The sequence below is a fragment of the Rosa chinensis genome, chromosome 7 (genome assembly GCF_002994745.2).
Source record: "Rosa chinensis cultivar Old Blush chromosome 7, RchiOBHm-V2, whole genome shotgun sequence".
In the NCBI taxonomy this organism is placed as follows: domain Eukaryota; kingdom Viridiplantae; phylum Streptophyta; class Magnoliopsida; order Rosales; family Rosaceae; genus Rosa; species Rosa chinensis.
The window spans coordinates 20,260,307-20,332,395 of record NC_037094.1 but is presented as its reverse complement, the minus strand read 5'-3'; the positions used below and the strand labels follow the sequence as shown (position 1 = coordinate 20,332,395).

General features: G+C 37.9%; 3 protein-coding genes across 7 annotated transcripts in view; 1 reads left to right on the top strand and 2 right to left on the bottom strand.

Moving 5' to 3' along the window:
* LOC112180604 (probable lipid phosphate phosphatase beta) overlaps positions 1 to 3,452 on the bottom strand; it is a 3,515-nt gene extending 63 nt beyond the window's left edge. Inside the window, exons 1-2 of one of the 5 annotated variants that reach the window (XM_024319159.2) lie at positions 2,674 to 3,452; positions 1 to 540 (exon numbers count right to left, since the gene is read on the bottom strand). The exon at positions 1 to 540 is cut by the window's left edge and continues 63 nt beyond it. In XM_024319159.2, coding sequence (XP_024174927.1) covers positions 2,675 to 3,391 — 717 coding nt within the window. In that variant the 5' untranslated portion in view covers positions 3,392 to 3,452 and the 3' untranslated portion in view covers positions 1 to 540; position 2,674. Of the gene's footprint in view, positions 541 to 961; positions 978 to 1,781; positions 1,798 to 2,291; positions 2,503 to 2,673 lie in introns of those variants that run through there. The other 4 variants (XM_024319160.2, XM_024319162.2, XM_040512158.1 and 1 more) reach the window with 4 other exon arrangements.
* Positions 3,453 to 24,605: 21,153 nt separating this feature from the next.
* Positions 24,606 to 25,861, top strand: LOC112178602. The gene has a single exon (XM_024316762.2). It carries the CDS (start codon positions 24,772 to 24,774, stop codon positions 25,684 to 25,686), a length of 915 nt encoding a protein of 304 aa, XP_024172530.1. The 5' UTR covers positions 24,606 to 24,771; the 3' UTR covers positions 25,687 to 25,861.
* A 3,484-nt stretch (positions 25,862 to 29,345) lies between these two features.
* Positions 29,346 to 33,958, bottom strand: LOC112175853 (adenine phosphoribosyltransferase 3). The gene is made up of 6 exons (XM_024313598.2): positions 33,737 to 33,958; positions 33,369 to 33,479; positions 31,082 to 31,174; positions 30,245 to 30,394; positions 29,787 to 29,845; positions 29,346 to 29,671 (listed from the first exon to the last, which is right to left on the bottom strand). Exons 1-6 carry the CDS (start codon positions 33,816 to 33,818, stop codon positions 29,618 to 29,620), a joined length of 549 nt encoding a protein of 182 aa, XP_024169366.1. The 5' UTR covers positions 33,819 to 33,958; the 3' UTR covers positions 29,346 to 29,617.
* Positions 33,959 to 72,089: the final 38,131 nt, after the last annotated feature.

Here is a 72,089-nt window from a genome sequence, read left to right as displayed (position 1 = left end):
AGACAGCTTATCCAATGTAGTTGCATGATAAATACCGAGCTTAATACATTTGGAGAAACACAGCACTTACAAATCCAGTGAAAGAATGGCGGAAGCCGTTGAAGCATGGAAGTTCCACTCAAGAATGATGGAATTTTCCAGCATCTTTGGTATCCGCATACTTGCATTGAACTGCCCCCGTATATATAATCGTGGAGGAAACATCCTTCTCTATAGTCTATACTGCCCGAGTTTATCTTTACTCCCCAAAATCTAGAAGTATCTGGAATAGCAATCCAACCATGCTATAAATTTATAAAATCATGGTTGACGGCCAAATCAACTCCATATCCAAGGGTTCCGTCATCAAAGGAAAAGGAGCATCTCAGACCTTGAAAAAGTTATCACACCAGACCTACTGTTGAAGAAAACAGAATTTCCAACAGCAGCAGATTTGCACATGGGATAGACGAAATCCAGTTTGCTTTAGTCCGGAACAATCCTAAAGTTTATGGTCAGAAACCATCATCCAGTCAGATGTCACCTCCATCAGACAATGAGCTGTGTAAAAATACTTTTTAGTACAGAACGTAAAGTCATAAACAACATGGGAGCAAAATACTATGATTCAGGGGAAAGAACTAATTAACACCGGTTACCGGTCTACAGGGTAAGGAAAAACATGCTGCACTGCCACAGAAATTGGCAAGACTGGTAGAGTTCAGAAATAGAATTGTTCAGAGTTCATTTCATTTATCCAAGTATCAATTTCTTAGCATCATGAAAGGAGAGATGAGCTTCTTTCATGTATCAACTATTTCAGAAAGATCACTTGACCAAACCTGTAGTCTGTAGAAGTAACATATCAGAAACAATACATTCTGCAATTCCTTCTGCAAGTTTTGACCAAATATTTTCATCCTTAATCATGAGTTCTCAAGCCCATCATGGATTACATTCATCTTTTTTAAGTTCTAAACTTCAATTTAATGTTTCCCCTACATCAAAAGCATGACATCACAAAAGGCATATGCAAACAATAGATATATCTGCAATTAAATAAAACAAACTTTAAGACCGGATCTTCTTTTTTTCTAGGTTCAGGGGGTGAGAAGGAAGACGTGGTGATTGTCAGTAAAACCGAATGCATATACTAAATTACATTTCAATTGTGTATTTGTAGCACTTTTACCACGTTAGATATTTCTATTTATAAGAACAATAACTAATATTAGCCTTCATGTAAAAGACTACTTTATACCACCTCAGGTACCTACCTAACTATTTGCTGGAGCTTCCCAACTCCTAAAGATTGAAGAGTTTGCTAGAAGCTCAGTATCAAGCCTGGGTCAGTGAAGAGGGTTTTGGGGGATTTCCGGTATCAGTAAAACATATCATGCTCTATAATTGGTAGCCAAAAGACATATTTACACCAAAATTGTAATACTGGTATCATAATCATGTTGTACATTTTCCATCATGTACATCATTAGGGCTTGAACATTTGGGGAAGGGGAGAGGCAGCCCATATTCCAATTTATACAACTGTTCCGTTTCTTGATTTGACAGTAAGGATTCTCATCTTCTGTTCATCTTTCTAAGCACATCACGAAGTATTCCAGATTGCTTGACAGAATGTCCAACAGTTTTAGTATGATCCTATATCATTGCTGCCTCATAGGATACAGAGCGAGGATGGTATGTCTTGTGTAAAGTAAATAGATTGAACTTGAACCTCCTAAAGTCGTTTCTTCATCATTTGATATAATCTTCTATTATTGTACAAAACTACAACCATCCATAGCACGCGTGGTCCAACTAATGGTAGGAAAATATAAGGTCAAATAAGTGAGGGACCGAGTAAAAACTCTTTCTTAAAACCAAAATCCAATGATCATATTAGTTCCAAATATTTATCATCAATCTCAAGCGGGCCAATCTCATTCGAACACTTGATTAGAAAAACAAGCTAACTTGATACAGCTGTGCAATGTAAATAAGAGAGGTCAAAACTAAACTAGAGAAACGACTTTGCCTGTTCATCCTGATTGCACCTCAGCCTTGTTCTATCTCAGCAGAACCCAGTTTGCTGGGTCGCAAAGATTTATGAATCTATCCCAATATTTTTCTTTTCTTTCTTTCTTTTCTTATTCTTTTGTAATGAAAGCTAAGGACGTATTTCATAACCCAATTCAGCGATAAAATTAAAAAGTTTTTGACGACATGATAAATTTAGTATTGAAATTTCCACACATTAATAATGCAAGAAGTATGTAAGTTCTGTAAAAATGAGCAGAGATGCGGCCAGAAGATAAATGCAAACCCATTAACTATGATTCGTTGGATGAATTACAGCTACCATTATCTTCATATTAGTAGACATGAATGTTTCCTATGCCACTGGTTCTACTATTATTGTTGTGGTTAGTATGTCATCCCACTGCAATTAGAGTCGGGGACTAAGCCATTACCACCGAGAATTTGGAAATTGAACTTCACCACTACTCCTCAATACCACAATAACTGCCACAAATTTCTTCTGGTTTATAAGTCTTGTAGCTCTAAAATTAATGTCCAAACTATATAATTTGCTTCGTATTAAAGACGACTAATTCTTAACAGCATTTGGCATACATTTCACCAATTTCAATTCGCAAATCAAACACAAACTTGTATCAAATTCCACGGCCGTACCTTAAAATCTGAGGAAATGAAAAGCTACTGCACCCTCAACCACGCCCAAACAAGCTCCGGCGACGACGTCGGAGACGAAGTGGCGGCCGAGCAAGATCCTAGAGATGGAAGTGGCCGCTGCCCAGGCCCAAACGACCGACACCAGAACACTAACGGCCTTGTCTTGATCGGCACCGATCCAGCGCTCGACGGCCGGCGGCGACGACGACCTCAGGTGGAGTAGAGCATCGGCGAGGGCGGCGGCGGAGAGGTAGAAGAGAGCGGCGACGAAGCAAACCCTAGAGGCGTGGCCGCTCGGGAAGGAGAAGTGGTCGACCGAAACGGCGACGTTCATGTTCTTGTTGTAGACGGGGCGGGCGCGGCGGACGGTGAATTTGATGAGGCCGATTAGGGCGAGGTCGAGGAGGAGGCCGAGGAGGAGAGGGGAGAGGAAGGGGCGGAGGAGTTGGATTGGGCTGGAGTTCGGGTTCGGGTTTGGGCCTGGGCCTGGGCCGGGGCTGAGGAGCGGGGCGAGGAGGAGGGAGAGGGCGACGGGGAAGAATAATCGGAAGTCGGCCGAGAGTTCGAGGAGGAGGAGGACGAAGTGAGGGAGGAAGGGTTTGGCGAGAATGTGGATGTGTTGAGAGAGCTTGGTGTCTATTGCGACTAATCGCCGGAGGAGTGACGGCGGCGGCGGCGGCGGATGTGTGGTGGATTTGGCGGGTGGTGTTGGCTCCATGGTTGAGTGTCTGTCTGGGATTGTAGGAAAAGAGATTAGGCCGTTATGGTTTGAAAAGTTTGAGAACTGAGTTAGTTAAGTGACACGGGGTTTGGGCCTTGGGTGATAAAGATTGAAGCCCAAATAAAATTTATACCATTGGGCCAAATTGAAATGAGAGATGCTCTGTGAGTTCAATCTTTTTCTTTCTTTTTTTCTTGTTACCGATATAGAGCTACATGAAATCGCCTGCTGGTGTAATCGGCTCCGAAGTGACGTACGCCTCGGAGTCCGATACCGAAGAGGAGGTGGTTTGGTAGGATTTGAAGCCAATTGCGGATCGTAGAACTAACAGTCGAATTCGCCAAGAACAAATGTTTAGATTTTGTTGCATATTTGCATCCCAAGTAAGTGGCAAGCCCAAGCCCACTGTACATTCTTGTTAAAAAGCAGATAGGCTTTATGGAGAATGAATCCACGATGACACGACTCAAATTCAACATAAAGTTTACGTTTAATTTATACATGAGAAATATGTTCAATTAGTAATGGTGAAACTTGTTGTTTCTTCTTATTTTTTTGGTAAGTATTGCGTGAATCATTGTATAACTTATTTTAGATGAAAATTATAAAGTGAATCTTAACATGATACAATTTCGAATAGCTATTGCCACCCTACAAATTTTTTCTTTTTTGTTCACCCTTCAAATAAGTCAATTTATTTAACAAGTTAGGCTAATTGATTAACAATTACTTAAATATGTAGATGCATAACATCGTAACCTCGAGGAAAATAAATACATAAATGGACAAAATTCCATACTATCACAATGTAGGAAAACGTCAAGTGTACTTCTGTTACCATCAAGAATCGAAATTTAGCTCAAAGCGTCCAACGAGAAGAAGCCAGTTTGAACAATCGTGTTGATTGTGATAGACAAAGACAGCAAGATCAATAATAGTAGGGCTATAGGTTGAAGAGCTGTAGTGTTGCATATGCAAAATCAAATTGGACCAATGAAGAATCAAATACCTTCAAATATGGAGAGAATGCGGCACATGGAATTTCTAAACACATTAATTATTGACCTTAAACCATGTGCGGGCCTCACTTAATTCTTAATTAAATTCCATGCATTGCCAAATGGCAAAGAATTAATAAAACCCATTCTATATATTATGGACTCGAAACATGAATCCTATTATCCTATCCTATGCAATTAGAGCAACTCCAACAGCTTCCCTATAATTTTTGTATTATAGGGTAGCAAAAGTCAAAGTTTTAGCTAGTTTTTCTTCTCCAACTCCAACAGATTCCCTATTTTGCAGCAATCTCTAAAATCTCCATAATTCTTCCTTAAATTTTAGAGATTGCTGTAAATTTAGGGAATTTGGTTTTCTCTCTCTTCATTATCTCTAAAATAGGGATGATTATAGGGAATCTGTTGGAGTAAAAGAGACTCATTCTTCCCTAAAATAGAGTAAAATCAAAATATAGGGAAGCTGTTGGAGTTGCTCTTAGAGTATTAGAATAATTTCCACTGAAACAATACATGTTGTAGCTGTATTTGTTTTTATGTATATCTTTTATTGGTATATAAACTATAACAGTATAACAAAACACCAGAACCTAGCTAAAATCTCTTTTACAACCGAAATCAAACTATCAAAATTAAAAGTCATACCATTACCAAAAAAAATATAAAAATAAAAGTCATAGGGTAGCTGTATGGCAAAAGTCATAGTGTCACATTGGGGTGGTAGTTAAATTAAAGATGTTGGATGCAAAGTTCTGCATGCAATGAGAATTCTTCATGTTCTCTGGTAATGGCCAATTTGAGGGCCAATGGTTAATGTCAAGGGATTCTGACTCTTGCCACTTGCGAACATTTCATTTCCTTCTGAAATAATTGACGGATTAGTGGGTGCTAATGGTCTCACTCTCCAAGTTAAGTAATCATAGGATGACTATCCTTCTCGAGTGTGTGTACAAGCAAGATATGTAAAAATGTCCTGAAAGAAAACTTTGCAATGTGAAACAATTGATAAGAATTGTTTATGGGAAAATAGGACGTGTATGTGTGGTTGGCGTAGATGTACGCAGTACGTTATTGTTGGAGAGGAAAGATCCCACATTAGAAAAGTGACAAATAAAATATAACTTATAAGTGGGTGGATCTCACCCAATTGTACTGAGGCCTTTTGTGATTAAAACCCAACACCTATCGGGTGGTTAAGTTGGGACAATATCTGTACAATGGTGGGCCACAGGCCACGCTTGCCGCTGTTTAACATGGTATCAAAGCGGTCTCTCTCCAATTGCTTCGTCATCATGGACCTGGATAAAGGTTCATTCATTAATTGATTCACCAATCTCCTCTCCAATTATGGTCCTAGTTTGGGTTCATTAAATTGGCCATCGGAAGTTTCCGATTGGATTATTGCCAAGTGTGTGATGTGGGCCTTGGATTGTTATGTGATTGGTCAAGTTTCTAATGTGGGACTTGTGACCCGATTTCCAATGTGGAATCGGGTTTGTCAATTAATTCCACGTGCATACCTAAAGCTAGGTTGCACGTGAGGGGGCGTGTTGGAGAGGAAAGATCCCACATTAGAAAAGTGACAAATAAAATATAACTTATAAGTGGGTGGATCTCACCCAATTGTACCGAGGCCTTTTGTGATTAAAACCCAACACTTATCGGGTGGTTAAGTTGGGACAATATCTGTACAATGGTGGGCCACAGGCCACGCTTGCCGCTGTTTAACAGTTACGGCATATAATATATGGTTTTAAAATTTATGACAAGATAAACAATATGTTAGTGTTTCAATAAATTAAGTTTCAATACTATCATAGAAGTTCATAAGAAATCTAGCTTAATAACGTTTCAATAATTAAGTTCGTGTGTGTGTTTGGGGTTTAGATTTTGTTAATCAAGCTGTTTGAGATTATTTGCTCGTTTCAATAATTAAGTTCGTGTGTGTGTTTGGGGGAGGGGGGGGGGGGGGGGTGTGGTGGTGGTTTGGGGTTTAGATTTTGTTAATCATGCTGTTTGAGATTATTTGCTTAGGTATTGATTATCTTATAAGTACGATCAGATATTTTTAGACATTGTTTGATCTAAAAATGTCATCTCAATATTGTATTTCAACAAGCAGTACAAAAACGACGTACCCCTAATGGGTCGTCAAAAAAGACGTTTTACAGAGTACCCTAAAACCTTATTCCAAAAAATAATAAAAACCCAGCATATCCCCAATACGTCCACCTTTTTAAAAGTCCACACACTTTTATTTTAACAAAAACCTAACAACTCCGAAGTAGAAATAAAAAAGTCAACAGAGCAACTAGTCTTTACGACCTAAGAAAATATAAATAGTACTATGGGCCATAGAGACCCAATCTATCTAACCCCACATAAGGATAGCCGAATCCAAATAAAGGCCCAATCCGCAGGGCCTAAAGAATGTGCCCGTGAGGCCCACTAATTACATGCATTTATATGCACGTAATTGCATTCAAAACACCTGAATTAAGCTAATTTTTAAGTTAATTAACATGTAATTGTTGTAGGGAAACGAGAATTGAGAAGAATTCGCTGTGTATTCTCATTGATAATAGGGGTCTGTTTATATAGAGGATTACAATGCATAAAATCTCAATCATACAAAGAAAGTAATCGTACATTGAATAGGAATCTAAATCCTTCTAATTTAACCATATTACCACTAGAGCAAGTAACCTAGAGTTTGGGCCAAACACAAATTAGGGTTTACTTGAACACTCCCCCTTGTGTTGCCCAAACGCGGTGCTTCTCTTGTTGCCTTGTTAAAAACCTTGCCGAGTAATAAAAACCCAGTGGGACAAAAATAACCTCGGTTGAAGGGGAAAAAGAGCACAACACATCCTTCACGTGTCGAGGTGAACATGTAGACATCTCCTCCTGATGACTACGATCATGGGAGTTCAGATAATTTCGGCAAGCCAATTCTTGCCACATGTTTCTCGAACGTGGATTTAGGCAATGACTTAGTAAACAAGTTTGCCACATTATCCTCAGATCGAACCTAGTTCACTTTGGAATTTGAGGAGAGTCTGTTGTTGCTGATTATGCTTAGTGTTGTCGCTTTTGATGTAGCATTGCTTCATTTGTTCAAAACAAACAGCATTATCCTAAATGATCGTAGGCTCATCTTGTGGTAGACTTCAAACCACAATTGTTCGAACATGCGTGATTATGGATCCAATCCATAAACATTCACGAACCACTTCGTGAAGAGCAATAATCTCTGCATGGTTCGAAGATATAGCGACTACGGTCTGTTCTGTAGACCTCCAAGATATCACGGTCTTTTCCAATGGTGAACACTTAACTAGTTTGGGAGCGACCCTTGTGTGGGTCAGAGAGGTACCCAGCATCAGCAAAACCTTCCAAAACACTTATATCGTTTTGGGATGGGGATAGAGAACGCAGACCAGTGTTGGCGGCGTTTCTGGTGTGTGATGGGTCCGAATCCATCTTCTCTCTGCAGGGATAGAACAAGCCCATATCAATCGTACATCTCAAGTACTGAAAGATATCTTTTACACCAATCAAAATGGCGTCACGTTGGCGCAGAGCTACACCTTAGCTAACAAGTTCACTGCAAACGAGATGTCTGGTCCTGTGCATTGAGCTAAGTACAATAATGCACCTATTGTACTCAAGTAAGACACTTCTTCCTCTAGCACATCTTCGTCATCATCCTTCAGACGAAGAGGATCCTTTTGAAGATCAAGACTAAGGACGATCATGGGGGTGCTTGAAGGTTTGACCTTATCAAAATGCCTAAACATCTATCAACACGATGCTCAAGTTCCAAACCGAGACATAATCGTGTTCTCCCAAAATCCTCCACCTCAAACTCAGATTTGAAGTGTTCAGCGGTTTCCCTTAACTCTTTAAGGGTTTCTAATGAAGATCATGTCCAACATGAACAGCGATGGAATCCGAAACTTGTTATGGAAACGCGTGGGCATATCCCTTCCCAATCAAGTAGTCATTTTAGCGAGCATTTCAACCTCTTTGTAAACACGCTCCGTGGTCTAGAGCCACTTGACCTGGGTAAATGAAGTTCACCATGAACCTTCATGTATATTCCGTATCTAGATCCCTATAGAGATACGTAGTGTCCACATTTATAAGCTGCATGTTCAGTTATTCAGAAACTACCAAACTGACAGGGTAGTGGAGTGCAATGACATCCATTAAGAAAGAATATGTCTCATCATAGTCGATTCCAGGGCGTTTTGTGAGAAGCCTTGCGCCATAAGGCGAGATTGCCATATCTTTTTCTCATCACGCTTCTTAACGAAGACCCATTAGTCAATTCGTTTTATGTTAGGAGGTGTTGGCATTACTGGCTCGAAAACCTTCCTCTTCGTTAGAGAATCCAACTTAACATGGATCGCATCTTTCCATTTAGGCCAAATTTCTCTACGTTGGCATTCATTCATCACCGGAGCGTGGTTCGATATCATTGGACTTAACAAACTCATGCGCAATGAAATGTGCTACTACATCATCAATTATGATGGAGTTTCTATCCCACGTCTCATGTACACTAGTGTAATTTTCATAGAGCCCTATATTCTCAGGAATAGGTTCTAACGTTGAGGCGTCCCCCAACGATAACCATAATCCGGAAGATTCTCATGAGAAGGATTTTGAGTCTTGATGATCAAAGGATTGGAATGTGCCAAAGTATCCTTCGAAGTCACGGGCCTCCCACGCATCCTAGCTGGGGCTGTGGCCTGTAACGCCAGAGTGCCACTCTCTTTGGCTTTGGCGGCATGCCTACCTCCGTGTAGGGTGGCACTACGTCCTCTCGTAGGGACGTCCTTCCTTGCAGGCTTGTTTGCAGCATATTTATGTGATCTCGTCACTTTAACAGGGATCGAGATGAGACATAGTGGGGACAGGCCATGACAATCCCTGTCGTTCCTGCTGAACATCCTTGTTCTTATCTCCCCCTAACGACGGGAAGACTGTCTCATCAAAGTGACAACCCGCAAATCTAGCGGTAATGAGATCACCTTGCAAGGGCATTAAGTGGCGGACGATTGTTGGAGTCTCAAATCCAACATAATTGCCCATTCGTTTGTAAGGACTCATTATAGAGCGTTGTGGCGGCGCATTTGGCACATAAATGGCTCACTCAAATATGCGTAAGTACGATACTTGTACCCAGTCACTAGCTGTAACGTAGAGGTACATTGAGTGGCGGTGGGTCGTAGACGAATTAGCATAGCTGAATGCGATATTGCATCACCCTAAGCGGATATAAGGAGATTGGTGCGCATTACCAATGTCCGGACTATCATCGTAGTCGTTTCCGCAAGACCATTTGGGTGTGTACATGGGAACATGATGTCCAACATCAGTCCCATTGCAATATCCATCGAAAGTCTTTCGATGTAAACTCTCTAGCATAGTCAAATCCAATTGACTGAATATGATAATCTGGGGAGTTAGCCCGTTGTCATATGATATGTGCTAGGAGTGTAGCATAGGCAGCATTTATAAGTGGACAATGGCATAACACGTGACCAGCGTGTTTGCGTGTCAACCAACATCATGAAATATTTAAGCGTCCGCAAGTTGATTGAATCAATCCACAGGAACCCCATGGATTCTATGTAAGAACAGAATGAGTATGTTCATTTCCTTTGCATAGGACAGTCTTAGTCCTAATTTCCCTAAGGAAAGGGCTTTGTAAAACGAGCGAGAGGCTGTAGAAGCAACCAATTAGAATTTTGGTTGGGCCTGAGCGTCTAAAACGCTAATTGAAGCAAGTTGGTGATTGCAGCATCACCTGGGGTGCCATCACCATGATGGACGCTATCCATGGTGTCATGGATAGGGATTGTGTCAGCTCTAGGTTGGTGGTGGACGGAGGTGGTGCCCTAGGCAGTTGCGTCGGTCATACTTTGTCCAGAAATCAACTTTTGATTCATGCTTCGTTTTGCTCGAAAGAAATGATGTCCATGTGAAGTCTTTAGTAGACGGATCATCATATCATGACTAGGATGATCTATCATGTCGTGACAAAGCCAACATGTGTCTAAATCTAAGAGATCTTCTCTCATAACTTTATTAAATTAATAGCTCGAATAGTGACATAGAATCCACTAGAGAGACACATAAACATCTCTAAGATGCGCCTTCGTTCGCAATCATTAGAGGTATTACAAAGGAACTTATTTATGTTCTCTACATGCGATTTCGTATGGAATCTGTTGGCTATTCATAGGCGTGATTGGCCCTAGGAGCGTAGAGAGTTTCTGTGACAGTAATTAAGGTGTCATTTGGCAAGTGGAACTTGGGCTATTCCATGTCCTTGAATTAATATTGATGACCTAGCCATCGTAGTCACAAAAGTCATATGCTCAGAATCAAAATGGAGTCATAAAGAACTCGAAATCTTATTCATAAGCCAACGGAGTTACATCATTGTCTCTTTGACTAAACAAAATCTAATCCAAAATGATAGCTAATGCAAAACAATGGTAGTCGTCTAACTTCTTTCAGTAATTCCAAAATAAATGTGGCCAGGTGAGTAGAGAGATGTCGGTGGAGCAAGGCTCGCTTAAGTACCACTAATCTCATAACCTTCCTAGACATCACACTTACTTTGAGTGAGCCTACTTTAAAGAAAAGCTAAACCATTGGCATTTACTACAAAAATATATGGCAATTGCCTATTACATCTCTTGGAAAAATAAAGACTTAAACAGAATTGAAGATCTATTGATCCCAGCCAGATTTGTAGTCTTCAACCCTTCACTCTAGATCATCTTCTTGATTTTCTTGTTCCACATAGTGAGCTTCTCTTGCTTCACAATATGCTTTGTACGTAGGCAGTGACAATTTCGTCACGAGCTCTACAAATGTGTGCCCAATGATCAGATACTCCACATCGAGAACATACATCTCTATGCTCAAACTCCATTGATTGAGGCGCTTTGAAAGCGTCATTTAGATGGCTCTTAGTGTTGGTGGCGCCACCAACATGGCCAGAGGCGTTGCCTCCTTCTCTCTTTCCATGTTGACCTCTTAGTTCCGTGTTCGCCTATTTTGACGATTACCTTCCCAAGTAGAGCGATTATATGGACCATAACGTCCAAATGTATTCCTAAGGTTAGGGTTTCTCTCTTGGCGCCCTCTCTTTGGGGCGCGACTATAATTGGATTCCGGAATATGCTCTGTTCCCACGGATCTCGAATTATAGTTCTTCACAAGGATGTTGTCATGTTTTTCAGCGACATTCATAGCTCCAATGAGCTCATGAAACCTTGTGATTCGTCTTGCAGTAACATCGTTTCGATAGTTCTTAGCAACCATCAATGCAGAGACAGGGAAAGTAGAGAGAGTCTTCTCAATCAACATCGCATTTGTGATCTCTTTACCACATAATTCCATTAAGGATTTAATGCGAAGTGCTTCCGAGTTGTAGTCTAGAACTGACTTGAAATGATAGAAGCGGAGGCTATGCCATCTCACTTCTAGGTCAGGAAGCAGGGAGTCACGGACGTTGCCAAATCTATCTTCGAGTGAGACCCACAGCCTTCTGGGGTCTTCTTCATTCATACACTCGTACTGGAGCGAATCATCCATATGACGAGTCATTAGGATGATGGCTTTCGCCTTATTTGCCTCTAAGGCTGCTCTTTTTGCTTCCAAAGCCTGAGCTTGCTCAACAGTTAGCACGTCCTGGCTAGGCTCGAGAATCGTATCCAAGATTCCATCGGCCTTGAGATGCTGGCGGGTATCACGAACCCACCTGTGATATTCAGAGCCAGTTGTTCCCAATGGAGAAAAGTCCAATTTGTTCAGGTTACTCATCCTGAAAGAGAACAAGAAATTAGGGTTAGTTTCGGAGCAAAAAAGGCTACCACGAAAACAATAAAATTTCTGAGCGTAGTCGCTTCTAAGAAATTAGGAATTTCCTAGCGTAGTCGCTTCCAAGAAATTCGATTCCAAGAGGGGTTGGATTAGATCTAAACAATGATGTTTGCGGTCGATCGTTTTATCTCAACAAACTCTAAGTTTGGAGAACTCTACAAGCTCTAAGCTTGGAGTGAGCACGAACCCCCACAGTTCGGCTTAATTTGGTCTCCCCTATGATAAAGAAAAGGGGGAGAAGAAGGGAGGTTGCAAGTCTCCGAAAAAGAAGAGAAATTGAATTTAAAAACTCTAAAAACAGGAACGTTTAGTAAAAAAATACCTCGAAATAGGTCGCCGGAAAATTTGACCCGAAAAAGTCTCCCGAAAAGTAGTCGGAAAATTTGTTGACTGGAGGTTGACCGTTGACTGTTGACCTATGCTGACGTGGCAGTGGGTCCCTGTATGCTGCCGTGGCAGTGGGTCAGGGTGCTGACGTGGTAGTGGGGTCTGCGTCAGTGGGCTTGGGCTTCTGGGCTTCTTTTGCTCTCTCCCTTTTTATTTTTTTCTTTTCTTCTCTTCTTCTTCTTCTTTTCTGCCGGTTCAAGTTGCAGCTGCTCAGGTGGCCGGTTCAAGCCTTTTTAGGCCCCTTTTTGGACTTTTTCTTCTGGTTCTTGAAACTTCAGATCAATGGGCTTCTGCTACCAAAATTTGGTGGAAATTGAAGGTCCAGAAGATGGTGAATCGGTGGAATATTTGCTGCGAGTTGTATGGAGCTTCCGGTGGCCGAGTCGGTAGGTTTCCGGCCGGTTCTTGGGGTGGGGCCGCCGGTTCTGGACTCCTAGGATCGAGTTCTTCAATGTGTGAGGTGGAGGCAGAAAAGTGTTCAAGGTTTTGTATTCGGATTCAAGGTTTTTAGCTTCTTGAATCAGGGTTTGGCTATTTGTTTCAGGGTTAGGGCTTCGTGCTGATAACGTGTTGTAGGGAAACGAGAATTGAGAGGAATTCGCTGTGTATTCTCATTGATAATAGGGGCTTCTTTATATAGAGGATTACAGTGCATAGAATCTCAATTATACAAGGAAAGTAACCGTACATTGAATAGGAATCTAAATCCTTCTAATTTAACCCTATTACCATTAGAGCAAGTAACCTAGAGTTTGGGCCAAACACAAATTAGGGTTAACTTGAACAGTAATTAATATACTTTTATTTATTTTATAGAAAATAAGGGAAGTTGCATAAATCAAGTGGAAATTGTGCAAATTGGAGCTTTCGACAAAAGGACGAAATTGGTGACGCCGGTCAACAACAGTCAACTAAGGTGTCTTGAGATTGTGGGACATGAAAAAGAAAACAAACAAAAAATGAAGAAAAGAGGAAAAGAAATGTTGCTTAGTTAATTAAGTTAATTAATCAAATGATTAATAACTTAATTAATCAAGCTAACAATGCACTAGCACCTACGTGTAGCATGCAGTTTTGTTTTCTTTGACCAATTATTCGTTTCTATCCTTACTATCTCGACACGTGCAGCTAGCCTATTCCATTTTGTTTCTCTTACATTCATAGCCACCGATCCATTCTAATCCTCTTTTCTCAGCCTTTAGATCACATCACCACAACCCCATATATATATAGAGGACCAATCCTATTCACTAGAGAGGGAGACGAACAGTGGCCACACTCACCATTCTCAAAGGGAGAGGGTTGATGCCCTCTCCTCTCCCCCTCCTCCATTTACCATATTCTAGTTAGTTTTCTATTGGGAATTTGAAGGATTGCTCACCCAAAAGGTTCAAGGATTCATCGAAGGCTTCTTCTATACAAGATTCAAGACTTGGGTAATTGTGGGAGTTGTAATTTAAGACTAGTCATGCTAGCTTTTTAGCTATTTGTTACTATTTTTGTTCTCTCCTACACTTCTATACTCTTTTCTCTTTGAATTTTGTAATCTTGATGTCTATGATTATTGGTTGTGAGTAATTTTCTTGTTGGGGGTTAGGGTTGTGTCCCTAACCCAAATTTTGTGTAAAAGATGTTTAATTTAATGTAATAATGCAATTTTCATATGATGGATGTTTATATCTATTTTTGTTAGGTTAAAATGCATGTCTAGGAGCCTAGTCAACTCTAGGGTGTGTATTTTGAGCATGTCTAGGACGGAGTTAGAAACTTGATCCCCTCTAATTCCTAAGCTAGAAACCTTCAATTTCGTATTCGAGGGGTTATAAGCATGGTGATTTACACCCGTTGCGTGATTGCGTGGGCGGGTCGCTTAGTAGTCTAATTCCTCGATCTTTAGGCCTCTTGATGTGAATTAGGGACCCTTGAACTGGCTCTAATTTATGTCAAGTGAGTTCCTACGACCCTTGAATCGGAGTAGAAATACCATGAAAGAGAATTTCAGTCCTTGAGCCTTGAACCGCCTTGGATACGACTATCGTCAAAGTAGGAGATTTTCATATACATTAGATTAGCTTCCGACACATAGAATTTGGGTGAAGGAATCTCCCTAGCACCCGACATTCCCATTTATTTGGTTTACACTTTTATTAATTTCCTTCCACTTTTATTTATTGATTTTCATTTCATTACATTTTGTTAATCTAAAATCATCTCCCAAATATTGAACTTTTCCACTCATTTGTGCATATCCACTATTAGGCTCTTAGTTTTGATTAGGCTTTGGTGAAAATCAAAGCCGAGCATTGCTAAGTTTTGGTGCCCTAGATTAGCCTTTTTATTTGTTTTATTTTTCTTTTATTTGCTTAGTGACTTTAGTTCCGACTACCCAAGGGTTGTGGATTAGCCACTAATCCCCGTGGTATGATAATTTTGGGCTTAATACTTCCCAATCTTGACACGATTCGTACGCTTGCGAGAGTATATGCATCAAGTTACCCACCAACCAGAATGAGACCCAATTAGTAGCCCAACCAGCCCAAGATTTGGAACGAGCAGGAGGATTAACCTTGCCTCCGTACCAGTCATCCTTTCCATTTCAGTCGCCGTCACCGCCATGAGCAACATCATCTTTGTCTACAACTTCCATGTCGTTGCCAACTGCACTAGGATCTAGATCACCTGCTTTCTATCGTGGCTCAACTAGAAAATCCTTCACTAGAACCCCGTCACCACATCCATCGGTCTCACGCCTACCAGCATCGAAACCCAGTCTATCATCCTAGCAACCATTCTCAACCTTAATCGTCAAATCACGCCTACAAAAGCCAAAGAGCCCCGGACGAAACCCATCAGATCACTGCACTAATACAACATCAAGTCACCAGCCTTTCTTGGCAACAAAACGTTGCCCTGGCATGGGCTCGAAACCAAAAACTACAAATCGCCGCCGGACCCCAAAGGATCACCAGACGGCGTCCTAATCGAAATCGACAACCGTCCAACAACATGATCAAAAGCGATGAGGAAGAAAAAAACAACCAGCCACAAGGCTAACAATGGCCTCGGCCATAAGAGTTTCTGAGTTTGGAAAGTTTGGTAAGTTTTTACTGTAAAACAGGAGGTTCATGAGAAACCCTAGCAGAGCGGCTAGGTCAGAGAATCTCGACAATGATCAGACTTTGTTTTATCAACATATCACATAATATTATCAAAATTTGAGTTTTTTTCTTTCCTTAAATTCATGTTTTTTTTTAAGTATTAACGCGTGTTGTCCTCGTTAATAATCCATGCCAGGCTTTTCATGATGTTAATTACCCAAAGACAAAAGGAAATAAATATTGTGAAAATGGTAAGAAAATGATTATTCAAAGATACTAGACTACTAGAGTACGAAAGATAGTCAATAAGATTATAAGAACATTGTCTCTAACAGACCAAGGTAAAACGTTCAAGTCTTCAACGATGTATATCAACCAAGAGTAAGTAACAGTTTCATTTAATCTTCAACCTAGAAAATGACTAATATATATAGTACGCCATTTTATACATTAATAGTTCCAACATGAAGAAGATACTACCAAGTACCAACTATATATATACAAACTTCACACGAGTACCCACTACCCAATAGAAGAATCCGAAGTCGAATTAATGACTCAAATGCAACAAAATCAACATTAAAGATTGGTAAGCTTGGGCAGTTTTCAATAGTCACGGATATATATGCACGTCTCTGTCTAGTTCTTCTTTTCCTTGCAAAAATCCAACACACTAGTGAGATGTGAATGGGGAAAATCAAAGATGAACACAAAGCTAGGCATGCAGTTAGGCTATTAGTCCATCTATCTTAACTTCTACAGTACTATAGGACATGCATATCAGGACCACCTGTATTTTCTGGGTCCAAGCTCCTCCCGCTGTCCTTAATTATCAACAACGGTGTATGATCATATCCTCCATATATAGTTTCGTTTTCACAGTACGAACGTTCTTGCTTGGCCTTGGGGAGAGTTAGAGCCAAACCCGGTGTTTTGTTTGATTTCGATAACGATCCGAGAATCCCTCCCTACCTGATTGAGGACTTGTGATCATCAATCATGATCGATCCGACCCCGCCCCACCACCGTCCTGATGTTTATTTTCTCATTGTTTTATTCTGGGGTTGAAGTATACTTCTCGTATTTTTATTTTTTATTTTTTATTTTTTTTTCTGGTATAAGCAATTATAATCTGCATTATCAGAGGTCGTTAAGATCCTAACATAATGATTAAATAGATCCATGGAAAGATTATGAGTGTGATGGAATGATGGATCAAGTGCTGAGGGTCCAATAATTGTGATGAGTAACGGATTTGTGCTCAGTGTTTTATAGATGACAATGATTTTTCTTTAGTTTATGCATTATGAGATGTTTTCTTTGTTTTCTTAATCCTGAAGGTGATGCATTATGATGTATGCATTGCATACGAGTTATTGTGAGAAATATGGTGGAAAAGTAAAACTTCAATTCATTCTTAGTTTAAGGATTTCTAGAATACTATCAAACATAATAAATCTCATTTGAATTCGAAATCATTATGAATAAAATTACACATAGTTCTTTATATCATTTAATTCTATATTTTGAAATTAAGAAATAAGATGAAAAACACACCTTTTTTATTCTTCTTTCAAGTCATATTGGTCGAATTTGATCATATTTTTCACCTATGTTAATTTTATTTGTTCCGGCGATCATTTCTTACCTGAAGTCACTTCCCCATTTGAGAACGCGAAACCCTTCTTCCTTTCTCATGTTTGCAGCAGCCAAACATATAGGATAAGGAAAATGATTTGTGGCCTCAATGAGGCCTAAGATTTGTGGCCTCAATCTTAGGTGTCATGTCATGTCACCTACACACATCAACTATTTGTCAAATCATGCTATGTAATTCTTGAGAAAAATATTATTTTATCCTTCCAAAATCTAATAACTATGTTATTTTGGCTTTCTAAAAAAATTATTTTAGTTTTTTTTTTTCATTTTTTCTTTTCATTACACTCATGCTTAGATTTAAATAACATTTTTTTTCTCCAATCAAGAATAGAAAAATTTCATGTAATCCAGTCAATGGATTTGCACATAAATTCAATCACAATAGATTTGCTTAACACATGTATATGAATTCAACGTTCAACCTTTGTTGGGTTCTTGTGAATTTGGAAAGTATAGTGTGAAAAATACATATTCATACGATTATATATATATATATATATATATATATATTCTTTTGTTCATTTTTTCTCTTTATGTAGCTAGGGTTTAAATGTTATATTTGAGTTTTTTCCCCCCATATATTTAGATTGTAGATGATAATTAATGGTTGCTACTAACATAAAATTTTTTCTTACCTCTTAATTTAGTCATATGTATTTTTCAAAATCAATTTATTAATGCTAGTTTTTTGGATGAAATTAATCAATGTTTGGAAAGAAAAGTTAATGCCTATTTCTTGACACCTAATTCAATATATTAATATAACTTGGAAAGAAAAATTATAGGAAAGAATTTAATTAAATTAAGAAAAATATTGGTCAAAGAATTTACAGACATATCTCTTAAATTAATACATAATTAATAGCTTATCTTTTTTTTTGGTCACCTAATTAAATTCATTATTATAATTAATTCACCTCCTAGCATCTAAAAGGAAGTATAAAAGGGTAAAGTTGGTGTTGCAATAGTATGATGTGGCAAGATATATTATGTGGAATTGAAAATAAAATTTGTATTTACTTACATGACATGACACCTAGGATTTGAGGCCACAAATCTTAGGCCTCATTGAGGCCCTATATCATTGCCCTATAGGATAAAAGGATTCTTGTCCCCATTGTCACGTGCAAAATCCACGAAAACAGAAGTGACCTAGATGTGATGTGGTTGCAACCCACAAGGGCGCTACCTGTATGAGAGTCTCAACTTTCAAACTACAGGCCACCCTATACAGAAAGTTCTTGACATTTTATGTATGAATGTGCTTGAAAGGCTACTAGGATGCCAATTCGGAAAGTCCCATTCCGAAGCTGCAAAGCATTGATGGCAGATTTAAATGGTGCTCAAGATCAAGGTGTATAAGACTTTGTGCTGTATTAAACAAAGAGGAGAGGGAGAGAGGTTCAGGGATGTTGAATTCTTTATCCATCCCAAACCATCAAAGCATTGATGTTTCCATGACCCAAAGTTGGTCAAAAGATATTGCCATTAAATCCCCCTTAATTAGGGGAAGATGGATAGAGCAAGGCACATCTCCCTCTGAAAAGCCAAGGTCTTTTCTTTACTTATGTTTTCTTCCCATCATCACTTGCTTGCTCTTGACTCTTCAAGGGTGGTGTCAACTACCTTGGTTAGTTAGTTAGTTGCATTTTGAAATTAAAACATTTTATGATTTTTTTTCTTAAATAAACATACATGAAAAATTTATTCCACACAATTCTCATGTTATGTGATTCTCGATTCAAACCATTAAACTGCTAAAGTTTATTACACATCTAACATCTCCGCAATGATACTATAATAAATAGCGGGTAAGTACAGCCTCCTACTTACTAATTGACATTGAATCGATATGGTCTCGAACTTGATATTGTCCACAACTTAATTATATCTGATTTAATATCATCTGCCACTAGATGTGTAGATTTATCTATAGTAAACTACCATCTTATAAGTCATATTATATTTTCTCTATTTTCTTAAGTGAAATTTTTCAGTTTTCAACAACTATTTGATCACGTAAATTGTAGAAACGACTGCAGTTTCTCTAGTTAATTAATGAAAAATAACTAAATGATATGTTCATATTTCATATTGATGATTGGCAAATTATAGTTTGAAAAAAAAAAAAAAATTTCACTCACTGAATTGCATTTTTTTATATTTTTTATGCGCACTCATTGAATTGCATTTTGAGAAGCAGATATTCATACTTTGCTCCATTGAGGCTAAATTTGAAATGGGCATCCAATTTGCGGACAACCCATTTTTACCTCACCGTCAAGTGGTTTTTTTTTTCTTTTTTCTTTTTTTACAGCATTATGTTGCGGCTTAAATGGAGGTCCACATTGTTCCCTTTTTGAACGGTTTCTTAACTTTTGTTGCAAACTTGCAATACACATTACCCACAAGTCCACAACAATCTCATTCGAAAAAGCATTACAATGTGAGAAACTTGAGAGGAGAAGAAGAAAAAGGTATAGAGCTGCCCATTTTGGAGGAGGTCTAGACCCCAATATAGCACGCTTGGAAATACAACGCAGTTCCCGGGGATGGTTTCAGGCGTGAGAGCAAAGGCTGGCAAAACCCCACCGGCAGCCCTAAACCCCATATGTCCTCCAGCCACTAAGTTTTTACTTTTCTGCACTCCTAAACTTACCATGCACTTCTTTTAACTAGCTCCATACAGAATCTCATAATTACCACATTATAAAACCACACCCGCAGAAGCTTCCCTTTCACTTTGATTTGAATTTTCCCCATTTTGCCAAACTGGGTTGTCAAGGTTTGGACCATTTGGTGTGGGATTATATATAATTATAATCATACTTTGGTGATTAAGCTTCGATTAGAAAAATTGTCTCCTGGAGTAAGTACAAAAGTCATTATCCCAATGAGCACCAAACTCTGTGCTAACCCCCACTTGATTAGTGTCTAAGATGAAATTAGGGTTTACAGAGCTAGAGTAATAGAAGATAATCAAAACTAGAAGCTTGGGAGCTTGTCGTTTTACTTGCTTTTGTTTAAATTTCAGAGCTTTCTTTAGATGCATTCTTTCTTTCTTTCTTTTTCTGCTAGTATCCAAGTAATCCAACTGTCCATTCTCTTTCTATTCTTCTATTCTATTCCCCTCCCACTTCAAACTTCTATAAAAGATTCCACTTCACTTTGTCCCCTTTACTATTTAGAATAGTACAAAATATAAAATTCTTCAATCTCTTTGCTAATGGTATCTCTAATTTAACATTTGGACACGTATTATATGATCTCCAACTGTTTAAAGAGCGAGTCTTAGTAACATTTTCAAATAAATGAAAAACTATCATTTTAGTTTGATCATAAAAGTTTGAATGGAACTTGTCACGATTAATAAATTTATCATCCAACGGTCCATATCTTAGATTAGCATTTAAATATCATCTTTGTAAAAAAATCAATTGAATCAGAAATCATTTAATTATCTAATTGAATCAAACAAATGGATGATTTTAACAACACTTACTACTATTATGATAAACCGTCCATGTATTTCATAGAAATGAATTACTAAAAGGTCTTCAATTTGATTGATTTTTTACATAACTAATCTTTGTATGATGTTATGCAACATGAATGGTTGGATTAGAAAATTATAAAGTTAAAATGCATTAATCACAATACATTGTGAATATGCTCATTCACACCAGAGGTGAACCTAAGAATTATCTGCCACGATTTATAGTTGATAGAACAATTACCCGGAGTAGAGTAAATTTAGGTAACGTGACCTTTTAAGATTATTAATTTCGTTAAAATAGTTGAAATCAGAATGAAATGTGTTACTATTCTTTGAGGATCAAAGTTTGATTTTTTAATCAAAGCTGTGCAATGTGAAAATACATCATATACTTAGAGGGTTCAAAAAATAATACGCAAACTGCAAAATGAATTTTTTTTTTTTTTGGCAAGATGAAAATGCTTAGAATAAAAAGTTGAAAAATGAAAATTGTTGAAGATAAATTAGGAAATTTCTAAAGTACTCGGAGTACAATGTGAATAGTGGACTTTTTTGTGCTTAGTTGTCACGACTCTAGGACTGGCGTTGGTAATCTCTTAGTGGCCGATTTTACGATTGACTAATTATTACTTATGCTCAAACTTTAGATTGCCGCCAAGTACCATTTGGTTTAGTGGTATAAGTCTTTCCTTTGTAAGTGGGAGGTAGTAATTTTGACTCATAATAGGCTCATTGCTGTATATAAGTTGTTGATTTGATCAAACAAAAAACTTTAGATTGCCAATAGAGTTAAACAGACTTTACTTACATAAGCGCTTTGCATTATATACCTTAAATCGGCTTGTAACATTAACATTACTAATACGAGATGCAACGTACACACGCTTACGTACACAAGTCACCCAACTCAATTAGGTATCCACATTTCGCCACACACCACCATTTTTAATGCATTCACTGCAAGGTAGAACAACCCAAAATGTAAATAACAATGGCCATTATTCCATTTGGACCAATTCTGAAGTACAAGCAAGGAGTCTCATGCGCAAAACTCTGGCTATGCTGATCATGGTCCAAATGTATGATTGCCCTTGACATTTCCCAGACTTTCATTATAGGAACTACAAAACAGCCCATATGAATGGAGCTTTTTCACAAAAATGGAAAACAAAATTAGGGTTCCGATAGTTCTTTTGTCTCATTGCAAAAACTTATTTAACCTCACCAACAACTGTGAAGGGGAGTTATTGTTTCTTGAATTTCAATGTGCAGCAAATTAAGTGATTCAGCTATACAGGGTTAAGATGTCAGAGCAAGGCCTTTATTAGAAAATGACTGGACTAGAATTATATTTAATTAGACAGTCACCAACAGTGTCTATTTTCAAATGAATGCAAATAAAGGCTGTGTTACTGATGCTAATTTGAGTTGCTGAGTGGCCTTCTCATTATGAGCAACATTCAAACTTCAAGAGCAAAAAAGGGAGACCTATTTGCCTTTTCTTTCTACAGAACATCATTGCTATGTAGCAGTGTGGTCTTGTATGACTTTCCATCTTGTGGTCTGAAAGAGAGGAAAGAACACATTCAATCGGAAATTGAATACTAGGTTATAATATAAAATAATTTGTGATGACATTTCTCTTTTATAAATTTGCATGATCATCCCTCATACAATTAAGCCAAGAGCCACTAATAAGCCAGGGACGGAACCATAAATTTAAGTTGAGGGGGGGCTAATTTTACCTTATGATGCTGTCAAGTTTTCCTAAGTTCATATAAAGCTTATTTGTCGTACTTTGACTTTGATGAGCTCGTGTGAATTTAATGGCTTCATGCCGCAAAACTATTTTGTTAGCTTCTACATCTACTCAGTACCTAAGGCATTGGTGCTAGTAGCATCAACATTTGACTGAAATTTCAGTTTGATTGATTTTTTGTTAGTAGTTTGGGACTTGCGGTTTAGTTTCTTTTGATTTTCTTTGTGATTGGTCACAGTTTTCAAAATATACGTTTTGTCATTTCAGGAAGTACAGGGTTTTGCACTTTTGCTTGTATCAATCTTTTAATATTTTTGTATTAGCATGTATTTACTCATATATAGTTGTTTTTCTCATGCAACTCTAATATTCCCTCTATTTTCATGCATTTACTTGCTTGTATACATTATATATATATATATATATAAGTTTTTTTTTTTTTTTTCTAAAAAAAATGGGGGGTGCTGCAGCACATCCCAGCACCCCCTTGGTTCCGTGCCTACACTAAGCTGATTCTAGTGAGAAATTTACACTCGTATAAAGAACAAAAAGATAATGCATTATCATACGATTTCATATTAACTAAATGTTACAACATTGTACTAGAATGATTGATATTTGGTTGACGTTTAATCTGATTTAATATTTTTTATTTGCCCTTTTAGTTTTGGAATGTTTTGGCATAGGTTTCTCTATACGTTTCAGCATCAACAGATCGCAAATTGGTCCTAGAGGATCTTTTGTTTTTTTCTTGTGCTAGGTCTTTCCTATGAAAACAAACAATGAAGGAGAAAACTTTATGAGAAAAAGAAAATAAAAAATCTTATAATAAAAATCTCATTTGAGGGACTTTTGTTTTTAAGGTCGACACAGACAATCTAAAATATGAGTATTGTATAATATATATTTCTTTATTTTACATACAATTCTATAAAATAAACAATACCTCACTACTTTTAATTTCTTTTCGAACAATTCTTAGGTTCACTCATAGGATGAACGAGCATATTCACCCTCATTGTCGATTAACATATTTTTACTTAATAAATTTATAATCCAACTGTCTATATCTTAAATAACCCTTTAAAGATCATATCTGTAAAAAATCAATCGAATCAGAAATTGTTTAATTATCTAATTGAATCAAACAAATGGATGGTTCTAACAACACTTATTACTATTATGATAAACCGTCCATGTATTTCATAGAAATGAATAACTAAAAGGTCTTCAATTTGATTGGTTTTTTATAGAACTAATATTTGTATTACGTTATACAACATGAATGGTCAGATTAGAAAATTATAAAGTTATTATGCCTTAATCGCAAGAGATGATGAATATGCTCATTCACCTAAATGGTGAACCTAAAAATTGTTCTTTCTTTTCATGTCGACAACGGGGTGAATATGCTCGTTCATCTTAAAGGTAAACCTAATAATTGTCCATATCTAAAAGAAATCAATACAATACGATACAAACAATGATTACAAATGACCAAAATCCACATTCAATATTTAGAAACTGCAACCATAATTAGGGTTTAAAACCTCTCCCTCCTTCCACATTTAAATCTCAAATTTACAAATGATGAACAAATCTTACCCCCAACCAGAGCAATCATATTCATCTAACTCCATCGATCGCCCAAAAGACCATAATCAACAAGCAACAGTACCCAGGGATGACTCTCTCCTCTCTCTTTCCGTCCCTGTTTTGTCACACCAGAAATAAAGCCCTCCCATTGATGGACTTTGTTTTTTCTTCGAGTCTCTCTCCCTTGAAGCAAGACACGGAACTCCACGTGGGTAATTCCAAATTTCCCAGAAGGGTATTCCCGTCATTCCCTCCCTCTACGTATCAGTTATTAGAAAATCGAATACCCCCCATTTAACAAACCCGCCATATCTCTCTCCTCCTCCTCCTCCTCCATTTCATTCCTTTCTTTTCTTCCAAGACTGAGAAAGAAGAAGAACTCGCATTCTTCAACACCACATCTATTTCTCGTCTGGCCTCTGGGTCTGAGCAAAACGCTGTCGTATTGAAGTCCGTTAATGGCGAGCGGGTGGGTTAAGTCGTTGCAGTGCAAGTCTAGAGCATTCGAAGACGTCTTTCAACCGACCCCGAAAGCGCTGATGAACAGCGTCAGCTGCAGAAAGAGCGTTCAGAACATCAAGGACGTCGTCGTCGACACAGCCAAGCACCACCACCATAAGTCCAGAAAGTCCAAGCTGCTTCCTTCGCCGCCGCAACAGCCACCGTCGAAAAGATCCAACTCGAAATGCGACAGACCCGTAAAGGCCGAACCCGCTCCCAGCCCAGCACCTCAGCGCTCCCGGTTAAGCGCCTCGACGACCCGGCCGGCCCGACCCCACGACCCGTTTCTGACGGAGCTTCCCGAGGGACACCCGTCGCGTAATGTCGTAGAGATTATCTTCCACACCAGCTGGAGCCCCAAGGCGTTTTCGGGTCGGATCGAGATGATATTCAAGGTCCAGAACGGGTCGAAGACGGTGGCGCGGTTCGAGGAGTATAGGGAGGTGGTGAAGTCTCGTTCCCGGGCCGGGTCGGATTGTGGTCCGAAAGTTGGATCCGAGTACGAGGAGGAGAATGCGCGGTGCGTCGCGGACGGAAACGAGGTCATGCGGTTCCACTGCCTTGGGACGCCATCTGGCAGTGGGGTTCACGACTCGTTCGGTGGCGCGTGGAAGTTTCACAGCGGCAAAGGCTCGGCCATTTGTACGTTTTCCGGTAGCGGTGTGGCCCACGAGAATGCGGGTGGGGCGAGGGGCAGGAGAGCCATGCTGGTTTGCAGGGTCGTTGCGGGTCGGGTCTCGAAGCAGCTGGAGCTCCAATCGTTGCTGGATGGCCGGGTCGGGTTTGACTCGGTGAGTGGGGACAACGGCGAGTTGCTAGTGTTTGATCCACGCGCCGTCTTGCCGTGCTTTCTTATCATCTATAAACTGTAAAAATACAATGTTTTTTTTTTCCTTAATTTGTCTCTTTTTATATATTTCGTTTTCCTTGAGGTTGATCAACCTTTTTTTTTCTTGCATTTATCACCTCAATTTTTTCTTCTTTTTATTTCTTCTTGTTTCTGGGTTTTGGTGTGATTATGGAAAAATTGAGTTGATAAATGCTTAATTAACCAATTCCCCGTTTTTATTTTCTGTGAATTAATGCACATTACTGTTTAATCAATGTAATTAATGGATTTTAAATATGGTTTTCAAACCTTCATTAACGTCCACATGAAGTCACAGCGAATCATTTTAGTAACCTAATCTTTTGTATAGGTGGTTCATGTTTATAGTTGGAGCTATAATGCTAGGGTGAGAAAGTTTGAAATCTAAGTAAGCTACACCAACAAACATAATGATGATAATTATGGTGTGGAGAGTATGGTTAACACTCTTAACAGTGGGAGAGAGGAGGTAGTTTGGAAAATGAAGTTATCAACTCATTTTCATGTTTGATATGTGCAATTTGTGAATGATACATAAGTTTGAATTTTGCATTGCATTCATCATAGTTTTGAATGACTCATTCAACCTAAAAGTTTTGATGATCTGAACCGTTCAAGTATTAGGCAGAACAAAGTCTAGTTCTATCACAGACTACACAATATTTTGTGTTTCTAGATCAAGGTTCCCTAATGTAGTGTGACTAGTAAGAATTTGGCATGGCCTAGTAGACTTCTTTAGGGGTTCCAACTACAAATACAAAGTACTTGAAACTTATGTTAACAGAACGATAATAATTCACAGTTTCAATTTATAATGAAATTCACTCTCTACGTTGCAATCTACACTTCTTATTTTTTTAGTTGCAATTCTTACAAAAAGACAAAAAGATGTTCAAAAATGAAATAGAGTGTTGATTGTAAAATGTAAAGTGTGAATTTCACAGCTTTTAATAATAACATAATTTCATAGAAATATCATCTAATCTTGAAACTCTTTAGGTGATGCACTCTCAGTGATTAAAAGTTTTAATGATAGTTTTTTTTTTTTTTATGATAGTTTTAATGATAGTTTTGATGATTGAAGTTTTGAGGGACACATTATTGATGAAGTAAAGTCTTTAGTTCAGTCTTTTAATTCATGTAGTGGGCACTTTGTAAACGGGAATGCAATGACATTGCTCACCGATTAGCAAAGGAAGCCTTGAGAATTAGTCAGCCTTTTCTTTGTTTGGAGTCGGTACCTGAGTGGCTCCATCAGTGCGTCAATATGGACTTTCACTGTGAAGTCTAGTTTGGAAAGTTTTTAAGCAATCTTCACTTGTTGGTGATTGATTGCTGAAAGCGTTTCCATAACTCGTTGTAATTGATTCATGTTCAATGAAGTTCTTTGATAAAATAAAAAAAATCTTGAAGCTCTTCTCCCAATCACACCCTATGAGTTCATTTTCGGCTACGGTAGATGAGATCGTCTTTCATATTAGTTTTTTTTAGTTTTGTTTTTATTTTGTAAACGATCTGTTTCAATGCCTAAATCAATTCTAAACCTACCTTCATCTGAAAGCAAAGGGTGAGACAACGATTTTAATATAACCTTCAAAGAATTTAACAAAATTAGCAAAAGTCAGTTTTTTACGAATTAATGTAGTCGCAACTCGCAACAAATTGCAATGAATTCAAAAATGAGTTAAAGTTTTGAGGCAGTTGGTCTGCGCCAGCAAAAAGCAAATGTCCCCATCACATCAAAAAATAAATTTGCAGTAGACGATCTTCAAACAATTCACAATCTATTGATTCTGAGTTGCTCATACGGTACTGGTTTTCAGAAGTCAATTTTAATTCTGAGAGTCTTGCATACCAGCTAGTTCATCTACAACACGCAGTAGTAAAGTCTTCTCCAACTAATTTCTTTACCAACATTCAATTGTGGTATAATAGGTTCCACACGATACAGAGAATCATTTATGCATTTGAGTGTCACACTGTAATGTCACGAGTTCAGGACACATGTTGTGAGAGAAATGTTGTACATAAACTAACCTTACAAATTATAAATTTCTCTGTTGATATTCGTCCGAAAAAGATAATATGATTGAGTAAACCTGAAAAAAGAGCCCTAAATCGCATTAAACTCTGGATAAAGCGATACTAAAGGCAGTACTGTTGTCGTGTCTGCCAGATTTGATTAAAGAGGGATAGAACACGAAAAGACAACAAATTGAAAATCATAGTTGTGCTTTTTTCCAGTAGTAACAGTTTTAGTTGCTGGCTGTTAGATACTATATTAAATTTCTGTTGTTGAGGTTTATTAAGTCCAAGATGGTTAGCACTTGGCAGTGGGAGAGTCACTCTCAGCTGCCTAGGTTTTTTGGTTCAACTTTGGGAAAGTACAGCACAAGTCACGCAATTGCTGCCAAAACCTTTACTTGTCTTAGGAGAAAATGAAAGTTTGATTAATATGGTGAATGGTCTCAATCTTTGACGGGGCACCTTATTCCGATTACCAGAAACTCTTGCCGTATCTAGCTATCATTCCAAGTCAAGCAAGAGAGCAATATTCTATAATGCTAAAACATTTCATTCTAAAGAAAAGGAATGGAAAATTCTCCAGGAAGAAAGACATTAAAGGAGAAGAAAATTTCTCTAGACAGAATTGGATATTGGAAAGGTCCAACGAGAACAAAAAGCTGATTCTATGAGCTCCTTACCCGTTACCAATAAACGTATCACCCATCTCTCTTCCTAACCCTAACAGAAATTTACACCATAAACAGCTACCTCTTTCTCTCACTTCCTAACCCCTACAGCAAGCAAAAAGTGCCTAGCTAGATTGCATTTCTTTTGGTCAAGGAAGCAACAAATCATCGCGCTCGATACTCATGATAACTAAACTAGCATTAGAAAGACTCTGTATTCACGATCTGTTTTGGAAATCAGAATTAGGCAGTTACATGAGCCTGCACTTTACAGACTTGTGAGGATATGTCTTTCAATTTGCAGAGAAAAATTGAAATTTTTGCTTGGAGATTCAATTTCTTTATTGCTAAGCTTTTACAAATCATCTAGCTAAAGAAACTTAACTCCATGTTATGTTCCGAGCTGCTCCAACTTTTCATGTAAATATCAACTAAGCTTCATCCATGAGGGAGAAAAGGAAAAAAGAAGCTAAAACACCAAATTTCTGTGAAAGAAAGTAGCCAACAATTCGATCTGCATTAACCATAAACATCATACTTGTCATGTTCATGTTTAGAAATCAAGTCAGGGTAGAAACTAGAGATTGCTTATTACAAAAAATAATTTATAGCTGTTGATAATGAGTTCTGTGATTCATGAACTCAGATATAGTATCAATATCAGAGCTTAGGCAGTCTGAAACATCAACTCAAGTTCAGCTCGAATTTCATAGGCTCACTTAAACTTCTGGGATTTCAAGTTGACACTCAAAGTTAAAGGTTGGGGTTCAATAGTTATTGGATGAAATATCCATAATGGTTAACTTTTCAATTGACAAGACAGACATTCTCCAGAAGCTGATTGTGCAAATAATCATAAATCGTCCTTGATCCTACCATCCATGAAAGCTCTCATCTGGGCACTGTATTGAGTGCCAGAATCATCAAGGCACCATGACTACATATAAATTCAGTTCTAGGAGAGAAGAAATAAAAATGAGTCCTACTGCATTTCTTAAATCAAGAGTGCTTTCCATAATCCAATGCTCTACGCGACTAGTACTACGTAAAATGAAGAGTCCCAACAACCAAGTTTTTTAGAGACTCAGCTAATGAAGGAAACAGGAAAAAAGGGATAGAATGGGATTGGGTAAATAAAATCGGATTCCGGAGATGAGAGTAGCCCGTAATGTGCCTCTAATGTACATTTTTGTCATGCAGTATCATCATCTCAGGTGATGAATCATATGGTCCTGCCGGGATTTAGTGGGACTCCACCAGTACATACAATGGTTTGCCATTCAATCGCTCACGACCCTGCAAAACCAGAAACACAAGTCACTGACATTGCTAGCACACAAAACATAGCAATGCAAAAGATACTTGGTCATGTAACTGATGGAGAAGAGCCAAGAGCAAAAAAGCAACACACCTGTAAATCTGGCAACTCAATAAGGCAGGCACATTCAACTACTTCTGCTCCAACACGTTCTGAGAGAAAACATTTAAATCATCGCTCAGATTTACTTGCATTGACAGATCTAGCAAGTAAATGAACAAGTAATAGATGAAACCATGCCAAATAAAACAGTAAAAGAAACAAAAAGAGAGAAATTATTCAATACGTGTTCAAACAAGTTAGAAAGTCACTTCTTCTAACCGGACAACTAATGCATCAAACAACCAAGTGCTAGATTATAATTATGCATTTGAAGACACAGTCAATCATAAAATAAAGATGAATGCATAGAGCAGCATTCTTTAAACATGCAATCTTAAATACAAATATTGGATCATTCACATATCACATATATAGGCTTTATTTACAACCCATTGAAAAAATATATACTGTTTAGGCAAGAGTTGTTAATAATACTAACAAATACTTACCCAATAAACTCATTGCAGCACAGAGCGTGCCTCCTGTGGCTATTAAATCATCAACCACCAGAGCACGATCACCCTGTTCTACTGCTCCAACATGCATCTCAAGACGGTCCCTTCCATACTCCAAAGTGTACTCTTCAAAAATAACATCACCTGCCACAGAAAAGCCAGAGCTTCAAAGATCAGACTTATATATCTCAAAAGAAAAATGTAAGACTTATACGTAATGAGATCCCTCCTAATGTGGTCCTAACGCACATAACTTCATGTCAGATCCACACACACACACACCAAATATAAATAAAGTGATAATTATCAGGAGTATCATGACCATTTAAGCGGTATAAAGAAGCTTGGCAGTTCACTGGAGCAAAAATACCTAGATCGTCCTTGACCACTTAAAAGAAACAACTAGTGAAAATATATACGCACAGCAAAATACACAGGCAAAGACCAGAGGACAGGAATAGACCACAGAGCTGCAGTAAAAGCATGAAACAACATAAATCATCAAGGCTTCTAACTTGCTTCTTATCAGGGAAACGGGGAAACTACAAGCACTGTCCTTGAGCCCATCTTGGATCAAAGGCCCAATTCATTGGCATTATGACCACATCCACTCGTATACTAAGTAAGAGAGGGTAAACAATGACAGGCTAGACACACGTATTTTGCATCTGAATGTCATACAAATGCACTGTTTCAAGACCATCAACATCCTTATATTGACAAAAGACTGAACAATGGCTCACAATATGAATATAACATTATGTTCATATAAACAAGACAGTATGTTCATATAACCATGCCAAGAGATGTAGTAATAGGATAAAAACTTACCAGGCAATTTCCTTGGTTTTCTCAGGGGAACAAACTTTGCTCCAATTGCCAACGCAATGGGAGGACCAAAAATGAAACCTCGAGCCTCAATTCCTGGAATAAACAAGAACTATGTATTTCAGAACGCTGAATGGGGTACAACAAAGTTTTCTGGCGATACATATACTTGAGACTTCAAACAACACTAAGATATAAGTGATACATCAGGGAGACCTTTTAAACCTGATGCTCACAAACATGAATGACTCATGAACACATAAAATAAAAACAGAAAAGATCATTCAGGAAGTTAAGGTCATCAATGAATGATAGTAGCACACTGATAGCAAGTCAATCCTCAAAATCAATACAATGTGCACAAAAGCTAAAGATTAGAATGCTGAAAAAAATTATCACTATGACTCTAAAAAGGTCCTGAAGCACAATTGCGGTGTTAATCATGTTAGCAGACCAATAAAAGTGCATCACCAAAATAATTCAAGATGTATCATCCACCTACAGGTTGCTGGCAAAGGAGAAAAATAACGCCACTTTTAACATGAAAATCAGGTGAAAAAAATATACAGTTACTGCATTCCTCTCACAGAGTTTACGAGTGTCTCCTAGGATACAATAATCTCTGGACAATGGTCCAACCATATTCAGGTCCCCAACAAACAACTACATCTTTACTGTCAGGTTTTCAAGTTTCCACTAGAATACAATGATATCTAGACAATGGTCCTGCATATTCAGGTCCCTGACTCAACTGAAGCAGTACGTGACAGGATTAAATTTCCACTAGGATACAAACTCAGGTCCCTGGCTCAAGAGAAACAGCGAAAGACTTTCAAGGATACTACCCAACAATTAAAAAATTACAAAAGAAACATAAAATAAAAAGGCATTTTGAACAGACTCCCACTGCAAAAACAAAAAGGATCATCAATTGTTTCCAATACAAATATATACTTGGAGGAAAAAAGTTGTTGACAATTACAAGTTCTAATATTCGTACTATGGGCAATTAAAAAGCATTTCATGTCAAACTACCAACATTTGACTTCAATGTGACTGAGGATAACAAATGTAAAAAGCGAATCTTCGGGTTGCAAAATCAAGAATAAACTGTTATTAAACTAAGTAACATCAATTAAAATGACGATAGATAACAATATGCTACTATCTTTCCAAGAGGAAACACCATATCTAATCCATGTAAAGGAATAATATGCAGGAAGATTCCAAACAGGTATAAAGGCTTTCACTAACACAAAAAGACAGCATAAGTCCACATAAGCGCACAATTAGGTGGACCCTAGTGTACATACATCAGGACAAAACATTCATAAACAAATTAGAACCACATAATTAGGGAAATGAATATAATAACTGAGAATCAAGGCCCATCTATAATGAGAGCACATCAGATTTTCCGCTCTGTAGGCCCTTTAGTTGTATTTTTCAATACCTGCTATAAGCCATGAATGCATTGCAAAGCATGCGTGACATAATCAAATATTTAACAGAGTCAATCACGACCACATTCTCTATACTCAAGTTTTCTTCATAATCATTCACAAATGTAATATTTCTCAAGGTTCAAAGATGTCACCCTACAAACACTATAGTAATCTTCCAAGGGTCAAAAACAAGAAACCTTGGAACCTTGTTACAGCAGACTTACTAAGTTATGATAATGAACTCCAACAATCCACAACAACTCAAGGAAATAAAGAAAAGGCCAGAGCAGCACATGGATAAATAAACAAGGATCATCCACAGCAAAGTTGGAGAGCCTAATTATAATGAAGCCAAAAAATTTGGCCCAATTGAAAACGGGGGTCCACTTTTAACAAGGTGGGCATCGAGCACCAACCACCATCCACGCAAATTGGATAAAAGCACATGCCCTCAAGAGAGGAGAAGAATGAGAGAGGCCAAATGAGAGGAGGTGAAGAAATATAAAAGGAGAAAAAGAAAAGAAAGAAAGAAAGAAAGAACTTCAAAGAGAGCTATCATCAGTGGCACAACCCACTAACAGAGCTTATAGTCAAACAAAAAATCACTCCCAAAACCCAGTGTGACTTCCATTCCATAATGTCAGCAAGAAACTTATGCAGTATAAATCCGATTTCTGCATCATACAAACCTACTTTTCTCGTAGCCATGGACCCCGCCACCTTCAACTAATCACTGTAATAGAAAGTTGCTTAAAAGCTTGGGACTTTAGCTCAAAATCTTTAAACCCCCACTTCTCTCAACTCTTCTTTCACCCAATAAATAAACAAATCTTCATGTTTTTTACCTGCAACCACTGAAATGTTTTTGCCTTTGTATCTCTCCACGAACATATCGATTGTGTCCTTGAAGGCTTTTGGGTCTAGCAACAAAGTTGTAATATCTTGGAACATAATTCCTGCACGGACGAACCAGAAGAAGATAATTGATAAGAGGAAAAAAAGAACACAAACAACTACAGCAAATACTAAAAGATAAACAGCCCCCTATGCTGAAAACAAACCAAGATTAAAACTTTGATCACAAAGACCAAACTTTGAACCAGAAAATGAAAACCCACTTCAGCCAGGCCCCATAATCAGGCTATTTCACGGTGGCACGTTTCATACAAACGGGTTCTGGGTCAGAACTTTGAAAGAGAAACAAAGAGCTAACCGGGTTTGGGGAAATTGGGGACGACTCGAATCTTGGTTTTGATGGCATGGACGCGAGGATCTTGGTCTTTGAGAGCCGACATTGTGGTGTATGCAAGAGACCTAGAAGAGAAGTTTCTCTGTTTCTTCAAGTTTTTTTTTTTGTTTTTTTTTTTTTTTGTTCTCTCACCAAAACCCCAGTTCAGAAACCGCTGTGTATCTGTGAGTACCAACAGAGTGACAAAAGCACGGAGAGATACCAAGGGGCAGAGAGTATTTATAGAGAGAGAGAGAGAGAGAGAGTGTGGTCTGTTTTCTATTTTCACTTTCACGAGAGAGAAAGTTTGCGCGTGCGCGTGCGCGTGTTTGATTAGTAAGAAAGAGAGTGACGAGGGTAAAAGAGGTGGGTTTTTTTTTTTTTTTGTAAAGAAAATTTTTCTACGTACCAGTAATAAAAATGAACCAGCAAATCGGCTCACATATTATAGACCTTTTATAAAAGGGTGGTTCTAGTTGGACCTCCAAATTTACTATTTGGACCCCCCATACTTAGTATACCTCTAATTTACTTTTTAGAATACTTGAAAAACTAAGTAGACCTCTTTATTTTTACTAAAACACCATTGAACATGAAATACAATAATCTATTACTCTACTTTTTATCTCTATCTTCAACCATGAGAAGAAGAATGAATCAAAATTACATTATATTGCTCTCTTATGAGTAGGTCTGTCCACCAAAATTAATCAGAGAGCTGGTTCTCGATCTTGATATATTGTTGGAAACCTTTGAATTTACTAAAAGAATGATTTCAAGGGTTTTGGTTGGAAGATCAAGTAATAACTATATCATAATATTCATTTAATTTAGTTTAAGAAAATTTCAAATCTGATTGTTTTGAATGTACTTTTGCATTAAATGATGAGCTCTGTATAGAAATTATTATTTTTACTTAATTGTTTTAGGTAAATTATAAAACTATATAGGCAATATAAGGAAATTTGGGAAGAAAAAAAAAACAATTTAATTGAATGTTATATTTGGTTGGAGGAGGTAAGAAGAGTATTTATTTATTTATTTTTCTATTTTTCTCTCTTTGTCCTTATTTGTCTTTTCATATAACTTGACAAAGTCTATTAATAATTGAAAAAAGTTGGAGGTCAAAATATCAAATTTGGAGGTTCAACTAGAACCACCCTTTATATAATAACAAAAAAAGGGATATTTTCATAAATAGTGTATAAAGTATGGATGATTCTACACTTTGGTGTATGAACTTTGAAAACTATCAGATTGGTGTATGAACTTTGCATTTCAACATCATTTTGGTATATCAGGTTAACACCGTTAAGTTTTTGCATGCAAAAGTTAACGGAAAAGTTTTTTTTTTTTTTTTTTTTAACTGTTCTAGGGGATATTTAACGGAAAGAGAAAATATTTCAAACAGTACCCGAACTTAGGCCGACTCCTAACTTCAGTACCCGACTATGCAAAACTATCACTTTGGTACTCCAAGTTTGAAGCTCGACCCAAGAACGATACACGCCGTCCATGACGGTGTTAAGAGCCCAGCCACGCCACGTGGCAATACCTAAAGGGTAATTGGGTCATTTCAACCCAAATTCACTCTAGCTCATTCTCTCAGTCAAACCGAAATTCAAGAATTCCACCCAAATCACAGCACCGGTACCAACTCCTCCGCCTCCTCCACCACCCACTAACTCAAACCATAACCCAAGAAATCCCAACATCCATGGAATCGCAGTTCACAAACACAATACACAACCAAATCACAGTTCACAAACACAATACACAACCAAATCCTTCATGGCTTTATCAATTTCTCTGTGAAATTGGTAAACCATGTTGCACAGAGAGAGAGAGAGAGAGAGAGAGTCCTTTTTTATTATGGTAAAGCTTTGTATCACACAAACACACATCAATGACCAAATGACTGCCTCTTTAGCAGATCACTTCTTCTTCTCCTTGTCTCCTTCATCTGGGTTTTGTCAGCTTGTGATTGGAAGTTCATGATGAACTGGTAATCAAGCCTCAATAACCACAACCCAGAAATCTTCGGAGTTTAATTCCCACACAGGGTCAGGCCTCATCCAAAGAAGCAGTCGAACCAGAAACTAGGCAGGAATGAGTCGAAAACAGCCGGAAATGTTGTCGGTGTCCAAGAACACAGCTGCCCGAGACCAAACCCAGAAACCAAGTCATTAAAACCCGATCAAATTCAAAAAATAATTGCACAGGCTTGTTGGGCATGACGAGGAGATGAGATTTCATACCATAGGTAGCCAAAATGGTGGTCGGAATCGCTGGGAATTGCAGAGCTCGCCGGAGAAGTCTCGGAGCTTCCAGTCGTCGTTGCTCCTTCTCCGTTCAATGCATGAGTGATCCAAAGGCACAGGGACGTAGGCGACGCAGAGACGAAGGGAATGGTGGTTGTGCGCCATCGTGGGGTGGCCGGACATCGTCCTTCCAATCGGATTTCTTTCTAGGGTCGCGGCTGGTGTCCGGGTCAGAGAGCAACTAGCTCTCTCTCTCTCTCTGTTTTTGGTTTCCCGATCTCCCTGTTGGAGAGGACTTGGAGGTCAGCTGTAATGGCTTCTTCGCTCTTGGTCATCTTGGCCAGAGCTCGCATAGGGACAAGTGGTGAGACCAAAAAATTGGTCTCAAAATTTTTTTTAATTAAAAAAAAAAAATTAGACCGAATTACCCCTCAAAATATGCCACGTGGTTAGCTAATTAACGCCGTCATGGACGGCGTGTACCATTGTTGGGTCGGGCTTCAAATTTGGGTTACCAAAGTGATAGTGTTGCATAGTTGGGTACTGAAGTTAGGAGTCGGCCTAAGTTCGGGTACTGTTTGAAATATTTTTTCTAACGGAAAAGTTAACGGTATACACTAAAGTGAAAGATTTAAGCAAACTTCGTATACCATTGTGATATATATATATATATATATATATATATATATATATGAAAGTTGGTATATCAAAATGTAGAAATGTCAATAGTTGGTGCATGGTTTGTGATGTTTTCCCACAAAAAAACATACTTGAAGTCTAGCCGTCCATTCATGTTGTAAGTGTAAAAAAAAAAATTCACGTACAATTAGTAACTTAGTAATAAACGGCCCTCTAATTCTTCATGTATATTTAATTTATAGAAATGTAAATTCATATGATTATTTTTTATGCTGCAGCACCAGCGAAACATTCTTATCCACTTGAAGAACCAGAGCAGGAAGAGCAAGATAGCGTTTCCCAGTCTAATCCAGTGCTCTTGCAACCTTTCTCTTCTTCCCTGTAAGAGCATTCTGCCCATTCAGGTCCTCAAGCTCCATTACAGCCCCTTGATTCTCTGCACCCGAACCCAGCACCTCTGCCAAAAGGTAGCTCCACACATGATTCTCTTAAGACCAAGGGTTTATGCACCATTGGAGCAACCCATCCTCTCAGAAAGCCTGTTTCCTTTATGCATGCAAATACTTGCTCTGAAAGTATGGGAGTTCCAATTTTCTTGGAGCTCTGCAACCCTTCGTGTTCCAGTGATGCATGAGCTTCCAATGAGGTAAAGTGACCACCTTCATTGGCAGATATCTTCCCATAAGACACCAAGGCCCCTCAACTACTACTTGGCCTGCTGATAGATGCTGGAAACTAGAGCGAACTCACCATTTCTGGAACCCTAGTCGTCTGCTCTGACAACAATGATAATCATACCATTGCCGCCGCTGCTGTTCAAGCAAGTAACTCCTCTTTCTCCCTAACAAGGAGCTTGTCATAACCTAATGCGTCATGTTCAAAGAAGCCACAATCCTAACAGAATCCAGAGCCAAGGGGAGCCCTTTCACAACAGTCCAAGTGTCCACTCCCAAACAATGGTACAACCCCACCGACTCGAGTCCGTTGAAATCACCTAAAACCAGCATGGTGTTCCTGTAGAACCAGGGCCTCACATCAATATCCTATTGCGGTCAGATTCACGATCAAATTGAAAAACAAACCGCTCACCCACATCTTGAATGGTTAAACCAGATTTGATACGCCAAATTGTTAGAATAGTGCTATTCAAACATGGGAATTTAGCCTTCAGACTGCGAAAATGCTTGACCATATACCAATGGTCATCTTGTAGTACAACAACCCCCGCTACCCTAAAGGAAACAGGTGTCGAGTCGAACAGTTGAAAAGCAGTAGCCAAGTTAGCAATTGCGGTGGCCATTAGGTCGAAAATGGTTGAGAATAGTTGAGATTTGAAAAATTTTATTGATGAAAAAGCTTCACCGAGAGACCCTAGCAAAATAGAGAGCGATTAGGTCAAAAAATATGGATTGTAGACAACCTAAAAAGAAAAAGCTTAAACGTCTTAAGGGCGGCAAGAAGGAGCCTAAAGTTGCGAAGATCATTGATTTTGCAGTGCAAGTGAAGAAGTCAAGAAAATGAAAATGCCATGGAGATGTGGAGAAGCCTAAGGCTGAGGTAGCTGAGATTGCCCTTGAGGATGAAACAGTGCTTTTGGAAGAGACTCCAGCCGCGGAGGACAAGGTAGATGGTGATATTTCATCCTCTACTATTGGTTCTATTTAATTTTCTCTGGGTCACAAAAACCAGATGTTCGGTTAGAACCTTTATTAAACTGCTTCTGAGCATCTAGATTTTTGTTAGAATGATGGTGCGTGAACTTCCTAAAATGTGGGTGTACTCTGGGTATGCTACGATTCTGTTCGGTTTAAAATAGGGTTTTTGTATGTCCTAAAGAACGGCTCTTTTTGTCGACCCCATAGAGTTTTCGTCTAGTATTGCTTGTTGAATTATAAAATTGAGTTGATCTCTTTTGTTAAAAAAATGTAATTTTTTTTATGCTTAATTAAATAACTCATCACATATATGTAAGTTAATTGCCTCTGTACCCTAAATATTAATTCTCATACAATATAATCAAGCCAGCCCCACATACAGTAATATTATTAATGTATAAATGGTGCCAGAGAGAGACAATTTTACAAACACTTAACTTATTATATTATATATACTATATACTAAAGATGAGTTCATTGTTCATTATGAGGTAGGTTGTATAGTGGAGGATTGTAAAGCCTATTTGAGCTCACTTTCCTCTTTCACTCTACGATCTATTTATCGTGAAGCAAATGGTATGGCCTATAGATTGGCGCATCTTACTAGTGTTGAGTGGTTAGATGATTATTGGTTAGAGGAGACTCCTGTGATGATCCAGGATGTACTCTACGAGGATTCATGTATTAGTACTCGAGGTTCAGGTTATATGTCCCCCTCGCAGTATAATTATCTTTTAAATAATAATAATAATAATGGGTGTGGGGCTGAGCCTCCTAGTTAGGCTGGGTTCCAAACCCTTTTTCAAAAAAAAAAAAAAAAAAAAAAGATGAGTTCATTGTTGGGCTGTTCACTCGAGACGGAAAAGATGGTTTTCCCCTCATTTTAATTTTTTTTACGACTCTACCATTGACCTAGGTATACTAGATGCTTCCATCAGTTTCTTTTTCTTCTATGGTCATACAACCAAGATTGATTTCCGCCGGTTTCTTCTTTCTTCTTTAGCCATATAACCAAGATTGAGGGAGTGGATTGTTACTTATGCAAATCATTCCATACTTTTGATCTGTGAATTTCGATTTGGTTCCTTCCTTTCTCCTCACCATTTGATTTACTTTCAGGTTAGAGGGTTGAATTCATTTCTGGGTTGTGTGTTCTATATTTTTTTAATATGTGATTTTGTGATTGGCTTCTGATGGAGGTTGCGTTGGGTGTTTTGGATTCCTTGCTTTTGGTCCAAAAGAACTTCCTAATCAATGGTGATTTTTATGCATCGATCCTGGCGCCTACGAATTCTCACTTTTTGATTCATTTTAGCTTCTCGGTTTATCTGAATTTGTATTCTTTTGTTGCTGACATTGCTTCTAGGTTTTGAGTTTTATAGTCAGGAGGTTCTTTCCCCACCATTGGATGCCACTTCCAACCCACCTCTTCTCTTTGATGGCACTACCAGGTTTACCTCAATACAGTACAAGGTTTATGCTTCAATTTTCACTGTATGATTTGTTATTCCATGTGTGAATTAATGTCTTTGCTTTGTATCTTGAAGGTTGTATACCTATTACTCAATGGCTTCCTGTGAGTCTCTCTCTCCTTCTCTCTATCACACAAACACTGAATTTGAATTTGATTTCAGTTGGTGTTGCTCATTTGTGTATCTTTGATGAGATTCATAGGAACTCCACATAATTTAATGGCACGTTTATTTATTGGGAATGAAAAATAATCATGAATCAGAGACAACTGGAATGAGAGAAGAAAGGAATCGGTATTGATTCCGGAGGAGTTGATTCCTAAACTCATCTACCTCTTTCGTAATCAAATTCTTGAGTATTCAGGAATCGATTCCTTATAAGGTGGGACCTACACCCACTCTGATTCCTTCATGTGTTAGTAAACGCGATAATACTTTTACCCGGAATTATTTCGATTACTTTATGTGTTAATAAACGCAGGATTAATAAATTTACCCCGTAATCACTCTCTCATTCCAAGTAAGTAAACATGTCCTAAGATTGCAGAACGTTCAATGATTGGAATAAGATGAGAAATATTGTAAATTGAAACTTGTACAATGGCATTTCAAAATACTTATACTAATGGCATTTATGATAAACTTATGTGATTTGTCTGGAAACCATGATTAGCCATGCTCTCCTTATATGATTTCCGTTTGTCATTACTTTGATGTCTTCCTGTTTAAAAAGAAAACCAATAAAAAGCTGTTCTATATAATTTGGTGGAGTGATTCTAAAGTATATTTATTATAGGAGATTTTTGTTTGAATTTGAATTGCAGTAGATGGTATACTGCTAATTTTGTTTATAGATTCAAATAGATATATTGCTTGAATAAACAATTAGTTTCAAATTTTAAAATAAACTTGCAAATTTCATTACTGTATAAGAGTGATTGATAAATGATCGATAACGTTTGAATACAGTTATGGCACCAAAGATTGGAAAAACAAAAGATAAGAAGACTTTAAAAAAGTAATCATGCAGAAAGTCATGATAATCAAGAGGAAATGCAAAGAATGTGTAGTGATCAGATTTTCACTACTTTTTTAGATGGAGACAAGGATCATCAAATTAAATCAACAAGGTAAGCACACATTATCACGTTTACAGTTTTAATTTGAGGCAATTGTTTTAGCAAATTTTGCTTTGTATTTACACATTCAAAACAATTGACATTGTTGAAATTTTATTTACAGTTACTCAACCAATGATGACAATAGAGAATCAAGTTCGTAATGATCCACAAAATGTCACTGTGATTGTGAACCAAAGTTTGGTTGCTGATGGAAAATCAGATATTAATAGTGCAAGTGTAATAGGTAACTATGAAAGCTTCTTGAACAACAAAAATAGGATTAATTTCAGTTTACCTACTCTAACTTTAAGGCAATTTTCATGTTAGTCCCTATTGTTCTAATTTCATCATAATTACCCATGTACTCTCAATTTCAATCAGCCGTGTCCAATTCTTGAACCTCCATCCAAATTTTCCGTCAAGTGATGATGTGGCAGTATACAGAGTTGTTAAATTTCTATAGTGCCCCTCGTCAAACCTAAATGAGAGGAAAAAAAAAACTAAGAGAGTTTCTATTGGGACCTCCAAATCTACTCACTTGACCTCATTCTATTATGAATTATTAAATGACAAATATAACCTACTATAAAATGACTATTAAGGACTATAATTATACCCAAAAAATTGTTATATTTATTTTCTCTAGACTTTCCAATTCAATAATATTATATTGCATTCTTTATTATTTTCCCTATCTATTTTCATTTTCCAATTTCACTACATACTCATTAAAGCATTCATATATATTTAATAAGAAATAAAACTATGATTAAGATAAAAATGTATGATATGCATATTGAACGCATATTGGTCAGGGAGAACAAAATAAATTGTATTATGACCTAAATCTAAATCTATCCATTATATTTGCAAAAAGAAGGAAAAAAAAAATAGAGCTAGCAAATAAAAATAAATAAAAAAATATTTAAATAATTAATCATGAGGTACAGAAAATAGAGAAAACATTAAGTAAAAATGATTAATCTGTTTTTTTTTTTTGCACAGCTAAAAAAGAAAAAGTAAATAAAAAAATCACATAATAGTTCATGTTATTTTATTTTTATTAATTTTTAAAACTCAATACCTTGTGTTTGATTTTTTTTTATTGGATAAGAGATTTATGTTGTCTGATTAAGGAATGGAGATGTAATTAAGATTTATAGAGTAATTAAATCATTGAAATGACTAAGTTTTTTATTATAAAGATCTTAGTTTGTTTGTAAATTATATGTGTGAGGTTATTTGAGGAACTTTAGTGAGGTTTAATGAGTAAATTTAGTATTTAAAAATTGGCAAAATAGTCAAATTACCCCCTAACTTTTCTCATGACTGCCGATTTACCCCCTGATATTTCTATTTTGATTATTTACACCCTCACTTTTCTAAATGTTGCTAATTTACACCCTACAGTCAAATTTTAGACTTTCCATCCAATTTCTCTGTTAACTTAGTTAGCACATGAGGGGTCTTTTCGTCTCTGCAATTGTCACCAAAAAAAAAAAAAAGAGTGTTGCTATATCCGAACAAAAATTTTAGAACACCCTGGCCAATTGTAAAATTTTTTGCGTCTAATGTTCCAATATTACCCTCGTATATTAATAAATCAAGAAAAAAAAATACAAAATTACTTTGTTAAAAATTTTTAAAAAAATACTGTTATTCGTCTCCCACAACTGTTTTTTTTTCCCTCATCCTCTCCTCTTCTTCTCTGTCTATCTCTCAATTATCTTCTTCTCAGCATGATCTCTTCCTCTATGTTCCTTTTATCGAGATCAATATAATACAATCCCAACTTGGATCAATCAAGATGACCTTCACATGCTTGCTGTAATTTTAATTTTCATATTCCATACATATAAATATTTTAGTTTCTTCAATGGCTCCTCAATCTTATACACAATACAAACCCCTCCAATTGGAAACATGGAATATCAAATTCTCATATGAATTTTGAAATATTAATCTAGTCTGGCCTTCAAAGAAAAAGAAAACCAGAAACCTAAATGATCAAAGATGGTTAATTTCTCCTTCAGTGATATGATCATCCAATCATTTGATGTGACTAGCAAATATTAATTAAGCGATCAGTTGAAAGCTAACAACCAACCTTGAAATAAAGGGAGTGAAGAAGAAGAAGAGATGGACAAGGAAGAAGCGACAAAGGACAATTTTTTTTTTTAATTTCTTTAACGATGTGTTGGTTTGTTTATTTATTTATTTTTATGATAATTGAAAAGACAAAAAAGCCTCTCACGTGCTATCCAAGTTAAAGGAAAATTGGATGGAAAGTCTAAAAAATAACAATAGGGTGTAAATTGGCAACAATTAGAAAAGTGAGGGTGTAGATAATCAAAATTGAAATGTCAGGGGGTAAATCGGCAACCATAGGAAAAGTCAAAGGGTAATTTGGCTATTTTGCCTTAAATTTGATAGGAGGTGTAAAAAGCATAGAGGTCAAGTGAGTAAATTTGGAGGTTCCAATAGAAAAACTCAAAAACTAATGTTTTTCTTCAATTTTCTCAATTCTTCTACGACTCTCTAGTTTCTTCGATTCTCCAGTTTTCGATCTGGTCTCTTAGAGTCAATCCCAGTCTGTTTACAAGGCTAGGTTTCCCTTTTTTTCATTTCTGCATTTGAAAATGGAATTGAGAAACTACGAGTTTTCCACCTAGTGAGATTGGCTGCTTCACCTTTTTCAAGTCGCCGTAAATCTTCAACACCTTGGATTTCGTCTTCATGAACCCGTTTTCTTGCATCGGCTTCTAATGGGTTAAGGTCGAGTCAATAAGACAATGGTCCGGATGGTTTGGGCCTCGGCATGCTGTAGCACGAAGACGAAAACCTCGACCTCTACCCGTACATGGAGTCCAACTCGGATGAAGAAAACCCACTTCTGTAACTCAAATATGAAGAGCTGGAGCTCAAATTCAAGAACCTTATGTCGAAATCGGCCATTGAATTCTTCGAACCACGACTTTCACTACAAACGTAGCTTTCTTCTCCATCCACTTCTTTATCAAGCATGCTCGCTGGAGACTCAAGATTTCCTCCTCTGCTTTGACCGGCATTAATATAAACAAGAGTACTGCATTGTTTTGAGGGTTTGTTGTATAATGAAACGCCTTCCTTTGCTTCTTCATTTACAATTTGTTTCTCTGATTCAAATCACATTGCTCCTGGCTATAGAGTTCACAATTTAGGTAAAGATTTTTGTTCATTTTCAATTTTTTTTTTTTGTTATTCTCAAGTTTCATGCTTTGTGGGTTTGAATATGAGATTATGGAAATTGAGTTTTGTCTATGTTTCATCTATCTAGGTTCAATGAAGTTTTGGGTATTTGATAATTGAGAGTTGGATATTCTTGCTTCATCTAAATCAATTGGGATTCGGGTTCCTGTTAGTTTATGCAAAAAGTTAGGATTTTGGGTTGATTGGTAATTGGGAATTTGGAACTAAGTTTTGTTAAAGTGAAATAGAGGGATTAACCCTGCTCTTGTATAGATTGTCATGGCTGTTTCTACTTCTATAGATTCTCAAAAATGGTAATAGATGCAGATTGAAGAACTAAGAAAATAAGAGAAAAATGTTAGTTTTTTGTTTTTCCTCTCATTTAGGTTCGACGAGGGGCACTATAGAAATTTAGCAACTCTGTATTCTGCCACGTTATCACTTGACGGAAAATTTGGATGAAAGTTGAAGAATTGGACACGACTGATTGAAATTGAGAGTACATGGGTAATCTTGATGAAATTAGAACAATAGGGACTAACATGAAGATTGCCCTAAAGTTGGAGTAGGTAAACTGAAATTAATCCATAAAAATATTAAATAACATACATACTATTTCTAGTGACTTCTCCGGGTACTTCAGGAAAAATGCTATACCCTCTAGCGGGTGCCAAGATAACTCCAAGGCCTTGTTAAAGGAAATACGCAACGTTAAGAGGTATAAACTGTACCAGACGATTTATGCCTCTCTGATGCTGAAGTTAGGCTATATATGTAATTTGACAGAGTAACAATAAAGGAAAATAAGTTATTACCCTCTTGAAGGTGGTTGAGTTTGACTTATACACTTAAGCATGGGAAATGTGTTTCCCATTTCTTCGATGTGGGATGCAGTTTTTCTCTTTGTAGTTATAGTAGGTTCTAGTGTATACCTTGGTGAGATGTACCGGGCAGGTCTGAGACCTTTGTCACCCAAGGTGCCATCCATTGTGTGCACCATCATGCTGGATGTCGGACCCGGCCTATGACATGACACTTGGGTGGCCCTGCGGAGTCTGGCGATAGTCTGAAACCTTGTGGTAGTCGAGTATTTGCTGGTATGTACGTATGTGTGTGTGCGTGTGTGTGTGTGTGTATAGACACACATTCTTTAATCGTTTTTTCAAATTTTTACATGCAGTTACAAAGTTTTTATGATAATTGAAGAAGTCGATGATCAAGCAACGGTTATACAAATGGGAAAACAAGCAGAACAACTATTTGGTAGCAGTTGTCAGGACTTAGTGAACAAGAGATTATATCCAACAGAAGAAACGTAGCCACAGGAAATGTAAAAGACAATTGGCCAAAGCCAACTCTTTCAAATCAAGGTTAATCCCAACGGTGAACTCATAGTCAAGGCTATCTTCCAGATGTACAACATTTTGTACCACCAACATAAGTAGATCCAAGCACTGCAACACCAGAGCATCTTCCTTTCGAGAGAAAAATAACCATCGAAACAAGCAGAAGGGCATTGTTCATCTCTAATCAAAGAAAAAAGCCAAATTAAAGGTAAATATTACACAAATTTAGTTTCAGTTTTTTATTTCTAAATGTTATATATTTGTGATTTCTAGAAACAATAGCATTAACTTTTTAATTGCACTTGCTATATACAAAAAAAACATGAGGCATCTCCGAGCTTCTAGGAGCGACCTTGGTTTTCGAAACTTAGGTTTCGAACTGGCGGCGGCGATCTTCCCTCAAGCAAGGCTATCTTTCCTCAGGCAAGGCGACGATCTTGAAGCGACAAGATGCGGCGGCGCGGAGCGGGGACTCGGCGTTGATCGTGAGTGGCGGCGCGAGGTTTCTGGGTTGGAGGCCTCGTTGACTGTGTTTTTGCTGGTTTAGATCCAGTCTTCGAGCTCTGTGCAGCGTCGACGGAGGTGGTTGTCGACTCTGATCGCAGCAGTAGACGAGGTTGGTGGCTAGGATGTGTAGACTGGTGCTTCGATCTGGGCGTCGTCGTTCTGCGACGTCGATCGAAGTTGTTCTTTAAGGGCTGTGGTTTTGAGGCGGCGGCTCACGGTGGTCTCCAGCTTCTTGTGTTCACCCAGACGTTGGTGGACGGTTTGATGATATGGGCAGGAAGGCCGCCGGAAATGGCAGTGGTGGAGGCGGAGTGGCAGAAGAGAATGGACTGGACTCCCTTGTGGGCTTGGGTTTGGGTCTGGGTCTTTGGGCCTGAGCTCAACTTTTGGCTGATGGGGCATAAGACCTTGGTCTCTAGGAAAAAAACCTCCAAGAAGGAGAAAGTGAAGAAGGTATCTGCTGGTATGAGCTCCATCTCGAAAGGGAAGGAGCTTGTTATTTATTAATTTATTTATGTTGGGTATGAGCCTATGTGAGCGGGGATAAGCTTCTATGAGTCTTCTATGACGTTTCTAGTTGCTAGTTTGTACCACAATTGCGTGATTGGCAAGTTAGGGCTAGTTGAATGATTCTTTCCATAGGAGGCGAAGCTTGGTCATTCTTGGATAGGCTTGCTTATTGTGAGCTTCTCAATGATGTTAATTAGTTTGCTTTAACTTGGATAGGTTTTACCGGATTTTCTTGCCGGAATTCTTATGTAAGTTTTGTAAGCTATGGCCTATTGGCTGTTGATTATTGAATATCAATCAACTTCTATTCAAAAAAAAAAATGGCATTAACTTTTTTCTTATCTACATATTAATTAAAATGAAACAATTAGGTCAGTACTTGATATCTATCACCCAAATGAATGTTTATATTTTCTTTTATTTATAGATATCTGCATTTTTCATTTACATTCTTTTTCTGTTAGCACTTATTGCAACCTCTGGACCGGTGACCGAAGTTGTGCCCCCAATAAATTTTTATTGCCCCTAATAAAGCCCAATAAATTTTTGTTTGGGGAAATAAAAGTTTATTGGGTTTTATTGGGGATACTAAAAGTCTCCGGTGACCTATAAGATCTCTGACGATCTCTTTCAAAACCTTCGGTGACCACTAATCGAAGTCTAACGTCCGGTTTTATTGCTCTCCAATAATATCTAATAAACTTTTATTGCTCCCCAATCAAAACTCAATAAATTTTTATTGCCCCCAATAAAAATTATTGGGTTTTATTATTAGGGGGTAATAAAAGTCTCAGGCGTACATTTCCGGTGACCTATAAGATCTCCAATGACCTCTTTGGGGACCTTCGGCCGATGACCAGATTCCTGCGGAGTCTCGAATGATTTTTTAATTATTCGGAAGGCAAACTTGTCTTTTTACAATTAAATGGGGTAAGTGGACACACAAATCTTTTAGTGGAGTAAGTGAGCATTTGTTAGGCCAAATTTGAGCATTTGGTCAAGACATGTAATATGATTTATTTTGTTAGCCAAAATGGATATGAAAAGACATACTCGTGCTTAAACTACAAAGTAATTTAATATAATTTTTAATATATGAGGAATATTATAATAAATTAGCAACAATATAATTTTTTTTAAAAGATAAATAAATTGGAAAAAAAATTGCTAGTTCTCCACTCTCCAAGTTTCCTTTGCACCCACAACGCATTTATTAACTGCTCGTATAAATTAGGGGAAATGATCATTTACCCGATTTTAGGCTAAAAATTGCCCACTTGCTCCACCAACTGTTTTTTAACCCCATTTACCCAAAACACTCTAAGGGATTATTTCCCCTTTACCCAATTAATTCTTTTTTATTTTTTTTTGAGACTTTTTTGCCCTCTCCTTCTTTTTCACTTGGAGGGAGAAGTCATCCACCACCTTGCCGGCCTCCGGTGACCAGTGGCAGGGCGCCGGCGACCGGTCCCTAATAATATCCAATAACCATATTATTGCCCCCCAGTAATCATATTATTGCCCCCCAATAATCATATTATTGCCTCCCAAAAATCATATTATTGTCGTCCAGTAAATTGTATGAACTCCCAAAACCAAAAATGAATACACTACAGCCACAATTGATCAATTTATAATCATATTATTGGCTCTCAATAATCATATTATTGCCCCCAATACAAAGTCCAATGTCTCTACTGCCTCCCAATAGACCACCAAAAATGCACCTTTTTGTAGGATTCACAGATAATTTGACTTTAATACACAGAAAATAACATGTAACTTATCAAAACACCACACTATAGTGATCCATGTCCCTCGTATCAAAGTCTACTGGGGGCCAATAATGTGTCTACTACCCCCAGTAGACCATCAAACAAACCCCACAGTTACATTGCAATGTCAGATTACTCACATTGTTGAACAGATAGTAGATCATTGGCCTCCAATCCAATAGACATTCAAAAAAAAAAAAAATGCTATTCCTTGCCAAAAAAAGAACTGAACAACAATTCTTAAAAACAAAAAAAAAAAAAACGCAGCAACCAGAGAAAACAAACATTCGGGCTTGACGGACTGGCGTTGACCGGGGAGGCGATGAACTCCTTGACGCTGGACCTCTGGAAGTAGGCGAAGTGGGAGGTATCGAAGGCGTTGGCCAATATGACCGGTTCGGATCCTTACGGGTTGCACTTGATGACCAGCAAGGCCATGATCTTCGTCGCAGCGAAGGTGGTATACCGGATTGTGACTCAGAGACGACGATTCGTTTTCCGGCAATTCAGGACCTTGACTCATTCATGAAGAGCTTCCGGCGATGGAGGACGAGCTCTGATCCATGATCCTAGAGCTCGACGGCGACTGAGCCAGCAAGCCGTCGATCTGAGATGGAGGTGGACTTGGTTCATGGGGGTAAGAGGGGCGAGAGAGACAGAGAGATTTCCGGCGATGGAGGACGAGCTCTGATCCATGATCCTAGAGTCAGAGCTCGACGACGACTGAGCCAGCAAGCCGCCGATCTGAGATGCAGGTGGACTTGGTTCATGGGGGTAAGAGGGGCGAGAGAAAGAGAGAGAGATGATGATTGTAATTTAATAATTAAAATAAAGTCAAAACTGTCAAAAAATGTTAGATTGGGTAATTGGGGTTAAAAAACTCTTGGTGGAGTAAGTGGGCAATGTTCATGCTGAAATTAGGTAAGTGGTCGCGGCCCCTATAAATTAAACAAACAAAATTTATGGTTAAATTTTCAAATCGGTTAAAATGTTCTTGCTTTATAAAAATTTCGAGAATATGTAACCTAATAAATGGATGAGTGGTAAATTAAAAATTAAAAATCAAAAACAAAGAAAAAAAAATAGCAGTCAATTATCTAAGCGAAGGTAGAATGTGTGTGACTACTTATTAATATGGACTAAATTCTTTACAAAACAAATCCCATTTCTATTGGATACTCTCCTATCAAGAGACATAGAAGAATAGCTTTCGAGGCTTTTGTAAGTGAGCCAAAGAAAACGATCATTCACAAATCAATCACGACTTTCCATTTGATCTACCATAGCCATAATAAGATCTTTTAGCAGATCGGATTTGTCCAAATCAATCCATTTGATGAATGTTATTTCAAGTTTTCAACATCCAACTACAATTTGCTTTTGTTACGTCCTTAACTACAATGGCAAATCTTATCTGGCACAGCCATAATTGGTTATTGGTACAACCCTACTTTGAAATCAAAGACAAAGCAGCGAAAAAAACTCTGCAAAAGCAGCAAGCCATAATTTCCATCATCATCAACAGTCCCATGCATCTTAATTAGTAGGTGAATGTCATTGTCCTCACTGATAAGCTTTGAAGATACAAACAAGGGCATCAAACTTAAAAAGCAAACATGCCATAAAAATTAAAAATTAAAAACTTACACAACCCCAATTCATCTATGCTGCTGAGGGAGGCCTGAGCTTGGTCCAATCTAAATCTTTTCTTAGAGCATTTTAAGCAGACTATCTATTTTGGCTCTTTAACTATTTTAGAGAACATGTTTAGCATTTTATCTATTTTAACAGCTGCACCAGACTCCCAAGTGATTTTCTATTATAACTTTTAGCTATCTCGCTCCTAAATATAGAGAGCGAAATGAGGCTCTCTACAATTTAAAACATTCTTTTTGAGTTACTTTATGTAATTTGTAAATACTTTTAAACTATTTAATATTTCTTTAAAAAATATATAAATTCAAATTTAACTAAAATGGAAAGCACTGATATAGAAAGTAGCTAGTCAAAATGATTTTTTAGCTAATTTAGCTAAAATTTGACTAAAAAATAGCTAGTATTGTTAAAGATGCTCTAGCCCTTTATTCAAAAAAAAAAAAAGATGCTCTTACTTGCCAAAGTAAATGCCGCTGAACTAGAAGAGAAATGGTATGTGCTAAACTCTATGTGGATTCAATAATTTTGATACTGCTAAACATTTAAAGCAAATTTAGGGCATCTCTAATTGGGATGTTAAAGTTGTATGTTAACTTTGAATGTAATAACCTATGTGGTGAATAGTCATTTTGACAAAACCCTCCAACCCATGGATATGTCAATTGCATCATGTATCTTGTTATATGTTATGGGGAGACCTTCCAATGAGGACCACTAAAATGAGAACTAGTTGAGAACTTTCTAATCAACGGTTTGGGATACCCACTTCTTGATTACATTATAACAAGTCAACCGTTAGATGTGTCTATGTATGTATGAGTAGATCACTTCTAAATTTTTTTTTCTAAATTGCTAATCATTAAGGTGCCTAACTAGATCAAATCAATGGACGAACCAAATCTGTCAAACATGAACCGTTCATTCATAACTGATAAATCATGATTATGAATGCCTTAACGATTTTCAATTTGATTAAAAAATTACATAAATGATCTACATATAAATATCTAAATATCTAACTGTTAATTTACAAAAATGTGATCGAAAAGTGAATTTAACACAAAAGTCTTCAACTTATCCTCATTTTAGAAGACCCCCCATATATTATGTACTCTTCAATGACATTGAGATTTGAGAAATGGGTGTTGATAAAGGAGAAGAGAACTATATCGATCTTTTAGTAAATCAAGAGAAATTTCTTTTGGCATATTGGGAAGATACGTCAAATTTGGCAGAAAAATTTGGTATGACAATTCACATAGGATTTGGCAGTTGGGTGCTTCCATTACTTACCATGTCATTTGATAGTTCAGCTGGCTATGCTCTTATTCTTCTTTAACAATGAGGCTTAACTTAGTTGTACTCCCATGCATGTGATGAATGCTTATGTTGTTGGTATAGATACCTCCCATGCATAAATATCGGAAGCACAAGGCTCATTAGTCACTCGAAATAACGTCAAAAATGTCCAGACATGATGCCGATACCATACACTGGAAGTATCGGATAGGCTACACCTAGGCCCTCATTGGAGACAAGGGGGTGACAAACTCATACCTACATTATAAATACATGTCTCTCATCTCATTCAAGCTAAGTCACCATTCTCCACTTACTCCTACCTAGTCTACATTCTTACATGTATCTAACTTAGGCATCGGATAGTCGAAGGCCGACTAGCTCGGTCTTCCCTCTGACTTCTGTTCATGGTTGGTAGGTACGGAATCCGAAGATGGAAGCTCTCACGACCACCCCTTTTTCTTACATAGAAACATATGTTCGTCGATCTTCATTCTCTTCGATCTTCTCTAAGTTTTAGGAAACTATCAGGCCATTCTTTGTTAGCTTTTGTTCAAATAGAATGCTAATTGATAAATGGTGATTGACAAAATACCTCAAAAATAACTATACTTAACAAATCCCGTTCTTCCCCATATTTCCTTATAACATGATTTCATGAGCCCTCTCAAACCTACATCCCTTACACCCCAAAGATAAACTCTACATGTTCATGCATTGTACCAACTACCAAAGATAATGGAAAAGGACATGGTTCATGGACCAAATTATACGGATTTATTAGGAAAAGATTCAAAACATTGACGTGCACTATTACACCAACATGAATAAATTGTTGGATAACATCAATTTCACTTTTTAGTTATTAAAAACAAGGTTGACTACAAATATCAAGGGTTGAGATCACTTAATAGGTGCCAGATTGATCGATCGATCACTTGTACTGTCGATGCATAGAAGAATTTTCGAGTTTCAAATTTGCGAAAAATTTACAAAAATTCTTATATGCACTGACAGTGCAAGTGACACAGTACCTATTAGGTGATTTTAGCCCTTAATTTTTATAATCAATCTTTTCTAACAACTAATAGTACACATAAGACCAAGTGCAGCGGTTGCACTTTGCCCGGGCAAAAGCAAGGAAAACCGACGTGGTGACCGGGCAAGAGCAAAGTTGGTCCTCCACCGGTGAAAGTTTGCCCAGCCATTTATTGGCTTTTCTTGACTGAGGGGAAGAAAAAAGGCAACACAGTGACATTTTTCTTGACTGGGGAAGAGGGGCTGCCAGCTCGGCCCAAGGATTCACGTGGGCGACGTCATCACCAGACCCTCCACTGCGACGCGCTGAAGGCAGCGACTGGCTCACGAAAGCATGACGCATGGCGCCGCAAAGGCAGCTCGACTGACGCACAGAGCGGCCGGAAATTTTGCTCCGCCTGGGTTGCTTCGATCTCGGCCTGGGGGCAACTTTTGGGCGGTTTGACGCCACAGAGAGGCAGGACGAGGTGAGGCGACCTCGGGGGGGGGCCGGGTACTTGGCCGGAGGACGGAGAAAAATCCGGGTCGGGTCGGACGAAAAACAACGGGTCTGGTGCAGCTGCGAGAGAGAGAGAACCGGAGGGGGGGAAAAATGAAAAAATGAAAAATTTTCGTCCTTTGAAATAAAATAGAATTTTTTTTTTTTTGCTATCTATAGAAAATTTACAGATTTCAAAATTTTATAATAAATTCATACGAACTCCGAATATTGCGTTCCGTGTATACACGAGATCGTATCGACGATCTCTATAACTTTCATGAAGGAAGTTTTCCCAAATTATGTATGTGTAAAAAGTCGATTTTGGAGACCTCCCTAAAATTATATAATAATGAACAGTGTTGATCGGGCAAGAAAAACAACGGGTGTAAACCCATGTCCAGTGGCAGTGAATAGTATCTTGACTGGTCGAATTCTTGACTTCTCGACTTTGCCTTTTCTTGACTACGAGTGAACTTGCTCTAATCTATGTTATTTAATCTTCTATTCTTATTGGTGCAAGTGCATGTCCGTGTTTTGAATCTCTATCCTCAAAATCTGAACCCACCCTTTTGAAGCTGGCATCCACGGTATCTAATTGTCTCCAATGTTAAAGACGGAACCAAACCCATTTCGTCTGTCACAACTCGCTGACAATTTGCCCTATCTCTATCTCTGTGTATCAGCTCAGGTTGCTTTCAAATCTGCATAATAATATTCTGTGGGCATTGGGCAACTCTCATCCCTTTCTCACTGACCCATATATCACTTTCTTGATGCATGCAGCGGCAATGTCAGATTCATGGCATTAACCAGAGTTACACAGCACCTGCCTAACTGTAAATTTATATATAAAAGAGGTTGATTATGACAAATCAATGCAGACTAACCCTAGATTTTGTCAGTTACTCAATAAAAAGAGAAGAACAGTACGATTTTGAAACTTTAACCATACCTTAAAATTGATGACCACTACGCTACTGTACCCAAATTCTAATAAATTGACTCTTAACCCTGACTCCGAATATGCTTTGTCAGAGAAGATCAAGATCTTACTTGGGGTTTGTAATTAACTATACTGTATAGATTATGATTTCTCAAACAAATTGCATATTTATTTCCCAGCAGGCTACGAAGTACGAAGACGCATATAATATTATAGCAAAATTCTGATTAAGCAAGCCTTCGGTTTCTAAACCATGCAAAAAGAGTTAAAAGACATCATGGGAAACATGTAAACAAACAGAAAATCTGCGTAGAAAACGGGTTTGTAAATTCTCTATCAAAAGGAACGAAAAAGAAACTAAACAAAGCAAGGGTTTTGGAATCGTAGTGCAGAAAGCTTATTAGTTTATTTTATTTTTGATAAGAGATAGTGCAGAAGGCTAGATGCACAATTTCAGCTGCCTTAAAAGCAAAAAGGTTTAATTACTTGAAGACAATATTGAACCCGAGATCGAGCACACATATTGCTTCAATTCCCATCCTTGAGCGTAGTAGGCCTAGTACTTGAGATTTGAGAATAAGTTGGAAGTTGCAACTACCATTTAGATATCATCAACAAAGCTATAATCACCTTAAGGATAAGGTGACTAGATTTTTTGGGTTCTAAATTGTGATGATTGCAGAACAAGACCCTAATCTTGCCATACTCCGTTCTGTGAGATTTCATGTATGCATGGCAATGTAGTAATTATGAATTCTATGCGTCTTTTGGGTTAAATAAGAATTATATTTGTTAAACAAAGCAAAGATGCTGTCTAAGACCTGAACAATTAACAACTAAATAAGACCATTTTGCTAGATAGGAATAAGAATCAATCACTCCCTACAATGGCAAATTTATATATGTCGCATCAATGATCTAAGACTCTATGTTATGCATGTAAATACCTAATCAATTATTCTATGTATATATTTGATATTTGGAAATCATAGTACGATACACATGCTATTATTTTATTTTTCATCATATGGAATGGAACACTGTACTTCTCTCAATTAATAAGATAATGTTGTTTTTTGGTTTTTGTTCTAGAAAATATTGCCACTCCATTTGTTTGATTTGAATTGTTATTGGTTCTCTTAGGCGGTGTGTATTAATATTTAGAGACACCCACTCTAGATACATCGATCGTTTGATTAATGATGAATAATTTGGCTGATCGTGTAAGCTGGGGTTAAAGCACATGATTAAAGATTTGTTGTATGAGTACGTGAAAATTAGTAAATAAAGATGCGATGATCTTAATTTGTTCATTTTGATTAAGCGAGTTGAACACACTTCTAAACTCTCGGGTTGGTATTGCCTCTCGTGCTAGTAATAATTGAACTAAACAAAGTGGCCAGGCACTGTGCTGCAATGCACAGTTGGAGCATTTCACATGCGTCGAAATGATTTATTTTAAGCTTAAGAAGCCTTTGAGTTTCCCTCGACAAAATCACAAAAAAAAAAAAAATCCACATAACAACTAACATCAACAGCACTCAACAACATACTTTATTGTTAGGAGTTTACTCGTATGGCATTAAACCCAAATCATTAGTGTACTTGAGAACATAAGTTGACTGGAAAGAAAAAGCAGTTACTGCCATTACACAGAATCGAAACTCGGGTACATGCAGACCTATTAGTTTGGAAGTAGGGTGGGGGTAATTATAGACACAAGTCACACAATGAATTTCACTTTACTTTTACCTGTAACTCTGTAAGTACTTCTGGATACCACGTTACCTTGATTCCCTGGGTACAGATGAAACCAAGAAACTATCGTATCAGTATCCGTACTAAGCTTTTTCCCAGAAAACAAAAGCAGGTTGGCGGAGTCGGAAGAAGAAATCGGCCAATCAGGTTAACTGGAAATGTTCTTAGTGATAAAGTAATCTGGGATTAACAGGAAAGATTCATAGTAATCAGGTTATGAAAATTTTGATGTTTATTTTTAATATATATATATATATGTATGTATGTGTATTAAAAATTATAGTATATAAAGTTAATGCTTAATTTTCTTATAAAAAAAAAAACTAGTACTTAGATAATCGGTAAATTCGATATTTACTAAAATTAAATTAACTTTTCCGGTAATTTTTAATTTCAGTTTTATCTGTCTTGGTTATCAAAAATTCGGTTTCCCAAACCTAAAACGTCAGTTGGTAACTTGGCATTCGGTCAGTTTGATAATTTCCAAACTGAGTGCCAGCCCTAGCCTACTTCAACTCCATACCAGTTTGAAATCTCTTAAACAAACAGATTGATTTGGTCGGTCTGCTATCAATAAGTACTATTATGTGCTTATATAAGGGTTGCTTTGTCCCAAGTCAACCAACATTACTTTAATAATTATATTAGCGTTATTTTAACTGAACTTATGGATAATGCATATGATGTAATGATGCTTCCCAGCTTTGAAGTTAATTATATTTCCCTTTCAAAAAAAAAAAAGTTAATTATATTTTACGCAACATCATGACTTTGCCAGTAAAATTTATTAAGGGACACGATCTGATGAGATTACCAGTTTGCGCGCCAATAATTGCTGGAACTAACATTCCCGTCCAGAATAGACGTCTGATTTGCTACCTACTAACCTTTTTGTTTGTCCTCTTAAAAACAACAATTGTTTTTTATATTCTTTTTTTAACGTATCAGAAAGAAAATTGCTTTTTTGATACGATCAAAAAAAAAATTTGTTGTTTTATATTGGACGGGAAGGTCAGTAGATGCGTTTAAAAACAATAAGTTGATTGAGTCTATGTTCTTATCTTTTGCATGAATTAACTGTGGAGAACCAGCAGTACGCTTATATATACAAGAAAGGAAAAACTCTTTCAGGCTGCAATTATAAGTAGGGAAGTGAAATCAACTTCCCATTTTACAATCATTACTTAATTTTTTCATCTTTGATTGTAGTTTTTATAAAGATACGAAAATTAATTAGGTTACTAAAAACAAAATTGAAGTTATTAAAAAAGAAAAAATGGAGTGTAGATTGTAAAATAAGGAGTGTAAATTTCAATCCTCTATATATAAGTTGTTAATTTTGATATATGGGGTTTTGAATTTTGATCGATGGGTCATAATTTTTGCATATATTACGTGACATTAAATTCAAATCTAATTGATAAAGAATATCTAATTCCATTGATAAAACTCATACGACTGTACTAGGGCAAGCTAGAAGGATCTCAAGATCCTCTGATTACATCCATTGCCTAATTTATTCATTACTACATCCCAGAAAAGAAACTGCAAAGACAAAGTCCATAAAAGAAATGTAACAAAAGAAATCTAACTAATGCTCTTACATTACCCGAACCCTAAGCCTCCCGAGAGCATTCTAGCAACAAAAGAAAACTAGGGCAGGAGCCGCCGGACCCACCTACACCGATCCACCTGTTTCAGGCATTTCTCTCGCCTCCTGCTCACTAGGACAGTGAGCACTGGAATGGTTGATCATGGAGCATTCCTGACAACACCCAAACAGCTGCTCATAGCGAAACTACAGAGTGAACACATCCGCCAGAGAGACACGACACAGCCATCCAGACAAATTGAGTTGTTCAAAGGAAGAGTGACTCTGACATATAGTTACTACACCATGTTGAATCCCGGGGTAATCAACTTGCAGGACCAGAATAATCATCTCATCGATCAAACTAGCAAGCGCAGAGGTGATCAAGCTTGGAGGCAAGCCCTGGTCCCTGGATCTCCACCCAAATCAAAACAAAGTATAATGGAACAGTGACTATATTCGAGAAGCTGTCATAGTCATTGAGAAGGATCATCGCCCTCTGAAAACCTCACATGCCTCCTTTCTTCACACGCTCGAGATCATGTTTGTTGGCAAACGTGAAGATGAAGCGATCTCCTCGAGCCTGCACATTCACTGGCAACGAGAGGCGCCACATAGAGTGGACTGCACTCCGGAAAAGAATCCAAGATCACCAGTCGGGCACTGTTCAGCCTTCCAACCAGGAAGAACTGAGGTGCAAGAAACCTTTTCACAGTCTTTGAGCGATAATTTTGTTGCGAGTCGAGCAATCATTGATGCAAGGGAGACATGCATGAGAGGCGGCGCCACACAACTAGTTCTCAAAACCCTAACCCTAGACGAGAGCGAGAGAGAAAGTCGCAATATATTAAGAATAACAATGTCTAAAATATTACAAATTTGTTAAAATATTTTTATTTTTCGGTGCCTCAACTTAACATATTAGTGGCTTTCGCTGCAATGTTGGTGCAGGTGTCCTGGCGCTGGGATACCACTGCATGGGTGTGTGAGTTACTAACAGCTGATTACCTTTTTAATAACCAAATAACCATACATGTTACAATATCAACGAAACCAAAGTTACGGGACCATCACCACCAGTGACTTACATGAGTCAAAAAGACCCAACTCCTAACCAAACTTAACCCTTAACCAAACCTAACTATGGCGGTACAACCTCACCAGTAACATAAACGATGAACTGTTTTCACCCGTTCGGACACCGTGTCCAAAACAGCCAGACCACTTGTAAGGGTGATTCATCGTCACGTTGATAGCCAGAAAGCACCGCCAGCAGACCAGACCAAAACCCTAACCCTCGCTCACAAGAGGAGGGACTTATTCTTACCAAAACAACCACCAAAAACTAACTACCAAAAAATAACAACAGAACACAAAAACAAAAAACATCAGAGAGGCCCAAGAATCAGGCTCATCCCAAAGACCACCACTCCCAGCCACGGCCAAGCACAACCAGCAGATCCCCAACGCCACCAAGCCATCGTCAAGCATCAAAACAGCATCACGTCGAAACCTTTCGCTGTAGCCCCACCCTGACACGCCACAAAAAACCACCCCAGCACTATGCTGACAACCCCCACAGATCCAAAACGAGATCGGATAGGTCCCTTCCGGGATCAGCACCATCGCATCTAGATCTAGACAGCCACAGCCCAACACGCTGGGATGGTGGCGAAAGAGACGTCGACCTCCATGAACCGGGGTAGCAGATCGAGATCCATCTGACTACACCCGGAGCCGACAACCCATCCACCAACACCAGAGCCTCGCCGCTACCATAGACCCCCATCACTATGCAGAAACAAAACTCCCCTCTCGGACCATAACGCAGCGGCGGGGGAGCCACCGGCATACAGCCGGGAGAGAAACCTCTCCTTTTGTTTTTTCTTTTTTCGCTCGCGCGTGGGGCGCATTCTACCACAACAGCTGATTACCTGATCAAAAAAACAAACTTAACATATTAGATTATTATATAACGGACAAAAATACCTTAGTAAATTAAATTTAAAATTTAAAATCTCTAGCTTAAAATTATTAACAATAAATGAAGAGATCCAAATGTGTCCACAAATCTTAAACCTCATAATGACCCATCCAATATTCGACCCCAGAGGCGTAGTGTAATCATGGATTGATGAATATAGCTAGGGATGCAAGCAGGGAGATGTGGGGTAAGAACCGTAAGACAGAGCTAATTACCTAGAAACCTAAAAGCAGTACAGACACCTATCGGGCTTTGTTAGTACATTAACTGAGGATCAGCTTGCAAGATCTTGATGTCCCCCCTCACTGCTCCCCATCAATATTTCTCCTCGCGTAGTCCCATTTTTTCGGCCTTTTTCGGCCATGTCTGTGTTTTTAGGGCAAAAACAACCACATGAATATAAATGTCGACGCGCAGCACTACTGGCATAGCTAGCAACTTCTTGTCGTACTTGTACATTTAAATTGAATAGTGTACTAGGCTACTAGCAGTCTTAAAACACACGTGCACGCGATTGATCGAAAATTTTACACTCATGAAGTGATCGATCAAGACAGATCAATGATAATAATATGGCAACTGGCTATGGTAGGTTATTAAACTACTATCCGATTTTGCATTTAATTGTCATCGTTAGAGGAATGAGAGAGTATTCAGTGCATCGACTTACACTTATGTTTAGGGCTGTCAATGAGTCGTGTCGCAAGATACAAACCTAATCTCAACTCATTTAATAATCGTGTCAAAAATTTAAACCCAAACTATTTATTAAATGAGTTACCCGTTTCCAACCCGCTTAACCTATTTAACAAATAGGTCATGTCGTGTTAGACAAAATGATTCATTTAAGGGTTAATAATGCGACCCATTTAACTAAAAAAATGCATAAATTGATTAAATTCACTAAAAACTCCACAAGACGAAGAATATACATAATTTTATATATTCATAAATAATTAAATTCAATAATTATAAAGCAAAATATTTCAAATTATTTAATCCTATGATCATATACTCCCAACGTCCAAAATTTTAAGACTAAGTATAGCATAATCGGATTATACGGGTTCATTTCGTGTTGGCGGGTTGACCCGTGGCCGACCCATTTATTAAATGGGTCATGGCGGGTTTACCCACGGCCGACCCGCTTTTTAATCGTGCGGGTTCAACCCGCTTTATTTCGTGCGGATTTCTAATCGTGTTATCGGGTCGTGTCGGAATTGACAGCCCTACTTATATCAATAGTAATAGACGGTTGGATAACATCAAGTATATTTATTTTGTTATTAACTACTATCCGATTTTGAGATCTACATTATATTGATTGTATGGTCAAAAACTAAAGAAAAGCGGATCTATTATGTAATCTTGTCTCTATAAAGGTACATAATCCTTTTACCTGTAAGGTCGATCGGAACAATATTAGTATTGACAAATCTTAACGACTTGAGAGAAATGAAGAAAACCACACTAACCCATTGAATTGGTAGCAACTAATCAGTCTTCTATTAATTTTAAGGATGAGATGTAAATTATTCGATAAAATACATCAAAAAGATCAACCTGAGTAAGCATGGGCAAGGCCGCAAGGGAAAATTCTTTTAAAAACTTCTTCTCTTGACGAGAAATCATGTATTTATTAATCCCACATATTACTCCATGGACAAGCCCAAATTGATTACAAGCTAGGAATGACTAGGGCTAGGATGGAGCTTTGTCCTTGTAGATTTTGTATGCACAGTTATCCAAGCAAATTTCCAACTTCAACTTGCCATTGCCATATTTAAGACAGTGGCTGGATGAGCGCCCAAGTTTACAGGAATAGTTGCGATCACCGTGATCCTCCAGAGGTAATCAATTCCCCGATAAGCTAGACCCGGGCACCCATGTCTGCATCTATATATAGAAACATGCATTCTGGGTATCCGATGCACATTCATACGCACAATTTTGGATGCATTGCTCATCTATTGCACTTCCACTACTACTGATGTATAGAATCACCATGGTTACAACCAGAGAGACAGCACCTTTCCACACCATCTCCTTGAAATCTCTTAAACAAACAGATTTGTTCTGCTAATTACCCTATTAATATATGGGGGGGGGTTACTTTGTCTCAAGTGCTAACCAACCTCTCCACACTTAATTAATTGATTAATACATTTGATGCTTCACAGCTTTGTAGTTGGTAGTATTTTAAAGACTACATCATGTACTTTGCATGATTGTTTGTTAGCAGAATTCGTTAAGAGACTATATCCCAAAAAAAAAAAAAAGAATTAGTTAAGAGAGACACACTGATACCATTTTGCATATCAGTAATTGGTGGAACTCTAAGAATAGGCGTTAGATTTATTCCTTTCAAAATTACAATAAGGTGATCAAATCAATGTGTTTTATCTTTTGATGTAGAACGAGAATGAACCCAATTTAGTCGGAAAATCATAAAAACAAAGAAGCGGCGTAGAATAGAGTGATTGGAAAATAAGTATCTCACGTGTAATGAGGTTACTAGCCGCTGAAATACTAAAAAAGATTTGGTTTTGAACTTTTCGAGCTTCTCGAGTGAAAAGTCAGGTCTGATTGAGAATCAGATTGGATCAACTTTAGGCCAGAATGTTCGTTTAAAATGCATGATACCTTTCCGAAATGAGAATGACGAGATTTTCAAGACTCACTTAAGTAAACCCTAACAAATTTAGGCCAAAATATATTATCTTAATTATCCGATTTGGAATTTAATATTTTTAGGCTAGTTTTACATTTGTTTTAGGATTCTTTTATTTTTTAGGTTTTTAGTTTCCTTTTTAATTTGGATTCTTTATGATTCCTTGTTAGATTATGATTATGATTAGATTATGACTTGGATGGCTATGTAAGCACCATCATGCTATGTATTAAGATTAGTTTATCATATCAAATTTAATAAAAATGAGAGTTTGTTCTCAAATTCTCTAGTGGACTCCAGATTTATCTTTTTAGGATTTATTGCTTGTAAACCCAGGTTACTTCTGATTGTGTCAGGTGGTATCAGAGCAGGTCTTCCCTATCTCTTTTATTTACCTTTATTATCAATGGGTGACGAACGTGTTGCTTCAGTTACAGATGTGGATCTAGACGCTTTTGCCGCATCTATTACCGCAACCTTTATTTCTACCATCAACATCTTGAACAATCAAATGGGAGAATTTTGTGGAATGTTGGAAGGAAGGAACAACAATAATCATAACAGAGGCAGGGAAGGACAACGTGCTAGGGCTCCACGTGGTGGTGGAGGTGATGTTGATTATGATTATGAGAATCTCATAACCAAGGCTAATATTCCTTACTTTTCTGGTCACATAAGCGTGGAGGAATTTCTGGATTAGCTTTTTGAGGTTGAGAGGTTCTTTAATCTAATGGATGTCCCGAAGAAAAAACAAGTTAAGATGGTTTACCGAAAGCTGAAGAAAGATGATGTTTATTGGTGAGATCAGTTGCAAAGGTCTCGTCAGAGTTAAGGAAAAGAGCCTGTTGTTTGGACATGGCGCAAGATGAAAGGTCTTCTTAGAGAAAAATTTATGCCTAGAGATTTTTTGATCAAGAATTATCCTCCTAAGGTTGAGAAGAAGTTAAAGTCCAAAGAGTTTTCTTTGCCCATTGAAATTAATAATTTATCTAAAGAAAAGCCAGAAGAATTTCTAATGGAAGAAGCTCCACAAGAAATCACCCATGATGACCAAGAAGAGGTTAAAGATGAAATTTCTCATGCAGACATGGTTATTAGTAATGAAGAAGTCTTGGAACTTGAAATAAATCATTCAGAACCAGATGCATTCAAGAATGCAATGAGAGCCAAGAAGAATCTACTATGGTTGCATATGAGAGCCAAAATGCATATGACAGATTCATCTTTGGCATTGGATTCATGATTGTGCCATCAGAATTTGTAAAGATTAGGCCAATGACTCAAAGGTTCAAGTGTCTAATTTTTTATCGGGTTTGTTATCTACCTATTCTTGTCTTTTATTCAAGAGGAACTCGAGGGCGAGTTCTTTCATAGTTGAGGAGAATGATGTAGGACGAGAATGAATCCAATTTAGCCGGAAAACCATAAAAGTAAAGAAGCGGCGTAGAATAAAAAACAGTGATTGGAAAATAGGTAACTCACGCGTAATGAGGTTACTAGTTTATGGAATACTCAAGAAGATTTGGTTTTGAACTTTTCAAATTTCTCATGCGAAAAGTCAGGTCTTGATTGTGAATCAGATTGGATCAATTTTTTTGGCCAGAATGTCTGTTTGAGACATATGATACATTTTCGAAATAGGAATGATGAGATCTTCAAAACTCACTTAAGTGAGCACTAACAAATTTAGGCTAAAATATATAGTCTTAATTATCCGATTTGGGATTTAATATTTTTAGGCAAATTTTACATTATCATATTTTATTTTAAGGTTTTTAGTTTTCTTTTTAATTTGGATTCTTTAGGATTCCTTGTTAGATTATGATTATGACTTGGATAGCTATATAAGCACCATCATGCTAATCTAATAAAAATGAGAGTTATGAGGATGCCTTTGGAATAAAATTTCCTATGCTCCGTATCCTCTGCCCAATTCTATCAAACCCTAGCCGCCATGGCTGGGGATATAAGCAACGCTGGTAGGCGCTATCACCAAGCGGAATCTCCCTCTCCGCCTCTTACTGCCTCATCGCGGCAACCCAACGACGATGTCGTTCGATGATCTTTCAATTGGACTTCCTCTCCACAGTTTGTGGGGGGAGAGGGGGTTTTGCAGTAGCCGGACTATTGCGCTGGAGTCCCGTGATTGGGAAGGATTTCGATCAAGATCTGGATCGGATCCGACCGAGCAGGGTAAGGCTTAAGGCTGGCATGAAGCTGGCAACATTGGTGAGGATGTCGGCAACGCAGATGCAAATGGCCCAATCATGGCAGGGAAGAGGTTCAGTTCCCAATGGACGACGGCGACGGGCCTCGTGTCAGTTACAGCGGTGGAGGCGGCGCGAAGCTGGGTGCTTCCAGGTGCGCCGGCTATGGCGTCTGGTGACAAATCAGGGGCTGATGCTGGTTGTTTGGGATACATACCTTCCGTGCTCCAATTTACACCCCGAGCGACATTCCGGTTTGTGGGTGTTGTGACGGGGGTGGCAGAGGCTTGGATGTCGGTGACGAAGTCGAGCTGGGCTTATGCTTGATCAAAACTGGTCTGATGGGTCAGAATGGATCAATGAGGGGTATGGCGAGGCTCGCGGCGGCGAACGGAGGTGAATTGGAGAGGCGAAGGCGCTTCTGGACGTTGATCGTCGATCGCCGGAACCAAGCTTCAGGGACTGTGAGTGTGAACGGTGCAACAGTCGGCCAACCCAATCTGGGTTGGGTGTCAAGATCAGTTTTGTGGCCCAAGTCTTGCTTTAGGCCTAATTCTGTTTGGGTGCCCAAACCTTCTTGGGTGTCCAAACAAAGTTGGGTTCAATTCTTGGGCTCTGGATCTATGTGGTTTCGAATTTGGGACCCAGGAGGATGGAGCCAGCTAAACCTCGTTGTCCTTGCTTGGATAATAAGGAGAAATTTTAATTTTTTGTCGAACTCTGCCTATTTACTATGTCCTAGTTTTATCAAAGTTATAGGTTTTGCTTATAATAAGTGAGCACTGGTTGTCTAATGTGTGGTGCTAGCATACCACGTCTTAAACTTGCCCAAGAGTTGGCAAGGGAAGGTATGTATCCGTGCCATTCTGGCTTGAGATGAATGGAATTGATTACCTTGAGATCAAAAAAAAAAAAAAAAAAAAAAAAAAAGAGAGTTTTTATCAAATTTTCTGGTGGACTCAAGATTTATATTTTTCGGTTGCTTGTAAACCTAAAAATAAAAGAACCCTAAAACAAATGTAAAACTAACTTAAAATTATTAAATCCCGAATCAGATAAATAAGACGATATATGTTGGTATGAATTTGTCACTAAAATGAAACTTGAAGATCTCGTCACTCCCATTTAGGAAAGGCATCATGCGTCTCAAACAGACATTCTGAGAAAAAATTGTTCCAATCTGATTCACAATCAAGACCTGACTTTTCACACGAGAAATTCGAAAAGTCCAAAACCAAATCTTCTTAAGTATTCCAGCGGCCAGTAACCTAATTACGTATGAGTTACCGATTTTCTAACCACTCTTCTTGAATTTACGCCACTTATTTACTTTTATGATTTTTCTGGCTTAATTGGGTCCATTCTCATCCTACATCATCTTTTGCATGAATTAACTATGGAGAAATGAAAAACTGTTGCTGATATGTCAGATAAATGTTACAAATTTTATAATTTCATCCAGCACATGACATCCAACTAAAAATAATCGTGAGGAGATTAAGATTTTATAAAATTTAATATAAAGAATTGTCTTTTTTAAGTTAGATAATATTTCATATTCTCTTTCAGATGTAAAAATACTCAAACCATACATGTCCACACTTAATTATTTGAGTGATGTACACTACGTTCCCGGTTCCTCACTTGGCTGAGTAGGATAAATCTCGAAATTTTGAAAATTTTGAGCATCTAACTTAATATTAGAGTCATCAGCTGCTTCGATTGGAGCCAATTACAGAGACCACAACCCTTCCTCCGCTGTGCACCACTGGTCATCAGCTGATGTTATCAAATATAATCTCCTCCAAGTAATTTCTTGAAGCTGAACTTTGACGGATCTATTTCCTCAAACAGTGATGCTGCTGCTAGTTTTGTCTTAAGAAACAAGAATGGTCTTCCAGTTATTGCTGGGGCTCGACATCCTAGTCGATCAAAGATTGCTTGCTTGCTACCCATTGTTTCAACTACAAGCGAGTTTGGGTTGAAGGTGACTCCCTGCTTGTGATTAATTGTTTAAAGGAATCCTACGGTGTTCCTTGGAAGCTCAAATCTCTCATCCGGGATATTAACCTATTTGCTTTGTCCTTTGATTCTATCACCTTCTCCCACATTTTACGTGAAGCAATTTTTTTAGCGGACGCTATCATGTGGCTATAATCTTCATTCTCCAAAGTTGTGGTTCAACGACTACGTTCCTGATGCAGCTTCTCAAGCTCTCAATATGAATTTGCAAAATTTTGGTTGCCCTAGAGGCTTGCCTTGTAATTTTTCATTTTCTCTTAAAAAAATATAATAATATTAGAGTCAAGTATCAAAAAGTATTTATGGAAATCTTAAGCTTCATATAGATCAGAGTTTTTTTTTTGGGGCAATTAAAGCAATTTTTTAAATAAAAAGACATCATCTAAGGAGGGACAAGAAGCTAAAACTTTAGAAGAAATAACAAAACTAAAAAATAACCAAAACATAAGTAAGATTAAACATATTGAATAAAAAATTAAGACGCACAGTGAGCGGTTGGGTGTCCAATTGCGAGTAAGATGAGTGCCATGTGAATCTCTTCTGAGGCACAGTACTATTGAATATGGGGATGCATCATGCATGTAGGGCCGTAAACTCGTAAAGGGCTGTAGGATAGGGAAAACCTAAACCTAAAAGTAGTACAGACGACTGCAGAAGCGGGTCTCTGTTTGTTAGGTACTTATGGAGGAAGATCTTGTTGCAAGATAGCCGTAAGATCTTGCTGACCCTACTCACTGTTCCACATCTATATTTCTCCTCGCATAGCACCATTTCGTCCTGCCATTTTGGCTTGTCTACGTTTATAGGGTAAAACAAGACAAGAAACAATGAATATAAATGCTGGCCTGCAGCAACCCTGGCCTAGCTAGCTGCTTCTTCTTCCTCTTCTTGTACATTTAAATTAAATTGTGTACTAATTGAACAGTCTAAGCCACACATGCACATACACCGAAAATAACGTGAAAACATGCAGTAATTAAACTAGTTTTTGAGCATTGGCATTTGACATTTGCAGCTCATTATAGTAAGATAGTAAGGTGGCAGCTACTATACATTTTACTTCACTCTATTTCATCATCTTTAAAGGAAGTTCTACAATAAATTAACTGTACTCGAACGTATCCATCATTTGATGAGAATCTTTTTTTTTTTTTTAATAAAGGGCTGGTATGACTGCCCTCAAGTCTTGATTAATGAAACTGGCGAATACAAAGGGGGAACATTGAACCTAAACCCCTTATTACAATAAGCACCTAGAGAACATCATGAAATAATATCATGATTGTATTCAATTACGCACCAACTAGCAAAAAACACTCTACATGAGACTCTCTTTGCTTTACAGCAGTGACACAAAGGAAAGATAACTCGATCTGCAACTCGATTACAGTATAGCATAATTTTCATACTCACAGTTTTCTCATCATGTTGCCACTGGAAAATACATCCAGTGACACTTAGCGCACACAAATACTCTTTACAACTTGCTATGGACCAAGTGAAGAAAACTACTCTCACTCTACTTCTTTAACCTATTGAATTGCTCTAGCAATTGTTAGTGTTATATTATGGGGAGTGAAATCTACAATCCGCACTCATTCATTCTTTTTGTAGTCAAAGTTCTTATAAAAAAATAAAACTTAAATTACTAAAGACAAAATTTAAATCACTAAAAAAGAAAAGAAGAAGTGTAATTGTAAAATAGAGTGTGGATTTCACACCCCTATATATATTATATATAAATTAGACGCATGATATATAAATTGTTCCATAAAATACTTCAAAAGAGTAGACTGACTGGAGTAAGCATGAGCAACAGGCAATGCTTTTAATTAGGAACAACTTCATCTCAAGAAAAAAGCATGAATATGGATCACCACAAAAACGCGATCCTTTCCAAAATTTCAACTTGTGAGAGAATAGTTGATAATCTGATATGATGTTATCCAATCCAATACGTTTGAATTTCATTTGTTTGACCATTGACATAAGGCTGCAATGCAGTGTGGAGCTATTTGTACCGAGTAACACTAATTTCAAGTGGTCCTGAGGATTACGTGCTATGGATAATGATCAAAGATTCCAATACTGTATTTGGATCCTTCTGCCCATGACTGCCATAAATTTTTTTCCCTACATTATTATTCAAATTATACATATCGAAATGAATGGGTGACAGATTATAAATGTTAAAGAAGCAAAAACTTATTTTGGGTGAGAATAAGCAGAAGTTTTCTACAAAAATGATGGAAGATTGAACATGAAGATCTTTTTCATGTCTATTGCATTGAGAAATGATTGTTTGTAGGAATTAGCTTGGAAAAAATGGTAAACTTTGTAGAATCGCTGTAAATCTGTATGTAATTAGGATTTTATTTAATTAGGATATCCTGTAATTATGGAAAGATTGTTTCCTATTAGAGTTAGACTACTCCTTTGTACTTGTATATATACCCTCATTGTGGAATGAATAGAATCATCGAATTAATCCTGAAGTGAAGTATTCTTTTCTACTTGGTATCAGAGCAGGTTCAATCATTTGAACTTGCGCTGCATCCTTTGAATCCTGAATCTTGAATAACACCACAAACCGCTGCGTACCACCACCATTGAATTCCAAACCACCATCACCCTACCTTTTTTTCGAAAAAAATTCAGATCCATCTTGAAACCCTAGAAAACCCAATCCTGCAAAAATCCCGAATTCCTCAATGGCTGGACCTGTAATTGAAGGCGAACAGTCAAATCCCGAGAAGGCAATGGTGCCATCCTCACAAGTCATCCATCACCACTACACCACCCAACAAGACAACTCTGCGTTCCCAACAAGTGTTGTCTTGAATGAATCCAACTACACCATATGGGCTCCTCTCATGCGGATGAGCATTGGAGCACGAGGGAAGGTTGGTTATCTGACCGGAGTGAAGGCTGAACCCGCCATAAATTCTGCAGAGTATGAAGCTTGGGCCACGGACAATGAAAAGGTGAAAAGTTGGCTCATTGACTCCATGGAGTCCTCTCTTATGAACCGGTATATTCGTCTCCCTACTGCAAAAGATATTTGGGAAGCTGTAGAGAAAACTTTTTATGATGATTCTGATGAAACCCAGATTTTTGAATTGAACAAGAAGTGTTTTGAAGCAAAGCAAAATGGACGGCCTATTCCTACCTACTATAATGAGTTAGTGGCGATGTTCCAGGAGATTGATCAAAGGGTGGCCTCTCAGAATGATAATGTTGCAGCTGTAGTTCAAGAGACCTCAGCGATGTCTCGGATGCGTGTTCACATGTTTTTGAGTGGACTTGACCTAGAGTATGATCAGGTGCGTGGAGAAATCTTGCGCAAGGAACCTAAATTCTCTTTGGAGCAGAGCTATGCTTACATTCGCAAGGTGCAATCAGAGAAATAGGCTATGGGGCATTCGATACCTATAGAATCCTCTGTTATGGCTGTCCAAAGCAAACCAGGTCCTCCTCCAGGCTTCTCACATCGTCCTCTAGGTAAACCAAATCCATATGCAAATAGAAAGTGAATTGTGTGTGGGGAACTAGGTCATAGCAAAGAGCGGTGCTATGAAGTGATTGGTTACCCTGATTGGTGGGACTTCACCAAGAAACCACGAAAGAATCTGGGCAAGGCCGCCATTGCTACTACAGAGGAAGAGCGTCTCGATAATGTCTCCGCTAATGTAGTGCAATCAGGTATGAAGGGTAAGGTTACTTTGAATAATACATGGATAATTGATACAAGTGCATCTGATCATATGACCAATGACCCTAATCTTGTGAAAAACCTTAGACATTCCCCTCAGGTTGTTGTCTCTACTGCTGATGGTACTCCAACTCCGGTCACGGGAGAAGTTCTATTGTTTTATCTGATACATTAACCCTTGAATCTGTCTTAGTTGTGCCATCACTGGCTTATAATCTCCTGTCTGTTGGTCAAATTATTTTAGCTCTTGCATGTATTGTGACCTTCTATCCGTCTTTTTGTGTGTTTCAGGACATTCTGACTCGGCGGATCCTTGGTTATGGTGTTAGAAGGGAGAAATTGTACCACTTGGATCTGACAGAGACTGGAGAGAACCAGAAGCATCTTTTGGGGCAAGTTAATCATATCACTGGGGTAGAGAATGCGAAGGAAGCTGTATGGTTATGGCATCGCCATTTAGGTCATCTATCTTTTAGTTATCTTAAGAAGTTGCAACCTCATTTGTTTTCTGTTGTCAGTGATTTGGATTTCCATTGTGACATTTGTGAACTAGCCAAGAGCCACCGTGTTCCATATTCACCAAGTCTTAATAAAAGTCATGTTCCTTTTATGAAAATTCACTCTGATGTCTGGGGTCTTGCGAAAATTCCTTCTCTTTTTGGAGCTTGATATTATGTAACGTTTATTGATGATTGTACTCGCATGACATGGGTATCATTACTAAAGAATAAGAGTGATGTATTTGGGATGTTTACCGAATTTCACAAAATGGTGGCAACTCAGTATCAAAAATCCATTAGAGTGTTTCAGTCTGACAATGGTGGAGAGTTTGTGAATGGCCCTATGATTGAGTTTTGTCGGTCACATGGAATTCATCATCAAACCTCTAATTCTTATACTCCTCAACAGAATGGTTTAGCAGAACAGAAGAACAGGCAATTGATGGAAGTTGTTCGTGCTTCCTTGTTTGGCATGAATGTACCTCGGTCCTATTGGGCAGAAGCAGTAAAATTAGCAGCATATCTTATCAACCGTACTCCTTCACGGGTGATTGAGTTTCAGAATCCTCATCAGAAGCTTCATACACTTTTGACCATCCCTTCTATGCCTAATTTGGAGCCCCGGATGTTTGGGTGCACAGCCTATGTTCATATTGTCAAGCCTCAACGCAGGAAGCTTGATCCCCGTGCCCGTAAGTGTATCTTTGTTGGTTATGCTAACTTCCAGAAGGGTTATCGATGTTATGATCCTCTTACTGGCACTATACATGTCTCTCTTGATGTTGCTTTTCGTGAATCCGAGCCTTACTACTCAGGGAGAGCTTCCCAATCTTCCCTTCAGGGGGAGAGAGGTTGTGAAGGGAGTCCTCGTTCTTGTTCTATTATTGATTTTGATGTCTTTGAAGACTTGGAGAATTTGGAGGATAGATTTGAAGGTAGAAATTCAGAAACAGAAAATGCAGCTGCCGAACAGAGCATTGTAAATTCTGAAATAGACAATGCGACTGCCGAACAAAGCATTGTAAATTCTGAAATAGACAATGCGACTGCTGAACGAATTGTTGCAAATTCCGAAACAGAAAATACGACTGCCGAACAGAATGCGACTGCCGAACGAAGTGTCGTGAATTCCGAAATAGAAAATGTAACTGCCGAACAGAGTGTTGTGAATTCCGAGACAGAAGAGACAACTTTTTTGGATAGTTTGAATCAAAATCAAGACATATCTGAAGCGCACACACAAGATATTTCCCCTTATGCATCACCAACTGAAGATCCCGGTTAGAATGATCCACCTCAGGTACCCCTAAACTGTAATGAGTCTTCTGGGTTAGAAAGTGTCGAACCTAGGAAATCACAAAGGGTTACCAAGGGAATTCCTAAGAAACAATATGAACCAGATATCAAAGCCAAAGCTAAATACCCTATAGCTAATTTTATGTCTAACCATAGGATTTCTGGGTCACATGCACTTGTTATTGATCAATTATCTACTGTATCTATTCCTAGTAACGTGCAGGATGCATTGACGGATCCAAAATGGACAAAGGCGATCAATGAAGAATTGGAAGCTCTTTAAAAGAATGCAACATGCATGGGAGCTAGTACCTGTGCCGGTTGGAAAGAAGACTGTAGGATGTCGTTGGGTATTTACTGTGAAGCTTAATGCAGATGGAACTATTAATAGATACAAGGTGAGGTTGGTTGCCAAAGGATATACACAACACTATGGGATTGATTATGAGGAGACTTTTGCACATGTGGCAAAGATTAATATTGTTTGGATTCTAATCTCACTTGCAGCAAACAAAGATTGGCCCTTGCACCAGTTTGATGTGAAGAATGCGTTTCTTAATGGGAATTTGGAAGAAAAAGTGTACATGGATGTGCCCCCAGGTGTTAAGAATTACCCAAGTGACGTTGGCAAGGTGTGTAAATTGAAGAAGTCTTTGTATGGCCTGA

Excerpts from the sequence above, each read along its gene's own strand:
- LOC112178602 (XM_024316762.2), top strand. The coding sequence starts at position 24,772 with ATGGCGAGCGGGTGGGTTAAGTCGTTGCAGTGCAAGTCTAGAGCATTC.
- LOC112175853 (XM_024313598.2), bottom strand. The coding sequence starts at position 33,818 with ATGTCGGCTCTCAAAGACCAAGATCCTCGCGTCCATGCCATCAAAACC. Across the intron at positions 33,480-33,736 it reads CCCCAATTTCCCCAAACCCG|GAATTATGTTCCAAGATATT; the intron begins GTTAGCTCTTTG and ends TCGTCCGTGCAG. Across the intron at positions 30,395-31,081 it reads AAAACCAAGGAAATTGCCTG|GTGATGTTATTTTTGAAGAG; the intron begins GTAAGTTTTTAT and ends TTTCTGTGGCAG.